Source organism: Talpa europaea (genome assembly GCF_964194135.1).
Source record: "Talpa europaea genome assembly, chromosome: 7".
Classification (NCBI taxonomy): domain Eukaryota; kingdom Metazoa; phylum Chordata; class Mammalia; order Eulipotyphla; family Talpidae; genus Talpa; species Talpa europaea.
The window spans coordinates 122497903-122567449 of NC_140074.1; the positions used below are offsets into that span (position 1 = coordinate 122497903).

General features: G+C 52.4%; 4 protein-coding genes across 4 annotated transcripts in view; 2 read left to right on the forward strand and 2 right to left on the reverse strand.

Moving 5' to 3' along the window:
- The window catches only part of DCAKD (dephospho-CoA kinase domain containing), a gene marked incomplete at both ends in the record, with an annotated part of 6673 nt that extends 6587 nt beyond the window's left edge, over positions 1-86 (reverse strand). Inside the window, one exon of the mRNA XM_084236221.1 lies at positions 1-86. This exon is cut by the window's left edge and continues 26 nt beyond it. Within this exon, the coding sequence (XP_084092347.1) occupies positions 1-86 (86 nt within the window).
- Positions 87-14518: 14432 nt separating this feature from the next.
- Positions 14519-44626, forward strand: NMT1 (N-myristoyltransferase 1; the record flags this gene model as incomplete). Its single annotated transcript, XM_084238020.1, has 12 exons — positions 14519-14684; positions 26000-26108; positions 28534-28678; positions 33173-33291; positions 34106-34197; positions 34860-34976; positions 35657-35827; positions 36626-36734; positions 38848-39018; positions 39544-39711; positions 40613-40750; positions 44576-44626. The coding sequence occupies exons 1-12, from the start codon at positions 14554-14556 to the stop codon at positions 44624-44626; spliced, it is 1521 nt and encodes a 506-aa protein (XP_084094146.1). The 5' UTR covers positions 14519-14553.
- A 1815-nt stretch (positions 44627-46441) lies between these two features.
- On the reverse strand, positions 46442-54748 carry PLCD3 (phospholipase C delta 3; the record flags this gene model as incomplete). Its single annotated transcript, XM_084236718.1, has 14 exons — positions 54601-54748; positions 54266-54494; positions 53504-53633; positions 52408-52636; positions 51893-52094; positions 51591-51735; positions 50633-50785; positions 49119-49253; positions 48820-48970; positions 47899-48015; positions 47156-47322; positions 46859-46994; positions 46618-46767; positions 46442-46530 (listed from the first exon to the last, which is right to left on the reverse strand). The coding sequence occupies exons 1-14, from the start codon at positions 54731-54733 to the stop codon at positions 46442-46444; spliced, it is 2166 nt and encodes a 721-aa protein (XP_084092844.1). The 5' UTR covers positions 54734-54748.
- Positions 54749-66949: 12201 nt separating this feature from the next.
- The window catches only part of ACBD4 (acyl-CoA binding domain containing 4), a gene marked incomplete at both ends in the record, with an annotated part of 5948 nt that continues 3350 nt past the window's right edge, over positions 66950-69547 (forward strand). The window contains 8 exons of the mRNA XM_084237261.1: positions 66950-67037; positions 67279-67399; positions 67472-67556; positions 67796-67916; positions 68136-68222; positions 68515-68585; positions 68670-68751; positions 69444-69547. The exon at positions 69444-69547 is cut by the window's right edge and continues 36 nt beyond it. Of these exons, the coding sequence (XP_084093387.1) occupies positions 66950-67037; positions 67279-67399; positions 67472-67556; positions 67796-67916; positions 68136-68222; positions 68515-68585; positions 68670-68751; positions 69444-69547 (759 nt within the window). The remainder of the gene's footprint in view (positions 67038-67278; positions 67400-67471; positions 67557-67795; positions 67917-68135; positions 68223-68514; positions 68586-68669; positions 68752-69443) is intronic.

Genomic DNA, 69547 nt, shown 5'->3' on the forward strand with positions numbered 1-69547 from the left:
ATGACCGCACACCCCAGCTGCTGGAACACCTGGATCACCGAGCTCTTGCCCGAGGCAATGCCTCCAGTCAGGCCTACCAGGAACATCTTCCCAGGGAACAGGGAGTCAGAGAGGCTGCAGAATGGGGAGCCCGGGAGTCACGGAGCAGGGAAGGTCCAGCCAAGTGGGATGGTCCAGGAAGGCCAGAAGAAACTGTCTGTTGGACAAAGCAGGCCTGGTCAGTGTTGGGAGGGGACAGAGGGAAGGAAGGAAGGCACAACCCGGCTGGGCAGTCAAGCCTGAGCTTGGCGAGCCCTGAGTCCTTTGAGGGATAGAAAACTCTTTCAGGAAAGGACTTTGGAATTCTTTAAAAATACTCATGAAGAAGGCAAGCTCACGGTATAAATTTAGCAATTAAAATGCTGAGTAGGCAGAGCAAGGTCAGGAGCTGCTAAGCAGAGAGTGCTTTCTGGAGGCAAACTTCCCACAGGCAGGGGGTCACCTGCCTCTCTGGTGAACCCCAGGTACTTTCCAGAGACCCACAGATACCCCCAGCTCTGCTCCCGCCTCCATTTTCTAGTTTGGGACACAGGCTCACAGAGACATGGGCTGCCAGCCTGCGGGCCCCAGCACCAGGACCGCCTGGGTGGCTGGTGGACTGAGGAATAATCCCTCCTCCTTGACCAAGGAGTGGTCCAGGTGGGGAACTCAGCACCTGCTAAGCCTGAGGTTTAGAGAAGTATGCATCCTGCCAAGAAGGAATGTAAGGGAAGAAAGGCAGGCTGGGGGGAATGCCCGAGCCTGGTGTGGGGGCTGAGAGGCCTGTGGGACTAAGCAGCAGCAGCACAGCATGGAGGCCAAGAGCTCAAAGCTCCTCAAACCCACCTTTTCCACTCACACGATTTGCAACTCCGGGCAAGTCACTTGCCTTTCTGAACCTCCATAAAATGGGGTTACCAGAAGCTGCCTGCTAAGGCTGCCGTGCAGTGACAATCCCTCGTGCCTGGTATAGTGCCTGGTGTGGAGCAAATGCCCAGTGAACAAAATGGGCCTGAGGTGCAGGGGGTGATGGGGGGGGTTAGTCATATTGCAAGTCACAGAATGGAAAACAAGACTTTCATGAAGTTTATATCCATGCAACCTTGGGCTATCTCGCAGTAGATTTTTTTTTTTTTTTGAGGCATGTTTTATTTTATTTATTTATTTGTTTGTTTGTTTTGTTTATACATGCACTGGGTACAGTCAGAAGCGCGGGAGGGTGAGAGAATTCACCAGAGCCAGAGCGGGGAGCAGAGCAGGCAGCAGGACCGAAGTACACTGCTGGGGGGAGCAGCGGGCGGCAGGAGAGGTCTGCGCGCCATGTGGGACCCTCCTCCCGTGGCCGGGGAGCAGCCGGGAATCGAACCGGCGCTGCAGAGGCTGCGCACAGCTTCGCAACCCAGCGCTCAACCGCTGCGCCACCGGGGAGGCCCCATCTTGCAGTAGATTTTTGTTAAAAAGTCACTGTTGCATTTTCTGGAGTAAACAGGGTTACCACATCCTGAGTATTGTTCCCAGGCTGGAAGAGATCAAATTGAAGGCCAGCTCTCACCTATCTTCCCACAGCCTCAAATCACTTTTCCAGGACCTTGAAATCTGTCATAGGACTTTTTTTTTTTTTTTTGGTTAAACAGCAGATCTGCTGTCCTAATTACACTTTGTGCTTGTAATGAAATGAGTCTGTCTCCCTTGAGGACACATCAAATGACGGGGGGAGGCAGTCACTCAGAGGTGGGTTGTGTGGGTGGGTGGCTTGGGGCGACAGTGGCCCAACTTAGCAGTTTAACTCTACCCTGGCTCATCCTCACCAGGGAAACCAGGGGTGGAGTGAGTGTTTCTCCTCCATTTCTAGGATCGGAGTTACCCCCCCAGGTGACCTCCCTCCAGCTTACAAGGAAGGAAGTTAAAGACAGGGTTCATCTGTCAAAAAAAAAAAAAAGTTTAAAGCTTTGAAACAGAAAATCTAGCCATGGCATTTTGAATCCCAACCCTGTCCTGTTCTCTCTAAAGCAACAAGTTGGTTTCTCGTGTGCCAATGAGCAACCTGGAGAAATGTAAGTGTGGCTCGGGAAGAGGGCATGGCCGAGAGCAGCTCTCCACGGGGGCCCAATCCCACATCGGTGACAAGCCAGGCTCACCTGGTCACCCAACATTGCCAGACTGGGCTGAAGGGTCCTGGAAGCACCACCCCCCCCAACATCCGCAGGACCGGGACACCTTCTGAGAGCTCCTGAGCCCGCTCTCTGCGGTGCCCGGCAGGTGCGCTATGCAGCACCGCTTGGGACCAACTGTCGCTCTTCATTTGTTGTGGCAGACTAAGGACTAGAGAGAGGAAAGGACTGACCCAGGGCCGAGGGTATTAGCAGAGCCTGGATGGAGTTCTGGACCCCTGCCTTAATGTCCTCAGGAAATGAGAAATGAATTTACCATTGGGCCAAGTGAGATGAAATAAAGGCAGCGAATCTGACGACCAGCAAACAGACTCAATCAAAGAAAAATGATTTATTGATGCTCACACTGGTGTTTGTGCGCCGCAGAATTAGGGGTGGGCTCTGAGGGACAGCAACCAGGGCACAGCTCTGTCGCCGGCTCCCGCAGTAACCTTGTGAATACCATCCCTTCTCGGTGCCATAGGTGACCCTTTGTGGAAACAGACCAACAGCTGCTTGGCCTCTGTCAGGAAGGCCGAGGGGACGGAGGAGCATGTGTCCAGGAGCCCCTGCCTGAACAAGTAGCAGCCGTGGCCACCCAGGAAGCCCCTCATAACTCACTCCTTCACCAAGGCAGCCGAGCTCCTCTCCAGGAACCAGCGGGCAACCGACGGAAAACGCAGGTCTTGCCCTCAACTGGACAGACAGACAAAAATGGATCCTGCAGGAACACAGCAGAAGGAAAGCAGGAGTCTGAGCTACTCTGCCTGGCCAGGTCTGTGAGGACCTGGTGTTCACAGCTCTGCTGGTAGATCTCCTGAAGGGCAAAAGCCCAGCCTCCCTTGAGGCTCAAGAGGAGGTGCGAAGCTGCCTGCAAGTCCTGTCCAGGCAGGTCCCCTCAGGCCCCCCTGGGGAAGCAGCCACCTGGGCTCAGAAGCCACCCCAGCCTCACCTCATTCCACTGCTGTTTACCCCGACCCTCGCAGCACCTCTTAACCCAGCAGTGAGCTGAAAGCCCTGATGCTTAAGAAACTGGCACAGAACCCAGGCTCCGCCCAGCCCAGAGTCCCACCTAGGCCAGGACCCTGCGCCCCAGCCAGTTGACACCAGAACCACTGCTAAGCAGGAAGCTGTGGACTGGAAGCTGAGGCCTGGGTCTTGGCCTCTAAACCCTGCCCAGACACAGGGTGTGACTACAACAGCTGCCCAGGGTGGCCCCAGTTCTACTGAAGTGGGGGCATGTGACATGCTAAGCTCACAATCTGTATAGTGGCACTAAGTGGGGGAGCATATCAAGGGCAATGGGGGTGGTTGCTTTAAATGAGGAGCCCGGGAGGTTTCCCTGAAGCGCACCTGACAGCAGTGAGGGGGCAGGTCTCACAGTTCCTCTCAGAGCTTCCTCACCAAGCCAGGCCCCGACACCCACTGCTCCCTCCTTCCCTGTACCCCCATGCTTTCACTTTTCTTTACTTGAGTGACTATTTTCCATGCATTAGAGAAAATAAGCTCCATGAAGCCATGAGCCAGGTCGTTTTTATTTAGCCTTTTGTCTCCAGCATCAGGCAGTGTCCCACATCGGTCTGAGACGTTACCCATTCTTCAACTCAAGTTGAGGTGAAGAGTAAATGAGCTCATAAATGTAGTGTTTAGAATAAAGCCTGGCTGGTACAAAGCAATAACCAATGTTTCCCATTGCTTTTTAGTTACAGTTGCTGCCCTAGAACTATCTATAGAATGAATGACTGAATGACTCTATGAACAGAAAGGAGGGGGTATACTGGGGGTCACGTTCTCCAGTCAGTGCAAAGGGAGGCTGGAAACGACCTCCCAGTCTGCTCCTTTTAGCCATCAGAACAAGCTGCTTGTTGCTAGTAAATCCCTCCTAGAAAGAAATGGAAATTAAAAAAAAAAAAATACCCAATGGGTTAAAAAGAATAAGGAACTAATATGGCTGCCCTTGAATGGACACTCTTCTTCTGTGGGCGAGCTCAGGACATAAGTGGAAGCAAGTTCTATTGCTTCGCCATCGCCCAATCAACAGCCCCAAAGGGGCTTGTGCTGGAGCCAGCCCCTGGTTCCCTCATTAGCTTGCAGCTTTGTTCCTTTCTCCTCTTGCAATCTCACAGAATTTCACACTGGGCATGCCTGACCAGCTAGAAGCTTCTCCTTTGAATTGCTTTCCAAAGGGGATGTATCCATTTTGCTCCAATGATCAATATAATCATTCATGAAAACGAGTCATTCCCTGCCTTGGGACCCAATTATTTTCTCGTGGAACCAGTGGTTGCAAAAATATATTGTTTTCCAGTTAACTAGTAAGTGCTATTTTTATCTGTGGTTTTCTCACTCCTAATCTTTCATTATTGGTGAGGGTTGCTGTTTAAACCAAAGTCCAAGCCCTTTTCTCTGCCTGGCTATTAAGTCACCACCTCCTCCAGGCTGCCAATTACCTGGAGGGAGCTACAGAGAAGGTGCCCAGGGTCAGTCTCCCTCTCCCTCCTCCCGCTGCCAACACTAGGGAAGGGAGGGAACGAGTCTCTCGTTCCAGTACTCTCCAGGCAAACAACCATCACCCCTAAGGGGGCTTATGGATGGGCAGGAGTTTGTTTGAACAGGACTACTATTCAGCATTTATGCTGAAATAGGATCATGGGGAGAGCCGACTCTCAGGGGCTTCGGGGTGACAGGAGCCTGAGCTGGGATCTCGCTTTCCCCCTTAACCGGCCATGTGATCTTGGGCAACTGACTACAGCATGGCTTGTTGCTTTGCATATAAAATGAAATTAATGATGACTGTTCACAGGGTTTTGTCAAGATTAAATGAGGTGACATATATCACTGTCACCATATCTTCCCCAACTCTGGGATACACTCCAGTCCCCAGAACGGCACCTCTGTCCTTTCTGTGCTCAGGCTAACCTTGGAGTCCTGCTGGTCCCTCACAGTCTACATCCAGCCCACCAGCGCCCCCTACCAGCTCTCCTCCACCTTCACCAACCATGTAGATATACACATATATAAATATATATATAAATAAACTTATATATATTGTACCAACTAATTAATTATATATCATATACACACACGTCATCGGGTCCTGATGGCTGCAGTAGGCTCTGAGGGTGACCTCCTTGTTCGCTCCCCAACTGTCTACTTGTAACACAGCAGCCAGATGAGTCATAAAAATGCAAGTCCAATCATGTCACCCCTCTGGTCAAAACCCTCGACACTTGCCAGCCCACTCAGAGTACAAGTCCTTACAGGGCCTGTACCCCCGTTCTTCTACTAAATAAATGTTTGGGGGGCAGTTAGAACTTATCTGTCCCGGAAACCCCACCATGAGAATCACAAAATCTTTTCCACATCACTTCTGACCCCCACATTCCTGGGCTGACAAGGTCTAGGGCTCCCAGATGAGGCAGGTATAGGGTGGCAAGCGTGCCTTGATCCCATGTGATCAGCACAACCACCCAGGAATTCAGGTCTTTGATTTATTCCCATTGCAATGGTGAGGAAATGGAAGTCAAACAAAGTCAGGTGTGTATATGATAGTTCTAGAGGGTCTTCACACTGGGGAATGAGAACCCCTAAGGGATGTGGACGATTTTCCAAGGGACACAAAGTCACAGTTTAAGTGGAATGAATGTCCAAGTCAATTTCCACAGCGTCTACCTTTGGGAACTGATCAGCCTGGGAACCAGTTGCAGCGTCGCCTCCCCCAAGGCTCCATTCACTCACCCATCTTCCATGTTTCAAGGAAAGGCTAACCACCTGTCCTTGCCAGATCTCACTAAGGTGCACATCCCACAATGCAATGCTCCCCTGGCACCACAAGGGGGCAATTAAAATGATATTCAGGCTGACACTGACATTCAGGCCTAGAGTGACTAACAAATCCTCCTGCTGAGTCTGATGGTCTCCACCCTCTTTGCCTTCAATAAAGTGAGAGGATCTAAAAGAACTGTTGGCTTACAGGTCATTAATAATTGAGTCCAATGATTGATCACTGTGATTTTTTTTAGTCTATAATTCACAAAGTGTTCAAAGAATTCAGTAATGTTGCCACAACAAATACCTTCAACTCCTGTGTATTTATTTAGATGAACCAACTCTTTCAGTGCTTACATACAGCCCTTAAAACAAAAACCTAAAAGCTCTGCTCATTCTAACAAACATATATCAAAACTAGTGATATATTTGGTCTTTTAATCATGTATTTTATTTTTAAAGATTTATTTTTATTTATTTATACAAGCACTGGGTACAGTCAGAAGCGCGGGAGGGTGAGAGAATCCACCAGAGCCAGAGCGGGGAGCAGAGCAGGCAGAAGGACCGAAGTACACTGCTGAGGGGAGCAGCGGGCGGCAGGAGAGGTCCGCGCGCCATGTGGGACCCTCCTCCGGTGGCCGGGGAGCAGCCGGGGATCGAACTGGCGCTGCAGAGGCTGCGGGCAGCTTCGCAACCCAGCGCTCAACCGCTGCGCCACCGGGGAGGCCCTAATCATGTATTTTATGACTGTTATGACTCAGTCCAAAAAAAATGCTTAATATTATGACAATATTTTCAAAAATGTTTTAACTTTATTGTGTGGCAGAGAAGTAGGACGACAAATGAAAGGCCTTCAAGCATAAACTGTATAATTATACTAGAAAAAAATCTGGGGGGAGAATGAAATGGAAATTCAAGGAGGGAAAAGGACAATGTGAAACTTCAACTGTAAAACAAAAACTGGCTCAGGTTGTTTTTCAAAGGATGAGGGAAAGCAAATCATTATGATATTTAGAGTCCACTGCACAGATTTAAAGCCCTGATGTTAACAGTGCTATTTTTAAAAATGTCAATATTTCCAATTAACCAGAAATCATAATCCTTTGCAACTACTGAAACTTTCAGAGAAAAATTTTAACTACCTAAAAATGTGCCAGTGGGTAGTTTTCGAAACAAAGCTAAACTCAGGGCTGGCCTGTGTTCAGTACCAGCCCTAATCTTTTGTTCTTAAGGCACAGACACCAAGAGAGTTCTGACCCTCTGAAACATTATCCAGAAGGACAGATTCAGCCCTTCCTCAAGATTGGAGATCTATCAGGTGGGAATTCAGGGCCCAGCAAAAAAAAAAAAAAAAAAAAAAAAAAAATACAACATCCCAACTGGCCTGTTCACTTTCTGTTATTCACCAGCCACGAGAACTTACTGTGAACTTCTGGGACCCCCCCCCCACACACACACACACCCTCCCCCACACCTTCCTGGTCTAGCAGGCAAAGGAGCAAAGTCATCCGCATGGGTTTAAAGTCAGATGTTTCACCCAGTTCTGTAAAGTAGCCCCAAGCAGGAATCTGGTGCCTGTGGGAGAGTCAGCCTTTCACCCTCACTGAAAATCAAGGAGCTACTAAAGCTTTAAACGATGGATACCTAGCCTTTGTCTCTCCGCAGTGCATTCTGCAGAAGTCAGGAAATGATTAAACGCCAGCATTTGCCCTCCTCTCAGCATAGACGGAGTCCACATGTCTTTAGGTCAAGGTAACGTTAGGTCAAGAAAGATCTAAACCTGCAGATGAAAACCAGAAACCCCCTGTCAAGAATAATTATTTTTAAAGTCAATGACTCCCTGTTCCCTTCTTTTTTCTGCAGGTAGGCTACTCTGTAACAAGGGATATAAACGTAACTCAACTTGGAGCAGTTCAGTCGTTAGAGCAGTTCTCAGAGAAAAATCTGTCACACTGTTTCCAAGTTGGAATCCTCACTTCTGTTATCTAATAACCTCGATCACTGAGATTTTTATCTCAGGCAACAGCTACATCTCTCTGTAGCATTTCACCTATTTCCCCAGGTTTCTGTCTGCACCGTGCACCCACCTCCCTCATATTCAAAAGCTTCCATTTCCTCGACTTGAAATTACATCCCACTGGTAATTTCCTCTAACTAAAGGGGAGAGAGAAATCTTTGAAAACTTCATAAGCAAACTCCACGCCGAAGGTGTCAGGGCTTCCATTTGGAAAGCTGAAAGGCCGCCCTCTGCAGGTTAACGCGTGGGAACGCCACCTTGCGGCGCGCTCCTCCAGGGGGCGGGGCGGGGCGGGGGTGACGGTCCTCGCTAAAACTTACAACCCTAGGGGAGAGGGAAGCCAGGTCTAAAAAGCAGAGATCGATCACTCAGCTACCCAGCAAGGCACCTTCCATCCACCCTATGCGATAGAGCTCATTCTTCACAGATGTGCGAACCGCGAGTCGGGAAGGCGCCCGAGGTCACACAACCGCAGTGGCGGACTGGATTCAACAGCCCAGTTCTGCAGCGTGTTGGCCTTGGACAGTCTCCAGGTTTGAATCCAATTTCCGCCGCTTTCTAGTTGGAAACCTTTCTCCAACTCACAGCTGTCAACCAGGACAGTAACACCTGGCGTAGCAGGGGGCGGTCAAGACAAAGGCCAAGAGCTCAAAGCATCTGACCCAGAATCAAAAGTTTGTGTTCAATAAATTGTGACCGAGGAAGGGAAAAAAGGCGCGCGCTCTGCCGCCCACCCTGAGCACGACCGGCGCACCCCAGCGCGGCCGGACAGCGGACCCAGCCCGCCGGACCGGGCGCCCCAGCCGCCTCGGGGCCCGGGCGGCACCGGAGCGCCGCCGCCCGACCCGCTCCCTCCCCGGGCCGGCGGCTCTGCCGCCCGCGCGCCGCGCTACGTACCGGGCCTCTGACCCGACCCGGGCCGCCTCTGCTCGCCCAATCTCAGAGGCGCTTACTGGGCGGCTGCGGGCGGCCAGGCGGGGCCTCCGGATCGCGCGCACGCGGACCCGACGCCCAGTCAACGGAAGGGGCGGGCCCGGGGCGAGGGGGGCGGGCCCGGGGCGAGGGGGGCGGGCCCGGGGCGAGGGGGGCGGGCCCGGGGCGAGGGGGGTTGGGTTCATGAGAACCCGAGCCTTCCTATGCTGGCGGGGGTGGGGGGAGTGGGGGTGCGGAAACCACAGGGAGCCCTAGCTTCAAACTCAGACCTGACCATCACTAGCTGTGCAGCCTCTGGCAATAGAAATGCTGGCTAGCTCCGGCAGATAACTGAGCGATTGCATGCCCAGCTCCCAAGAGCACTCTAGAGGCATTATCTCTTTGAATCTTCAGTCCTTGAGGTGGATACAGTCACCATGCCCATTTTACACAAGAGGAAACTGATGTTTAGAGGTTAATCAATTTGCCCTCTTTTAGAAAGTCAATTAGCGGCAGCGCCCTATTTCTGTTCTTCAAGCCTAGCAAGTAACTTAGCCTCTCATCCTGTCTTCCCATTCAAGCGCCACTTGTTGAAAGAATTGGAAATAGATAAAAGCGTGTAATGATGCCACACATACAGGTGGTCCTTCATTAACTCCTACCCTGTCTCCTTTCCCTCTCTCTCTCTCGACTGTATCTCTGCTTCCTTTATGGTAGAAATCTTGTTTATCTTCCCGACTAACATACCCAGTTACTTACAACAGTGTCCAGCAGACTAGGGATCCATTACATCAAAGAATGAAGTAATCTGACATCTTTCGCTGATCACTCCAGTCCCTGAAACCTTTCTCCTGGACATCAACGGTACTGTGGATAAACAGGATTTCCCTTCTTGACCAAAAGGACCATTTGGTCCAAGCACCCTTCCAGTGCTTGAATCTCCTCTACATCACCACTGTCTACACCTGGCCATGGCTAGTCCAGGAAACTCAGTGGCTTTTGAGACAGTTTCCAGTCATGGCAAATTCTTCCTTAGAAAATATCTCTCTGGTTCTAATTCATTGTAGAAGTAATTCTTATTTCACAGAGTCAGATCTCATGTTCCAGACCCTTCATGACCTGAACAAATTACAGATAACTTAGGTTTGTGGCTCTTAGCCTTTCCCTACTCCTGATACACCAGAGAGATGCCCAGAATCTCATCAGTTCCCTGGCCAAGGCAGAGTCAGGAATAGGAACATGCCTGTCCCTCCCCCGTATTATCAGGTTGTTTCTAGAATAAATGGGGCCTTGCCTTCTAAGTAGGCTTTCTTGTGGCCCAACCTGCTAAGAGCAGCTGCATCACCGCTCCAGGACAAGCCCAGAGAAAAGGCTGAAGGGCTGCTACAGGGGCTTCAATGAAGGCACCTCCTCAGAATTAAAGCTTAAGCTTTGCGGTGTTAAGAGGGTTTTAAGCTCAAACACACATTCTCCATTATTCAGGAAGGCAGTCACAAACTTTGAGTATGCTCTAGCAGCTTACATAATCTCACTTCACCCTGACAATGATCTGCATCTCAATCACCTCTGTGTCTTCCGCACCTAGCATGCCACCTGGGTTATAGTGCTGCTTCAAGTTGTCTTTGAGAAACCACCCTCTGAGTCCAACAGACGACTCCTTTGACTCCTGGGTCTTTTACTCTAGGTTCTTAAAATTAAACTTATTTTGCGTATGTTTATTTAAAATAAATATTAATATGCAATTAAATTCATACCATACTTCACAAATACCATTAATATTTATCCTTTATTATAGAGCTCAAGGAAAAAAAAAAGCCACCTCCCATAGGTTGACATCAAACTCCTAAGAAGCCCAAACTCCTAAGCCTGACACTTAAGGACTTCTGTGACTTGCCCCTTGATCACCGCTCCAGGCTCCAGACACATGTCTCACCATATGCTCCTCCCGGGAGAGGCAAAGGAATAAGGTAATTTTGTTATTACACCAGACGCTATTAAAACACCAGGTTCAAGTCTGAACTCATATTCAATAGTTGTGAAACTTTGAACAAATCATTGAACCTTTTGTTTTCTCATAGTAAAACAGGACTAACACCTGCCTTCTTTTTTTTTTTTTTTAAGATTTATTTATTTATGCATACAAGAGCTGGGGCACAGGCCAGAGATGCGGGGGTGAGAGGATTCTCCAGAGACAGAGTGAGGAACAGAACAGGCAGACTGACCGAAATACACTGCTGAGGGCAGAAGTGGACAAGACAGGAGGGTTACTGTGGGTTACTCCCATGTGGGTTACTCCCTAGCCAGCCGGGGATCGAACTGAATTCGTGTTGCAGAGGCTGAGGATTGCTTCATAGTGTGGTGCTTAACCCTTTACGCCACCAGGGATGCCCCACACCTGCCTTCTTCATTGCAGAGTGAAACAAGGCAGTTGATGGTGGGGATGGTGGGGATCAAACGAGATAGTGTGTTAGTGCATCTGTGAGCACTTTAGTAGCACCTGCTAAAGTTGGAAAGCTAGAGAAGATTGACATGGCCCCTGTCAAGACGACGTGAGCAGTAGCACCACTGGTGCTACCGCTAGGCAGAGGATGCCAGGCACACCTTCTTAACCCCCACAGCCCCAAGCAGAAGGCTGAGCCCCCTGTGCTCCAAACCCATGTGTCAAAGGGCTGTCTTAAGAAGGAAGGGTACCTGTCCTGTGAAAGTGAGCTCTAGGGGAGATAGGAAGCTGCTTAAGGGCATCCCCTTTCCTGTACATCACAATTCAATACACTAGCCCTGTTCTTCAGAGAAAAATTCTCCCCTAGACCAGTCAGGCTGCTGGTTGTATCTTTCTCCAAAATCTGGATGCATTGTCTCATCTTACAGATGAGACTCAGAGGCTCACAGAGGTTCAGTGACTTGCGTAAGATCACTCACTGGCAGAGGCAGAGGCAGGATTTAGAACCTAGAAGTATGACTCTGGAGTCTGTTTGCTTAACTACTTAACCACAATATCCTACTGTCTCCAGGAACACCTGTGGAAGGATAATGCGGGTACCTACACTAGAAGCGAATTCTGGAATCTGCAGAGCTTCACAGGCTCATCCCTGAGCCACCATCTGGGACTTGCTGTACTGTACTTTCTGCCAAAACGGGTGGTTAGGAAAAGCCAGAAGGGCTAAATGGGAGAATCCTGTAATTCCAGTGTGATGAGGCACTCAGAAAGCTGGGAATGTTCACCTTGTAAAAAAGAATTTCAGGAAACCACATATTAATTGTAGAACATGTAACAACTTCCACAAAATTTTAATTTAACAATAGAAATCATGGATCCATGGGAAATCACGGATCCTAGAAAATCTAAGGACAGTAACTTGGAAAAGCCTGAGAGAGAGAATAAGTGCTTCTCAGGTCCCTTTTGACCTGAAATGCTCAGATACACTGGATTCCAGAACTTTGGACTCGTACATACATTCTGAACTTGGTTGGGACAGTGACATTGCCTGCCTACCTTCCAGAAAGACACTCCGCTAAGCAAAACTGTTCAGTTTGCAGTAAAATACAAAGCAGAGAATCTTACTTAAGCTTTGATCTGCAAGAAGGCAGAGTCCCTTCATTTCCTATAATCACTCTTCCTCAGTCATGTTTTATTAGCTTTATCCAGCCTCTGCATATCGGTGAGAAAAGAAAATACAGTATTGGGAATTAGCATACCACATGTGGTTTCCCTCAAGCTCTGCAACTATGTGTCAAAGTGATGTTTTTTTCCCAAGCACAATTTTCTTCAAGTCTCCTTCCCAACCTACTTCACAAGGTCACATGTACTACAATAGGTGTAGAAAAGTTAAATTCCTCTAACATATGTAAGACTTCGTTATTAACATATCTGACTTCCTCCCCTTGTCCTAAAGCTGTATTTATATACATGGCAGTGTGTTCACAGCAGTCTTGACCCTGGAGAGAGGAGTGTGGGTGACAGCCCTCAGCTTGAGTTTGGCTTTGACTCCCTTCCAAAGTCAAATATAAATGGTTGGGAATTATCTGCTGTTTGGGATATTTACTTCTGTTCTTGGCAATGATATAAAATGGGAGAGTTGACTATAGTTAGCTTTGTTTTGCTGTTTTCGTAAGTCAGATGGGAAGTGTTTTTTCCTCATCTCAAGTTGAGAGTTTCCCTTTTTGGACATGGAGGATTCCCATTATAAGAATTTGTCCTTCCAGGCCTCCCCAGTGGCGCAGCAGTTGAGCACTGGGCTGTGAAGCTGCCTGCGGCCTCGGCAGCCGCCTCGGCAGCACCGGTTTGATCCCCATGTGCCCACGAGGGTCCCACATGGCACGCAGACCTCTCCTGCCGCCCGCTGCTCCCCTCAGCAGTGTATTTCGTCGGTCTGCCTGTTCTGTTCCCCACTCTGGCTCTGGTGGATTCTCCCACCCTCCCGCGCTTCTGACTGTACCCAGTGCTTGCATAAATAAATAAATAAATAAATAAAAATCTTAAAAAAAAAAAAAAAAGAATTTGTCCTTCCCTCACCAACCACCAGTACCAAATGGAATGGGAAATCTTTAAGAATGGGAACCAGGTCTTGAGGCACTCTCTCAAGACTAAGGCGAGATTACCCAAAAACAGAGATGTGACCCAAGGTGTTGAAGCATTCAGGCAAGGCTAAAAATTGATTTAAGATACCCCCATTACTTTCTAATCACTGATTCCCTTGCGTAGATGTATCAGACAATGGGGCTTTGATAGCTATACAACGATTTTGCCACTTATCAGCTACGGGACTTGCAATTTACTAACCTACCTGGGCCACATGTCTCATCTGTGGAAAAAAAAAAAAAACACCTACAGGCTGAGAGGATTAAATGAGATGTGTGAAACGCCTTACCACAGCGCCTGGCATATAAATACTTATTGAAAAGTAGTTGTGGAGGGTTTCTGTGGAGAACGAGAGGGCAATGTGCGCAAAAGAGCTTAGTGGAGACTAGTATTGGGGGGCGGGGGGAGGGGGGGCAATTAGTGGCAAGGCCTGATCTAGCAGTGAGGTCTCCTGGTGCAAGATAAGAGCTCTGCACACCACGATCTACCGCTTCTTTTGAGGCCTCGAACTATCAACGAGCAGGAGTCGCCCAGAGTTCCAAGTAAGGAAGGCGGTCAGGAATTAATCTAACTTCTGGCAGGAAGAATCCCTCCGAGAAGGCCCGACGCATTCAGCCCCCCAGTGGGTCGCACCGGCGGGCCTCAAGGCCCTCTTACTCACCCGGGAGTGGTAACGGTCCTTAACGGCAGCCAGTAACGGCTCACCTGCGGGCCCGGGCACTCGTAAGGGCAGGCTGAAATTAAACCTTGGATTTTGGACTCCCCACGTCCGAAAGCCTAAACCAGCCCGAACTACAATTCCCAACATGCCATGCGGCCGCCCGGGCCTTAGAGGGTCGGCCGGACCAACCTTGCGGTCCTTCTTTAACCAAAGCGCTGCCGAACCGCCCAGGTCTTCCGGGTAGTGCTGGCTCCCGCCCAGGACAGCCTCCTCTCATGATTTCTGGGTATTGTAGTCCATTTGTTCCAATTTCCCGGGAAGGAGCCTCTCCTAGTTACGGCTCCTTTAGCCATAAAAACTACGAAACCCAGAATATAGCGCAAGCTTCCCTCGTCCAATGGGAAGCCCCCATGTAGCGAGGCGCGGAGGCCGGCTCTCGCAACTCAAGATGGCGGACGAGAGTGAGACAGCAGTGAAGCCGCTGGCACCTCCGCTGCCACAGATGATGGAAGGGAACGGAAACGGCCATGAGCACTGCAGCGACTGCGAGAACGAGGCGGACAACAGCTACAACCGGGGGTAACGATGTCCTCGGAGTCCATTTCCCGTTCAGTCTCCCACAACCTGGGTCTTTGGGGTGCGGGGAAGTCACCGGGAGCTTAGTGTGACCCCACCCCCGTACTCTTATTGGCTGAGACATTGGGATCCTGCCTGTCGATTGGTTGCTGTCTTTGTCTTTTAGCCGGGGTGGGTGCTCAGTGTATTAATGGCCGGAGACATTCAATACTTTTATTATATAAAAGTTCTTCTGTGTAATATTTCACTCGTGTGCTTCAGGCGCGTCCGAGGAGACGATGGTTTTAGATGGCACCACACGAGTCAATTGATAGCAGTACAGCTCAAAGGGGATGTTACTTGTAGAAGAGTGTGGACATCGTGATTAGCAATAAACGAATAATCGCTGCAGTTCGTCTTCAACAAGTTAATCAAGCTACAGAAACCATAATTATGTTGTAAAATATCACTACCAAAGAATCCCAAAATGTAAACTCACCTTATAAACCCCACGTAATTACTGTATGATGGATGTTTTGATGTATATCGTGTACATCATTTCCGTTGCTCCACATAATCCATAAGTTCTCCGAACATGTAATTAGATCTTCCAGCATCTTTGCTTTGTTAACTTTGCTAAGTCGCCTCAAGCTTCAAGAGTTGAGTAGTGGTTATTGGATAGTGTTTGGAGGTGGGATTAATACTGCAACTCCTGTATTCACTACTGGGACTCATTTAGAGTCTTGATACTAGTAGCTATTTGTTTCTCTGGAAGAAGAAATGCATCAGGTGATTGAGTGTTGAGTTCTTTTCCCAAGTAACTTTTTACTCTTCTAAGCCACACTCTATCATTCCTCTTTCTTCACCTTGTTACAATAACTGGAACTGAAGTTTACTCTCCCTGCCTATCTATATTTACATATATGTTTTCAATGGAAAGTCTTGAGAGATATTTTAGATGAGTCTGTGGTTGCCTGATTTTCATAGCCATCCTCTCATTTGCAGTATTGGCAGGAGTCCTGGAAGTAAGGGTTGAAGGTTGAAGTTGTTGGATAAGCCTTTTTTTTTTAAATTCTGGTATCTTGTAGAAATGAGAGAACAAAGCATGACTTCAGTAGTTTCTTACTCTGCTTGTGATGATTCCTTCTGTTAAAAGTTCTAATCTTTAAGTTCTTCCATCAGCATTGAAAATAACAGAGGAATATAGAAGAAAAGAAAGTAAGCCCGATTTTATTTTGCACACAGTTCTAGTGTAGTGAACACCTTATCTTGGTTTGAGATTCCTAAGAATACAGGAGCTGAGAAAGAGGAAATAGGAACAGCAATAAGGGAAAGCGCAGCCTTTCTAAGTAGAGCTCCCCATCATAGATAAGAACTGTGCAATTCGAAAGTCATTTCAGAAGTGAAAACACAGCTTTTTCTTTGCTTTGTGTGGTTGCTTTTCTTTCAGTCTGCTCAACTGTTCCCTGACTACTGTCTGTAGCTCTTAATTGGTTTTCTTCCCCATAATCTCCGAATCACTTTGCAAAACAGTTTGGCAGCAAGCTCTCTGTTTTAGCTATAGGAAAACCCAAAAACTTTGGAGGTGTCTTCTTGTTCTTTTTGTAAATGGCTATGATCTGGATGAACAAATGAAGTTTATTAACATCCTGAATCTAGAAGTTTGTATAAATGAGTTTGAAGGTGAAAAGTAAAGGACCCAGCCTAGAGGACAGAATCTAGTTCTGTCACTTAGAATCTTTGCTGCAATCAACATTTTCCAATTAATTGTCAAAGGAAACAGCTTTGGGGAGAGCATGTGTGTCACAGTGGGTAAAAAGTAGACTTTGGAGTCATTCATAGCTGGATTCAAAGCCTAGTTCTGATACATATTAGTCCTGTGATTTGGGGAAAGTTATTTAATCTCTACTTGTAGGAATTAAATGAGGTAACATCTAGAATGCACCCTTCACCCTTCCTCTTTTTTCAAGTCTTCCCTGTCCTTGCCCTCCCCACTCTTATCACATACTATATATTTTGTAATTTTTATCATGATAAGAACTTTTGTGTCTAGTCTCTGCCTCACCTGCCTGGGGCTTGGTGGTTGCTGAATGAGTGAATGGCAAATGTCAAAGTTCATAGCACAATGTTAGTGGAATTTAATTTCTCTTCGCTTTAGGGGAAGGATGTCCGATTTTTTTCACATACACACTTCCCTCTCTCCCAAGTAAGTCTCATTGTAATTACAATTGTTACGAAATGCCCACAGAAGTAGAAGAAGGGGGGGCCTCCCTGGTGGCACAGCGGTTAAAGTCTCAGCACTATCAAGCTATCAGCAGCCATTGCAGCACGAGTTTGATTCCCCGGCCCACATGACGCAGCAGACCTCTCCTGTCTCACCCACTGCTCCCCTCAGCAGTGTATATCAGTAGATCTGCCTGTTCTACTTCCCACCCTGTCTCTGGTGAATCCTCTCACACGCCCCCACCCCTTCCTCCTTTTTTCAAGTCTTTCCTGTAAAACTATAGACAGATACACACATAATACACACATACATTAGACACACGTGTGCACAAGTGTGTTTATAGGTATATATGAAGTTTATGCTCACTAATACTATGGAAGAAACCTCTGGTCTACACTCCAGTTCTTTTATGCATAAATAAATAAAATAAATCTTTTTAAAAGAAAAAGACGTAGAAGAATCCTTTAGTTGTGGATGCTTACCACTATTTTTTTGGCTTCTTGAGATTTTTCTTGTCTTAATATTATTTAAAATGTTTTCAGAAGTGGTAGAAGAACTGAAGTAGATCATCCACTAATGCTATTGATGCTGTAATACACAACAGCAGTTAATATGGTTCAGGCTAAACTGAATATAGTCTCTCTTTTTTTTTTTTTTTAAATAGAGGCATGTTTTATTTATTTGTTTGTTTGTTTATACATGCACTGGGTACAGTCAGAAGCGTGGGAGGGTGAGAGAATTCACCAGAGGCAGAGCGGGGAGCAGAGCAGGCAGAAGGACCGAAGTACACTGCTGAGGGGAGCAGCGGGCGGCAGGAGAGATCTGCGCGCCATGTGGGACCCTCCTCTGGTGGCCGGGGAGCAAACCTGGGGAGCAAACCTGCGTCGCAGAGGCCGCGGGCAGCTTCGTAACCCAGCGCTCAACCGCTGCGCCACCGGGGAGGCCTCTAAATATAGTCTCTTAAGCCTTTCATTCAGGATGGGCTCATCGTGCGTTATAGCAGTGAAATGAGCCACATTCATGCGCTGAAGTAATAGAAAATGCAGTTGTACTAATTTCTTTTTTTTTTTTTCAAAGATTTATTTATTTATTCATACAAGCACTGGGTACAGTCAGAAGCGTGGAAGGGTGAGAGAATTCACCAGAGCCAGAGTGGGGAACAGAACAGGCAGACTGACGAAATACACTGCTGAGGGGAGCAGTGAGCACGGCAGGAGAGGTCTGCGTGCCATGTGGGACCCTCGCTGGTGGCTGGGGATCGAACGGGCGCTGCAGAGGCTGCGGGCAGCGCTGCAGAGGCTGCGGGCAGTGCTGCAGAGGCTGCGGGCAGCTTCCCAGCCCAGCGCTCAACCGCTGCGCCACCAGGGGAGGCCCAGTTGTGCTAATTTCTTATATCCTTTGTGTGTAATTTCAGTTCTTGACTTCTCTAGTCATGTGTTTCTTCCATAGTATTAGTGAGCATAAACTTCATATATACATATAAACACACATGTGCACACGTGTGTTTAATGTGTGTGTATATTATGTGTGCATCTGTCTATAGTTTTACTGTCAGCTCTTTTTAAAAAAAAGTCCACTCAATGGAGGAAAAGAGGCAGCAGTTTCCCCCCAGTTACTTTTCTGACATGATACCCTGAGCAACTGTCAGATTAAGACCATCTTTATGCTGCTTCCCCCTGCACTTAATGATTCATCTATGGTTTAATATGCTTCTTTGCTTTTAGTAAAAAACTTTCCAGCAAGCACTAAAGAATGAACCTTATCAGCTGGCAGTAGATTTTAATTTGGGGTTAATGTACTAGTAAAGTTTGTCGGGTGTTTGAGAACAAAAAAGAACTTTTTTTTTTTTTTTTTTTTTTTTTTTTTTTTTGGTGGGACCCTCGCCAGCGGCCGGGGAACGAACCCGCTCTGCAGAGGCTGCGGGCAGCCTCGCAGCCCAGCGCTCAACCGCTGCGCCACCAGGGGAAGCCCCAGAAAAGAATTTTTAAGACTATTTTGTTTCCAGGATTCTTTTTTTTTTTTTTTATAGAGGCATGTTTTATTTATTTATTTGTTTGTTTGTTTTTGTTTTTTATACATGCACTGGGTACAGTCAGAAGCGCGGGAGGGTGAGAGAATTCACCAGAGCCAGAGCGGGGAGCAGAGCAGGCAGAGGGACCGAAGTACACTGCTGAGGGGAGCAGCGGGCGGCAGGAGAGGTCTGCGCGCCATGTGGGACCCTCCTCTGGTGGCCGGGGAGCAGCTGGGGATTGAACCAGCGCCGCAGAGGCGGCTGGCAGCTTCGCAACCCAGCGCTCAACCGCTGCGCCGCCACCGGGGAGGCCCTGTTTCCAGGATTCTTTTGGAATTTATTTTGCGGTGTCATCAATGCCATTGAGATGCTGGTAAACCTCTTATCAAGGACCTTTAAGAACGGTCCCTCCTGCTGTGCTTCCCCCCCCCCCCCAACTCCCTTACTTTATGGGGACAGGTTAAGATGGATTCTTATGTTTGCTTCACTGCCTAAGCATGAGATATTCGCCCTTATGAAGAAACTTAAGAGAAAAGAAAGGGCTTTTTGAACAAAAATTCCATAAAGCCTATCCTTACTAGCTTTTGTTTTATTCTTCAGATTCACCAAGAGTAGTTCCACATTTAATGGCTTATAACTGCATCTAGCTCTTGGAGAGAAGAAATCTTTTTGGCCCTTTTTTCCTAATTTCTCCCTTCAGCTTTTGGCTTTTCAAAACTAGATCAAACAAGAAATGAGAAGAGTAACCTCATCACTGATATCAAATAAGTGTTCTAATTTTATTTCCCAATTAAGTGGCAATTAAAAAGAAACTAATCAAGAGCTGCTTCAAAGAGAAGAGACTAGAAAGCAGAAGAAATGAAAAGTAAATGAGCCTATTTCAGGGAGACTTCTGCTATAGCAAACCAGTTTTGCTGATTTTTCACATTGTTTAACTAATGTGCTCACTCTAAAATTTCCCAGCTTTACTTAGTCTGCAGTTAACCCTTTCCTTGCATGTCCATAGATATTTGAACCATAGAATTAGTAAGTTTGGAGGATGCTTCTTTGGCCCTTTTTCTGACCTTGTATCTGAACTTTCTACCCTATATACTTCCCTTCGAATTTCTCAAAGAAAGTACTCATATGATTGTTGCTTGTAAGACACACAAAACATAGGATTCTCTCCTGAGAGCGCCAGAAAGGAGAGGCAGCTGAGAACGTGCTGTTACCTGTTGCTTTTGATGCTGTGTGCTGGGCGCTGTGCACAACCCTCTACAAGCTGCTGAGTTAGCTTTGCAGAGAGATTTGGGGTTTGTATTTCTACCTCTCCCTTGACACCCCAGAGGATCCACCTGAACTTGCTGCATTTCCTTCCCCTGCAGCATTGACTTCTGCATTCCAAATGCAGCAGTGTGAGTCCTGTTTTCAGATCCATTCAGTAACCCATGAACTTGCCCAAACAACGGAACCAGTTGCTGATAGAGATGACTGGCCCCTTTAAACTCTCCTTGACAGACCAGTATCTTTTGCAGAGATCATTCTAGTGGGTGAAATTGCAGCCAGCATTGAGTCATTGCGCAGAAAATTACTGAAAATGGTCTCTGTACAGTATTTGACTTGACCTTGGAGTTGCCAGGTTACAGTCTAGCTTACCAAACCAACCCAGAGGATGTGGAATTTACATTTCTGTCTCATTCCCAATTTAAACCATTTATCAGACCTCTTGCGGCCCCTGAAAAAAAACCAAAAAACCAGTTATCCTTGACAGGAGGCTTGTTTACCCTCAGAATTCTGGCTGACTCTCCTAGGGAGGGCAGTGGGTGGCAGCCAATGCAATTTTTGGTAACCTCTTCCCACAACCTGCTGTTCCTTTCACAGGCCTCCTAGGTTACCTTGATGGCAGCGCTGACATGTTTTTATTTTTCCTATCACTTGGGATTCACAAGCAATTTTATGTATAAATAACTGGTTGGTGAGAGTTTTCGGGGCTTGGGGTGCTGCGTTAGGTGACCCTTCTGTCACAGCAGTGCAGAGATAGACAGCTGTTTTGTGCCATGTGGTTTCCACCTGGCTGTTTTGTAAATGCCACTTCATTCACTCTCTGGGCTTTCTGAGCACTAATAGGATTACCGGTGAGCACGTCATACCTCGTGAGTAACTGATTTGCTGAAGGATTTCCTAATATCTAGAAGTGGAATCAAAAAGGATATTAAAAGCTAGGGTTTATTTAGTTTCTTTGGAAAAATTTGAATTTTTTAAATATTTATTTATGCATACAAGAACTGGGGTACAGACCAGAAGTGTGGGAGTGAGAGGATTTACCAGAGACAGAGCAGGGAACAGAACAGGCAGATTGAGTGAAATACACTGCTGAGGGGAGCAGCAGGCGAGACAGGATAGGGTCTGCTGCGCCATGTGGGTCGCTCCCTGGCCAGGGATTGAACTCAAGCTGCAGTGACTGCAGATAGCTTCATAGGTTGCGTCTTAACCCCTTGCACCACCAGGAGGGCCCCAAAATTTGAATTTTTTAGCTGAAATAATTAACTTCCAGTTTTGAGGGGTAGAAAACAAGTGACTGAATTACTTTCTCAATTTTTCTTTTGTTCTCCTTATCCAAACTAAACCTGTAGTCTGTGTTTAAGACATTGAAACCATTTGAAATAGTTACAGTGAAGCTTTTGTTTTAACTCCTGTGTGAATAGGGCAGGCCCTAAGGAGAGAGAAGACAAGCAATAAGAAAGGATAATTTCTTGATAATTGAAAATCTCAACCTCTGGTCCAAAAGAGCACAGCATCTCCATTGCTTTCACAGAATATTAACACAGCCACCCCGGGGAAATGTTTTAAAGATGTTTTGCTGACTCTCTGATGGGCTCTAGCTTTTCAAGGTTTTATTTTAGTACTTTCTGCCTGGAAAGTGTCAGTGAGGCCCACATTTGGTGAACTCTGACTGTGTGCTTAGCGTGTGCAGCGGTGCTGTGGTGTTCAGCTGGATGAGGTGTGGTTCCTCTGCTCAGGACATTTTTTTATCTCATTGGGAAGCCAGGAAGCAACACATTACTGTATACAAAGTATTAAGTTGCTGGGAAGATCATAATGTTAAAACACACAGATCTGGCTGAGAGGCTGAGAGCCAGAGAAGTAGGAGGAGGCTTTCCGGAGAAAACAAGGCCCGCTCTCCTCTGCTTCTCTGGTGCCCAAAAACCTTGTGATAAAGCAGTGTTCTGTTGGCTTTGGCGGTTTCTCAGATAAATTCTCTTCAGGATCTCTGTAGAGTTTGGGGAGAAATGGTCCAAGCCTCTAGAGACTAGACTGGCTGCTTGTCCCTGGGTACTGGTGGCTGGTTGATGACCAGCCTGCCTCAGGGTCTCTGGGCCTTGGTGTCCTCTTCTTTAAACAGCACGTTCAGCCAGATGGCCCGAAGGTGCCTTCAGTGTTGGTGGCCTAGCTCATACTTCCCACAAGAATAGCTTTCTGTTCCTCAGCCGCACACCTTTGAGATTTTTCACCCAGTGGGACTGAGAGGAGGCCTGTGTAATAGACCCTCACTACATGTGGTTTTGTCTGGAGGGTCTCTGCTCATGCTGCTCATCTGTCAACTTGCCCTTCTCTCCTGCCCACTCATACACCCTGGCGCTGCATTCATGTTCTAGAAATAAGTAGTGAGGTTCATTTTCCAACTCCTCCCCCAGCCCTGACTTTGTACCAGAACATCCATAGGATTTTTTATATGTTTGAACTAAGAAATTTTAGCCTTCATTAAAAAATGGCATTTTTTTATTGCTTTTCTTCTCTCTTCTTGGAGCTGTCATTCTGCTGATTCACTCTACATTCACTAAGCTGGTCATTAATGAACTGAGTTGATCAGCTTTACTTTAGAATGTAAATTTCAAAATTTTATGTGAGCTCCCATCTCCCTTTCATTGCAGGTACACTTTCCCTACCCCCCCCCCAAAAAAAAAAGCACATTTCATGAATTATTTACTTGTTATATTGTAATCTAATGAATCAAAGTTGGCCTTTGATGTGCTGTATTCCAAGGTTCTAGCCAGTCTCTTTGGGATATATTAAGGTGACTGGTAGACTTGAGAGATGGCTCTTTCAATGTGCAGAAGCCCAGCATGTGTTGGGATACTCCTCAGTGATTGTGGACTTTGGGTCCTTTTGAAAACAGTGCTGAATTCTCAGAGGAAAACTGGCATGGCTTCGCCAGGGTCCTCTGGTTTGGTTCTTCCCAAATACAAATTAAGGCCATTTTTCTGTGACATGGTTTTGGCTTCCTGGAATACTACTTGAAGACCTACTCTCGGGGCCTCTGAACTTGATTTATTGATAATTAAGATTGTCATCGTCACCTTGAAAGCTAACCCTATGGGCTCCTTGGAAGTCTGTCCTCTGAGTCTGTCGTCTTCCTTTTTGGGGTGTAGACAGTAAGACCAGGGTGAGCTCATAATGTGTTCTCATGGATGTGGTTTGATACCTGGCAGCTCAGTGAAAATTTTTTTTTACTTCCCTTTGTTTTTCAGCTGTCTGTGCTTGATGTACAAGTTGAAACAGGATTGTTGCTCAGTAGCTTTATGTGCAAATTTAAAACAATACAAAGAAAAATTAGCTCTCTGGTTTTAGTTTAGATTTTGGAGCTTGCCAGGCCCTTGTATTTTTAATGTATAAAATAGAACAAGCATTCAGGCCAAGGTCCTTGCACAAAAATGGGATCTCTGAGGCAATAGCTCCATGGAAATCTCCACTAAATAGTAAGAGCCAAGGCAGAATGGTAGTATTACAGTGACTGTACACCGAAGTTGGGGGCAAGTAATTTCTTCTGTTTTCCCTATGTAAAGTTGGGTTTAGTAAGTATTCAGTTGGTTAATATGCAGCAATTTTTCACGTTCATCCCTTTTTTGCTTCTTTTTTCCATGAGATTATAAAAAACGATTCTTAGGGACATTGATATACAGGAACCAGATGATCCATCCATAAGCTGAATTTACAAGTTGTATCAACAATGGGGTGCTGCACTGTCTTCCGCCCACTGTTTTTTAAGCCACATAATGCTGTATCTATTGATAATTCTGAGACTGAAGGGAGACTATCTCTGGAATATGAAAATCACATATATTTCTCATAGATGCAAATGGACCTGTGTGTGATAACAAAATTGAGTCACTAAGAGGAAAAATTATCTTCTGGCCATAAGTAACTTTATGGTTCCTGTTTTTTACCATGACCTTGGGAATTGAGCTGAGTATCTGGTTTTAAGACGTTTACTTCCCTCGGACATTTATTGGTCTCCCTTCCATGTATGTCGTCTGTGTCCCATTAATGTAGTTCCTAGGAAGTACACTTGCTGCAGAGCTGATGACCTTCCACTTGGACTGAGGTAACCTCCAGCTTTTACTGAATCTTGCTGACTTCACAGTTTTTCTGCATCAGGGGCCGGATGAGGGGTCTGGCCAAATACAGACACAGTTATTGCAGGCACGGAGTTAAAGGTGGATGAGCTAGAGGGAGCCGGCCTGGGGAAAGTCTGGGCTTGGTACCTTCCAAGTTAAGCTGCTCTCACTATGGACTTTCAAGCTCAGAAGGGACACACTTGGAAAGCCTTTTTGCAGAGGTGAATCCCACAACTGTTTTAGAGGTTATTAGCTGGGTGTGGAAAGATTGTAAAGTCACGGGGATAAAGTAAACACGGAGGTCACTTTAATCCAAGTGTAAGGTCATAAAGTCTGAATGTGAGCACAGGAACAGGAAGAGATAAGTCTGAAGACATTCTAGACAGGAAATGGCACCACATGGTTAGAGTACCTTTACCTTACAGAGTGTGACTTGCTATGAGAGGGTAATATTCACAATAACCCTAAGACATTTTAAGACTTTGAGGGCTTGCTTTCTGAATTAGAAATCTTAAATGGCATTTACCATAATGGCATGGAGAAAGGTATTTCACACTATTTTAATTCTTTGAAAGTTGGTTATCTAGAATATACAATACCCTATGCTCAGCTGATCTGCAGAATAGAATTCACTGTATTCTCAGGCTGGACTCCTAACTGTAGCTTTCCAGGAAAGGGAAAATGGCAAAGGGACTTCAGGTATTGCGCCCGGATTGACGACGTCAAAATCAGTTTAGATGTGGCAGAAGCCACCCACAATGGCCATTAAGAAAGCAAGCTGCAAGGTGAACCTTAAAATTCAAAACTGTTACCCTAAAATTAACAAGAATCCAGAGAAAACACTTGGGAGCAAATGAATGAAAAATGTCAAACACGTGTATGATTTGTGCTTCAGTTAAGCTATTGAGAGAGGATACAGAAAATACCCATTAAACTCTTGAGTGGTGCAGTGGATGTGTCCTACAGAGGGAAGGTGATGTGAGCACGTACATTCCTGTTAACACCTTCACACCTTCCTGCATTTCACGTGATCTCTTCATTGCAGGAGTTGTTTCCCATGTGCCTGAGGGCTTTGCCTGGGTTCAGTCTGTAGTGATCACCAGCCTGAGCCTGCAGACTGCTGTTCTCCATCCTGCAGGACTGATTTAACCATTTCTTAGGATTGTTTGACTGGCTGGACACAGACTGCAACACTGCCTTTTTCCTTATCTTGCTTCCCTTTCCACTACTGTCATCAGGAGGGTGGGAGTTGGGGTGCGGAAGGTTTTCTTAAAAGATCGTTTTTGGCTGTCATCCTTTAAAATTCAGGACTCTAAGCAGACACTGGTGATATGAACGTCCTGTTAAACACCATTTGGCTTTGGTGCCAGCAAACTGGCAATCTAAAGAAATAGGCATATAAAATAAAAGCAGAACAAAAAAGTTCTTTTCAAACAAACAGGGCATTCCTCGCACAGCATCCCTTCCTGGGGGCTGGTGACAGTGAGGAGGAGAGTAGTGTTGGTGTCCTCCAAGTGCCCCTTCTGGGACCTGGATCCTCAAGTCTACTTCTGAAGCCAAAGGCTTGACTAAGGAAGAGTTTGTCTCCACAGAGACCTCTTTGTCAGTGTGGCTCAAAACAGATGGTTTTTCATCTTTTTCCCTTTTCTCTCTTCCCCTTCACTTCCCAAAACTCAGCGCCTGGATGATTTTTTAAAAACCCTTCATCACTCTTTACTTTGTCTTCTAGTGGTTTGAGTCCAGCCAATGACACTGGAGCCAAAAAGAAGAAAAAGAAACAAAAGAAGAAGAAAGAGAAAAGCAACGAGATGGATTCAGCCCAGGACCAGCCTGTGAAGGTAACAAGGAGCCTCTGTTTTCTTGTGACTGAGAGTGACTTTTTCAGATGAGAAAGTTTTGGGGTAAATGTATAGGAACAATTTAGATTGACAATCTCCACTGGTATTACTTCAAGATGGAGGAGTTGGAGCCCACTGCTGCCCTCTGCTGCCCTAGACCTAGGTGATGAAACTGCTATCCTACCTTAAAAGACACAGCAGGTTAGCCATTGACTCCCACGCATGGCCCCTCAGAGTTGACAGGTGCCTAACTGCATGTGGTGCTGTGCCAGGGGCCGCTGTGATGGCCCTGCTGCCTAGAGCAGTGGTTCTCAGCCTTCACGTCTCCAGCCCACTGCTGTGGGTATGAAGGCCTGTCCTTTTCTACGCAGACCTTTATATATTCCTAGCGTTCTCTCAATGCCATCGCCTTTCTGACGAAAACCGGGAGTCCCACAGAGTCCTTTTCTAAGCTCCACCAGTTGAGAACCACTGGCCTAGAGCTCGCAACCTCAGACTGACACACTCATGAGACCCAGAGGTCTGGGGAGGATGGTTTTGTCTCTTTAATCAAATAAAGAAAATCTTTCATTTCAGGTAAGTGCTGTCCTCTTCAAAGTAGGCCATAGGGGAGGCTCAAAATATGGCCGCTCCTCCTCTAGATTTGTGCCCCTGAAACAATTTACAGGCCTCACAAGAGATCTGCTCTCGTTGCAGTATACCCACACTTTGCTTTACGCAGCACACAGTGCGCTCCAACTTGAGTCTCTTGCCTTACTGAGACGTGGCTTCAAGTAATTTATTTGCTATTATCAATATCAAATCCACTGTTAAAAAAAACCACTATCACTGACCACCATGCTGGCTAGGATCTTGCCAGACACTTCATTTAAATTAACCCCAAACCTTCTTTAAGGTAGGTGTATTGGGGGTGGGGATTCTTCCCATTTTAAGGAGGAGAGGGGTGACTTACCCAAGTCTTTCAGTCAGGAACTCTAGCCCTAGCCTGTGCCTTGGCTTTGGGGGGTTTTGTTTGTTTGTTTGTTTGTCTGTCTGTCTGTCTGGAGGGTGTTTGGATGACTCCAAAGGAATTTGAGCTCAAGCCCCTAACAAAATGGTTCACTTTGTGTTTACATAGCCCTGTTTTCCTCTTTGTGAGAATAATGCAGCTCATTAGAGAATTTAGAGTAAGGAAAAAAAAAGAGGAAAACTGAAATGATATATAGTCTTACTCCCTGGGAGTGACGGTTAAACCTGTTGATTTATAGTCTTCCTTTCCTTCACAATTTAAATTGGAGGAGAAAAGAAATAGTAAAGTTAATATAAGAAATCCTGGATATTTCTATAATCTTAAACCTGACATAAGACTCAGAAGCCATAAAGAAACATTGACAATTTTAAAACTTCTCTGTGAATGTTAAGATAAGTAAACTAGTGAAAAGATATTTGTAATACGTGAATCAGTCAATTTAAAATAATGAAGTGTGCATGCAATTCACAAAGAAAATATAAAAAAAAATGTCCAGTGTATGAAAAGATGGTTAACCTGACAAGGAAAGACATGAAAATTGAAGCAATATCTTTTTTCTCCTTGATTGGCAAAGATTAAGATTTGAAAAGTGTGATGATGACAGTCTGGAGAAACACATGACATTGTTCATCGTGTTATTAATTAAATTCTCTTTTTGGAGAGCAGGTTGATATTACATATTATAATTTTAAATATGCACATCCTTTGACCCACCAAGCCTCTTTCCAAGAGTTTATCCTGCAGAAATATATTTGTCAGTGAACAAGGTAGACATACAAGAAAGTTCATTACTGCATTTATAAAACTGAGGAACGAAACCACCAAGACACTCACGGTGGGGCTTGACTACACTGTAGTCCATGCACACAACTGGCTCAGCTATTTCGCTGGACAGGTCTGTGTGTCCCCACGGAAAGGTCTCTAAGACATAACATTTAAGGAAGAGCAGTTTGTGGAATACTCTGTGATCCAACTTTAGTTTTTGAAAAGCGTGTGTGTGTTTGGAACTTGCATGCAAAAATCTGAAGTTACATTTGCCTCCTCTTCTCACCCTTCTCACCCTCTTCTACCTCCCAAATTAAGACTGTTGATGACAAGGATTATATTTGAGGGGTGGGATTGTTGGGATTTTACTTTCTATATGTATCATCCCTTTCTGCATTGTTTGAAATTGTACCTTGAGCATGTATTACTTTGCCATCAAACATCACAAGACTAAGCCCTGTAGGAAGCTCCCACTCATCCTGCAGCTTATCGTCACCCCAATCCCCAGTTGTCATACAACACATGACCTATGGGGTTAGGACAGAGGACATTCCTTCTTTGAGTTGTACCCCTTCATTCCCAAACTTCTAATTAACCTAAAGTGCTTATTAACATAATGGGCCTTTTTCTCCCTGACTTTGTCTTGTCCAGATGAACTCTTTGCCAGCAGAGAGGATCCAGGAAATACAGAAGGCCATCGAGCTGTTCTCCGTGGGTCAAGGACCTGCCAAAACCATGGAGGAGGCGAGCAAGCGAAGCTATCAGTTCTGGGACACGCAGCCCGTTCCCAAGCTGGGTATGTCAGCTCTTTCTTCCCTAGTTGAGGGCGAGAGGCTTGTTCCATGCTGAATTGGTGAGGGAAGACAGTAGAGTCCTAGAGTGACTTGGTGGTTATTTTTAAAGGGTAGTCTTTAAAATGCAGTGTTTAAAAAAAAAAAAGGCTGTTATTCAGGGACCTCATCATTTCACGGTAGCACACATGGAGAACAAATGGTTCTTTTACCCCTCATCCTCCAGTGTAGATCTACAACGAAAACAGTCACTGTCACACGATGAGTTGGGGTTGTGCTCAGGGGTCTTTCTTTCTGCACAGATTGTATAGAGAACATTAAACAGCTCTGGGCAGCTGTTAATCGGGAATGGGTCGAGTCCCCAGCCTCTTCACCCTCGTCTCTCAGCCAGTGCATGCTTATTAGATGGAAAGTAATTTGACACTTTGCTCACCAGTGGTGGTTTGACATCTGGAACAGCATGTGCAGGTTTGGTTAGCACCTCTTTTTTTTTTTTTTTTAAGATTTATTTATTTACGCATACAAGAGCTGGGGTACAGGTCAGAGATGCGGGGGGGTGAGAGGATTCACCAGAAACAGAGTGGGGAACAGAACAGGCAGACTGATTGAAATACACTGCTGAGGGGAACAACAGGTGAGTCAGGAGAGGTCTGCTGTGCCATGTGGGTAGAAACCTGGCCGGGGATCGAACTCATGCTGCAGTGGCTGCGGACAGCTTCATAGGTTGCATCTTAACTCCTTGTACCACCAGGGAGGCCCAGATACCATGCATCTTGGCCCAGTTTTCAGATGGGGGTTTGGTTTGATTTGATTTTGCATTGGGAATTTGCACAGAATGGGCCTGATGAAGAAACAAATTGGGGTTAATGAGCTCTGTCAGACCTGTCATGCTGTTTGCTTCCTTTCTCCACTTGTAAATGTACAAAGTATCCAGTTTTCTTCTCGGGAAGTTCAGGAGAAAGCACAGTGCTGCTTGTAGGGCCCAGGAGGGAGGAGACCCAGTTCTGTCCCTCTGGACAGCGAGTGGCTGGGGCTCTGTACATCTGACTGGTCTGCCTTTCGGGTCCACGGTCAGTGGGCCCACATGAAGCCTCCCTTTGTTTTCCAGAGTCAGCCTGTGGGACATGCCCAATCACAGGTTTCACTTGGTCTTCGTGGCTGGGGTGTCCCCTTAGTTCTTCCTTGGAATATCCTTGGGGTTGTGTGATTTACAGCTTCTTACCTTATTTTTTTCCACTTTAATAGGACTAACAATTGTAAAACTTGTGCATATCAAGTGAACTGTGTTTATAGCATCCCCCCCTTGTTGATAATTAGATTGTATTCTAAAGGGACCTAGAATTCTTTAGAAGTTTTAAAAGCTCACCATCAAAAGGCCTTCTAAGCAGTGTTTTAGACTGTGTAACAATTCTGTGTTCCAAATAAACTTTTGGTCCCTTTTCATGTCATTCCCTTTTTATAAGTCACCATTTTCCTAGACTAGTTGAGGGGAACAGAATCCTTTTTTGGCCTTACTTCAGTGGGCCAGACTCTAACCGCTTTTAGATGAGTGAAAAGGGGAGCATTGCACTTGGTTGCTCTGGGCTCTCAGAAAACTACCCCCGCCCCTCTCCAGTTCTGCTCCCTTGGTTCAAAGTCTCCCAAATATCAGATGTTCTTTTTGCCCTAGACCCTCACAGTTGCACCGCACTGCTTAGTTTTGGATCTCAGATGGCAGAGAGAATTTGGGAGAAGAATGAATGTATAGAAAGAAACCCATTGAAAGTCCAGGATTTACTTTTGCAGCCCAGTGTCCTTGGTTGTTTACTGGCTGAGGTGGCCTGGAAGTAATTAGCTGCTTCCTGCACCTGCTCAGCAGGAGGTGCTGGGAAGCCACTAGGCGGCGGGGGACAGGCCCTCCCCACAGACCAGGACAGCCTGACCCCATGTGGGGTGTTGTGGGAGACTGTGCAGGGGCCTTGGGCGGCTTCTCACCTCCAGTGACACCCCAGCCTGCAAGTCTACAAAGTACCGTCTGCTTTCTCAGTGTTTTCTCTAACTGCTTCCTCAGCCTGGAGATAACCTATGAGAACTCGTTTGTTAAAAAGTAGATAAAGACTATGAATCTCTAGAAAAGTTCACTCAATAATGTCACTTGATAGATACTTAACTATTGAATGCTCTTTTCAGAATGTGAGTCTAAAGATATCTCTCCTCCTCCCCTGCCCCTTTAGAGCCCGCAGAGGATCTGACCTAGCCTTGAGGGTCAAACCCAGCCTCTGGTCACTCATAGAGCGCTCCAGCATCCCCAGACCTTGACCCAGACGCCTCCTCAGATAGGGGTTTGGTTTGATTTGATTTTACATTGGGAATTTGCACAGAATGGGCCTGATGAAGGGCACACCCCCTCCCTGGCCTGTGCCCCCACCCACCTTACATACTTCCCCTGCCCCTGAAGGGCCCTCACACCCCTACTCACTCCAGTGGCTCTGGGGCATGCTGGGGGGCAGGTGCCTGCTACTTACCTGCTTGCCTCCATCCATTTCATTCCCACTCCTGCCACAGAACTGGTGCCTTCCATGGGGTGAAGGAGTAAATCTAAATGTTCGTTGCGTGCAGAATCTTGTAATCAGCCTCCATGGAAAGATTGGGCCTTGATTATTATAATATCATGAGAAAGATCACCAGTGCCTGGTCAGTAGAAAGCAGTTAGGAAAAAAATAATTTTTAAACAGGATCTGAAGTTAAATGTATTTTGGAAAACTAAATTCAGTACAAGATGGGGAAAATTAACCATCACCTAGACAAGAACCAAGTAGAAATTCTTGGTGCTTTCCAAGGGTCTTGGCCCTTGGCTTTGTAGGCTCAAAAAAATTTTTTTTAAATACATGGTGGTAAACTGGAAGTGGATTAATTTATATTAAGCTAATTAATAAAGGCTAATTTATGAAAAAAATCAAAAGGCCAATTTCTAAACTAGGGACAAAAACTATAACCTCTCCCCTAGCGGACCTGTTGGGGAGCCAGATGCTTCCTGCCACGTGTCCCTAATGTTTGTTCCCTGTGCTCTCCAGTTTGTGATTTTCAACATCTTGGGGTATCGTCTTATTCCTTGGCTATCTCCCCAGATGCTAATATTTCTTGTGGCAAGAGGGCATGCCTTTCCCCGTGTTCCTGTGCACAGTGCCTTGTGCGGGTTGGCATCCAGGGAACGTGAAGGAGGTGGTCCATCCAGACAGCACTGTCCTTGGCTATGGGTCAACGACCCTGCCACCGACCCTGTCCGTGGCTGGGAGGGTTGAGAGCTGCCAGTCACACATTGGACAATGTATTGGGCCGAGAGTCTGAAAGTCAGGAGAAATACAAATTAAGTGCTTGGTGTGTACAGAGCAGTAGACTGAGTGAGTCTCTTTTGAAGACTTGATTTTCAAGCATAACGCACATTGCATTCTTCCAAGCGTGAGCATGACTAAGCTTTGAATTGTAGAAACTAATTCCAAGGGCCAAAACTAAGTGATTGATTTACCCAAGTTTATCAGATAAACAATTTGGTGGCGGGTGGGAACTGGAGCCCTGTCTTCTGACCTCCCCTCGCACTCCCACACCCTCCACAGACGTGGTGTCTGTCCAGGGTGGGCGTGGTACCCGAGGATGGCTCGGTGGCAGCATCATGGGGATGCAGTGATTCAGCTTAATGACGCTCGAAGGACTTTTTTTTTTTTTTTTTTAGATTTATTTATTTATTTATACAAGCACTGGGTACAGTCACAAGTGCAGGAAGGTGAGAGAATTCACCAGAGCGGGAAATAGAACAGGCAGAGTGACGAAATACACTGCTGAGGGGAGCAGTGGGTGCAGCAGGAGAGGTCTGCGTGCCATGTGGGACCCTCGCCGGTGGCCAGGGATCAAACCAGCACTGCAGAGGCTGCCAGCAGCTTCGCAGCCCAGCGCTCAACTGCTGCGGAGGCCCTCGTAGGACTTCTTAAACAAGGGCCTGCATTGGTTGCAGCCCTTAATTGGCCCGTGCTGTTGAAAGCCAGGGCTGGCAGGGCCAGGATTTAGCCTGGCGCCTAGATGCCATCATCTGGTTCATGAATGGCCTGGGACATTGTTGCCAGTGATACAAAAGCAGCTTTGTTGTGACTCCTGCTAAATCCAGCCAGGTCAATGCCCTTGGCCTGGGCCATGACAGTATTCTCTACACCAGCCAGGAGGCAGGAAGCCAAATTAGTCAAGATAAATGTATGTCCTTCAGTAACCAAAGGGAAATTTAAAAAGAGCTCTAAAAAAAACCAACCACCTTAGATTCCCAGCGATTGTTCTAAAGTTTGGCCGTGAATTGGTCCTCAGGGGTCATGGGTAGCTGGAGCAATAGATGATCTCAGTTGCCAAGCACAGAGTGTTCTTCAGATGGGCGCTCCAAGGGACAGGGTGACTTAGCTTGGGTCCGTTTCTGAGCAGAGCCTCTTCCCTCCCCCAGCAGGCAGAGGGCAAGGCTCATGGCTGTGCTCTTCTTCCAGGAGAAGTGGTGAACACCCATGGTCCCGTGGAGCCTGACAAAGACAACATCCGCCAGGAGCCCTACACCCTGCCCCAGGACTTCACCTGGGATGCCTTGGACCTGGGGGACCGTGGTGTGGTGAGTAGATATGGGCAGCTTGCTTCGTGAACCCCGCAGTCTTCAGGACACCTGCTACTCAGGCCTTCCTTGAGGACTCTCTTGAGAGCTGAGCCAGGCAGGTCTGAGAAGAACCCCCCTAGGCCCAGCTCAGGCTCCACCTCAGTAGTACTGGCAGGCTAGCTGGCAGCTTGACAGTCAACCTCTGTAGCCTTCCCAGGTGGTACCCCTTTTTTCATGCTTTTTTTTTTTTTTAATTCCACTTTTTTAAAAAAGATTTATTTATGAATACAAGAACTGGGGTGTAGGCCAGAGGTACAGTAGGTGGGGGAAGGATTCACCAGGGACATAACAGGTGGATCTACTGAAATACACTGCTGAGGGGAGCAGCGAGTGAGACAGGAGAGGTCTGCTGCGCCATGTGGGTCAGCTCTCTGGCCGGGGATCGAACTCAGGCCACTGGTGACGGCTTGATAGTGCTGAGACTTTAACCCCTGCACCACCAGGGAGGCCCCATGCTTCATTCTTGTTCATCCATTCGTTCATTCCCATGTCCAAGCTGCAGTGGCAGGTTAGCGGATGGCAATCTTGGCCTGCCACTTTATGTACTTAGGTCTGTCTCTCTGCCCTGTGGTGGCTCGTTCTCCAATTACAACTAGGGTGCTTGTTTCAAAATACTCCCAGCCGTGCTTGCAACGAAACGGTTTGTGAGATTAAATGTAGTTTTTGGTAGTTTGCCTTGTTCTTCTGAAAAGCTTGGAGTGGCCCCTTGGATTTTGGAGTTGGTCCCCCATCTGGTAGAATACCTCTAAGCCAACCCCTTATTTCTCCACAGCTGAAAGAACTATACACCCTCCTGAATGAGAATTATGTGGAAGATGATGACAACATGTTCCGATTTGATTATTCCCCAGAGTTTCTGTTATGGTGAGTTGTGAAGGCTTTCTCATGGTTAACGGGACAAGGCACTGAGCAGGACTATCACCAGGCATCCCTGCTACTAGCCAACCTTTGAACGAGTAAATTATTGTATAACTTTTGAGTTCCTGCAGCTGAAGGGGACTTGCTTCCTTGGAGCTTAGAATTGAAACTTTGCTTAAGACAGAATGACTGTGAGGGAGATCTGTGTGGAACTGGTACCTGGAAGACAAGACCACCTGTTGTATGGTGCCCTTATATAATAAGAGAGGGAGGGACAGGACCTCCTGTGAGAGTGCCAGCAGGGAGCTGGAGACCAGAGCTCCAGGGGCTCCTTGGTCAACTCCCAACCATGGGACCCACTGGACTTGCAGCCAGAGAGGCCAGTCCTCTGCTTCAGCCATCAGAATGCATGAGCGCAAAGAAATTGGATCAGATGGGAAGTCCTCAGTATGGTAGCCTTGGATTGAGGGAGTAAGTAGGCCAAGGGGGCTAAGGGCCAGAAAGGTCTGTGGTCCCATGCCCAGGAGGACTTGGCCCTAAAGGAAGTCTAGCTGTTAACCCCAGGGAGGTATCTCACGAGTTTAGAACCTGATGGGACTGTGCAGCCCAAAGAGACCCAAAGGCCCACTGGCAAGCAGCACCAGCCGCAGCCCCTGTCTCTCTTGCAGGGCTCTCCGGCCGCCTGGCTGGCTCCCCCAGTGGCACTGTGGGGTTCGAGTGGTCTCAAGTCGGAAACTGGTCGGGTTCATCAGTGCCATCCCAGCAAACATCCACATCTATGACACGTAAGCCCCAGGGCCACCCCCACAACTTCCCATTGTACTTGGTCTGGGAGGGAGGGGAGAAAAAGCAGTAATACACTTACCTTCTACAAAAGAAAGAGGGCAGGTCCTGGGAATAGAAGTTCATAATAGGAACTGTCTGTTTTGCTCTGAATTGTGGCTGGGTCCCTTGTCTGTGAGCAGGCTGAAAGGGCCGCCCACCTCTCGGGCATGCTCTGGCTGCACTGGAGCTCTGTGCTTGCACTTGCACCTGCCACATGGTGGTACACTCGAGCAGCTTGGGAAACAGGAGCCACTGGGCTTCCCATCCTCGTAGTCACTGGGCCTTGAGCTCTGCTTTCACTTGCCCTGGGGATCAACCACCTGCCTGTCTTCTGGGCTTTTAGGCTGGGAATGCCTATGGGAGTCTTTGAAAAAATACTTTACTTACTCTGTGTTCCTGCCTGCTAAAAGGCAGACTCCTCTGCCCTGCTATTAAGGATTCATCAGGGACATGCTGGTGGCGTCTGCAAAGAAAAGGGTTTGCTCAAGTCCCCCATACCTTTGGAAGAAGCATGGGTGTGGCTGGGGCAGAAGGCAGGCCTGTGTGGAAGGCCAGGCCTTGCAGGGGTGGGTCCATGAGTGTAAGAGAGTTTCCTGCCCTGTTAAAGGCCTTGTCACTGGGCTTTTTCTTCCCTTTCCAGAGAGAAAAAGATGGTGGAGATCAACTTCCTCTGTGTCCACAAGAAACTGCGCTCCAAGAGGGTGGCTCCAGTCCTGATCCGAGAGATAACCCGGCGGGTTCACCTGGAGGGCATTTTCCAAGCTGTTTACACTGCCGGGGTGGTGTTACCAAAGCCTGTTGGCACCTGCAGGTAAACATCTCTTCTCCTGAGGTCTTAGAGTGGCGTGGCCACCATAGTTCAGCTCTCAGGCCACCCTGAGAGCTGCGCCTTGGCCCCTTGGCTTGGTGTGTCCCAGGGCATCTGGCTTCTCCAGGGCCTGATAAGATGGTGGTAGGTGCCCACTGGAGCCAGGAAGGCAGCATGGAGGGGGCGCTATAGGAAGAGTAGGCGGCAAGTGCATGCCCTGTCTGAAGGGGTTAGCTCCCCTGACTCCTGCCATTTGGAAAGGTGGGGTCAGTCAGCTGGGGTTTTTAGTTGTAAAGGGTGAGCCCAAGTCCTGATTTTTATGGTCAAGTTCCTAAAGTTTTAAATGGTTGGCTCAGTTTGCTTTGAGTATTGTGGGGGCCAGAGGGAGCATATCTGACTCCTGTGTCACCCAGGGACCCCTGCTGCCTGATAAAGTAGTTTGAAACAAGTGAGCAGTCTGTCTCGAGCACGAGCTCGAGCTCGGAAGCTCCAGGAGAGGCAGAAGAGGGAGGAGGGTAAACACTCAGAGAACTATGGATCTTTTCCATTAACTTGATTCCAGGAGGGAGGGTTGCTTTTCCCGGAATTTCTGTAACAAAGGAATGGCTTTTGAAATTGAGAAGGAAAGATAGAGAGAACAAAAATAGGAAGGGCTGTGGCAGCTAGCATTCAGTGGGGGAGGTTAGAGACCAGGGAGGCCTGATGTGTGTCTCGCGCCACCTGCTGGCTGTCTGGAGACCTCCATACCATTGTCTGGACTTGGCAGAATGCTCTGAGGACAGGACATTTGTGTCCCCACAGGTACTGGCATCGGTCCCTAAACCCACGGAAGCTGATTGAAGTGAAGTTTTCCCACCTGAGCAGAAATATGACCATGCAGCGTACCATGAAGCTCTACCGACTGCCAGAGGCCAGTGCTCCAGGGTGATGGGCAGGGGAGAGAGAGGCCAGGAGAGCCTGGCCCTGAGCAGGAAAGAGCAAGGCTTCCGGTGCAGGACAGGACGGGGAGCTGGGTCAGAAGAGTAACCCAACACAATTTCCAGATTCCGAGACTTTCCATTTCTGTTCTGTTATCTATAGCAAGGGTTGTCTGTATTTTAGTTCGGCTTTCTCAGTTCTTCTGAGCCTGCTCCTGGGCTAGCTTCCCTGCCATCTGTTCCTGAGCTGAGAGCACCTATTCTCCAAGTTTGGCATGAGCAAAGCTAGGAGGATGCACGCACTCACTGAAGTCCTAAACTCCCCAGAACAAGGAGCCAGAGAGTGTCTGTTGCCCCTCTGGCCAAGGCTGAGCTTGCAAGGGAAGCCCAGATTTCTAATCCCAACCCCCCATCCAGATTCTGCCACTGAAGGGCTAAGCAGCCTGGAGTGAACTGGTTTTCTGGTTTTGGTCTTGATTTGCCTAGTTTCCCCAAGAAACAACTGCTCTTTGTGTCCCAGTTGTGTCTGGCTTTGGATCCTGGTGGGTCTTAAAATAGCTTTTCTTCCCTCAGGGCTCGTCCAGCCAGTGCTTGCACAGCTCCTGCGGCCACCGGGCTACCTGCCGAGATTCATCAGCCACCAAACTGGATTAATCACCCTGGGAGTGGGCTAACCCACCTTGGGGTTGGGACCATTGGTGTCCCATTTTGATAGCCACTTCCCCAAAAAGACTAGGCATGGGGGCCATGACGGGTGTCTTCTTTCTCTTATTTGCCAGATGTGCCCTGTGTCTCGGCAGGCAGAGAGTGTTCTTAAATTGGTCAGTGCCAGAAAGGGTATTGCTGGTTCTCCCCCCACGCCATGGTTGAGAATCCCAGCATGGCTTCTTTTTCAGAACAGGGATTGAGGTGTCATTGTGGGCGCTGGCTTGTAAAAGTAAGGTCCCTAAGTGTTCCCTGGAGACAGCAGGCATAACAAGGAATTTTGGCAGCAAAGGGCCTGGAAGGGCACTTTTAAAAGCAGTTCCTCTACTGGGAAGCAGCTGCATCAGCCATGACTGAGGTATATAAACTCTAATTCCACCGTTTTCAGATTTGACTGGCCCCACCTTTGTGTATTTAAGCCTTTGGAGGTTTTATCAGCCCCCGAATTTGCTTCAGGGCATCACTTAGCTTTATTCCAGTGAAGCAGTTTCTAAGAAAATGGGGTGGGATTCTGGTTTGAGGTTAAATCCCAGGAGCTTGGTGCTTTTCTTCTGATTTAACTTGCAGCAATGTGCTACTAGGGCACTGCTGAGGACAGGCAGGGTGCATTTCCTCTGTAGACACTGCTGGGCCTGGGAGTTCCATGTGCCTGCACCTGGGAGCCTGTCTGGAGGGTAGATACCAGCACAGGAAGAGATGTGTTCCAGCTCAGTGGGAGGAGGTGTGGGGACTTTGAGGAGGGGATCCAGGAGAGGCTTCGTGGAGTAATGCTGGGCTGGGCCTACTTCAGCACTTCTATGTGGCCTTCAGGGTGCTCTCGGTCGCTGACATTTTGGGCTTTAGGGACCTGTATTGAGGGACTGACTTAAGCATTGTAGGGTATTGAGTAGCATCCCAGGCTTCTACCAGGGTGCCACTAGCTTCCTCTCCTGAGTTGCGACAACCAAAAATATCTCTGAGTATTGTCAAATGGCCCACACTGAAGAACACTGGGTGGGAGGGACAGAAGACACAGCCAGAGCAGCCAGCTGGTCCAGAGGGTAGTGTGTCCTGAGCTACGTATTAGGGAATTTGGAAAAGAGAGGGCCTGATGGGTAGTATTTTGTGGGGCGTGTGGGTAAGAGGTTGAAGCCATGGCCTTAACCAGGGGCAAGAATAACAGCTTTAATGAGGAGGGGAAAGGCCAACAGATGCCAAGGAGGTAGGACATGTGCCCAACTGGATATGGACAGTGGGTGAGAGGCAGTAGCCCAGGATTCTCTCCTGAGGGTCTGGGTGGATAGACCCTGCGTTGGGGAGGAAGGGAGACAACATGACATTTGTGGTGTTTTAAGGGCTTGTGAGGGACCAGGATGCTCATAGTCAGCATGTCTGATGCTGAGTCTTCGGTCTTCCTTGTAGACTCCCAAGACAGCTGGACTGCGACCAATGGAAAAAAAGGACATTCCAGTAGTGCACCAGCTCCTCACTAGGTACCTGAAGCAGTTCCACCTCACCCCGGTCATGAGCCAGGAGGAGGTGGAGCACTGGTTCTACCCCCAGGAGAACATCATCGACACATTTGTGGTGGAGGTGAGTGGGGAGCAGTGTTCTGGGGTTCTGACCCATTCGCAGAGAGGTGTCCCCTTCAGTTCCTGGGGTGCCCAGGCTTGGTGACTGAGGAGCCATTTGATGGGAATGGTACCATCCTAGTCTTCCTTGACCATTCGTGCTTGGTCCTCCCTAAGACAGATGGGTGTGGCTTGCTCGCCCCACACCTGGTGACCCAGTGGCGAGAGAACTGACCCCTCTTAGTCAGGTAAGCCTCGATTCCCTGCCTGTCTCAGCTCAAGCTAGTGCCAGACACACCTGGGGACACAGCCTGGGGAATGTGAGACATCAGAAGAGGTCACTGGTGACATGCAGGCAGGTGCCACAGGTTCCACCCACGGTCCAGCATGGATCTGCCTCCTGCTCTGTCTTCAGGTGCCTTTGACCAGTGCATTTTTCCCTCCTTGCATATCCCGTTTCAGTTTCCACCCATCCCTTGGGAGGGCAGTGCTGCTTGAGGGGGTGTGTGAGAGCGTGGCTGAAGTTGCCATTACTGTCTTCCTTCAGAATGCCAGCGGAGAGGTGACAGACTTCCTGAGCTTTTATACACTTCCCTCCACCATCATGAACCATCCAACCCACAAGAGTCTAAAAGCTGCTTATTCTTTCTACAACGTTCACACCCAGACCCCTCTCTTAGACCTCATGAGCGACGCCCTTGTGCTTGCCAAAACGGTGAGGAGCCGCCAGGAGGTCTGGAGCTCTGGGGAAGGGGCAGTGGTGAGCTGCCCACGCCGGGGGTGGGCCTTCCTTACCTGCCTGCTCTGCTTAGGGAGGGCTTGGTAGTTGTATGCCAGTAGCTCAAAACTAGGAGGGAGTGGGAACATCCACATGAGATGAAGGCCTTGAACTCCTCCTGATTTATTTCAGTGAGTTTCATTCTCACAGGAGGCACTGCCAAGGAGCCTGAATAGCCAGGCCTGCTCGAGGAGTAAAGGGGTTCTCCTCATGACTTCCCTAGCATGGGAATGGGGAGATTGGTCTCTGTCGTGGTGAGTCATTGGAGTGGCTGACAGCAGAGCACAGGGGTTGGGGTCTAGGGTTGTCAAAACATCAGCCCTTAATCGGGGGTTCTGCCTGCACCAGGCCCAGCCACTGTGAGCCTGCCGAGCTATGGGCAGTCTGGCTCGCTGCCCTGTGAGGACTTCTGGCCTATTTGGGGAGAATTAGGAGGTGGCTTTGGGATGTCCAGGGACTGAAGGAGCAGGGCAAATGGTCAGTCACTGATAGGAGCCAGTTTCTCAGAGCATGGGGTTCGGGGCTTGGTCACCAGAGAGGGCCATGGAATTTCCTGGAGTTTGAGGGAGGTGTAACAGAATAATGGGAGCAGCAGCTTGGACTCTGAGTACATGGTGTGTGCCTAGTGGGACACTGAGGAGAGGCCAGGTGGGGTAGCGCTGAGTGTTGTGAGAGCCCCACTGGAGAGCGGGGTACTGGCTGGAGTTTGGATTCAACAAGGACACAGCCACAGCTTCTGTCAGCCACCTAGGGGTGGTGGATGTGATGGAACAGGTCGGACAGGTGAGGCAGCTTTCACCTGTGTTCACCTGTTCCCATTCCCCCCTGTGCCGTGCAGAAAGGGTTCGACGTGTTCAATGCACTGGATCTCATGGAGAACAAAACCTTCCTGGAGAAGCTTAAATTTGGCATAGGGGACGGCAACCTGCAGTATTATCTCTACAATTGGAAGTGCCCCAGCATGGGGGCAGAGAAGGTACGTCTGTGCTATGTGCAGCCTCCTGCCAAGGCCCCAGCTGGAGGGTGGCCGGCCCTGGTCAGGGAATTGGTGTCTCCAGCAGAAACTGGGCCATGGGTCTGGGATCCAGCATCAGTCTGGGTCCCTGAAAGGTCTCCTCCCTCTGAAGCCAGGCTTGCAGCTGGTGTGAGGGTGGTGGAGGGCCAGGCCCTTAGCCCTTCCTCCCCCAGCTCCACAGGGCAGCCTACGGCTGTGGGTTTCATCAGCATTTACAGAATAACAGATGGATGACCTGTGTTCCTCTTGCTCTCTGAGAAGGATCATGGCTGTGTAAGGCCTGGCGTGGTGGTTGAGTGAGGCTGCCCCACTGCACAGCGGTGCTCTGGGGCTCCGTCACTGGGAGCATGAGGACTGGGTGGGAAGCGGGTCTTGGGACAGCTGTCAACTCAACCCCGCCTCTTCCCGCTGGCTCTCCTAGGTTGGGCTGGTGTTACAGTAACCAGTCGCCAGTGAAATTCTGGATAAAGCCACTGAGAATTCAAACCAGGAAACGGAACCCCACCACTTGTTGGTCCAGTTTTCACAAACGTGAGAATCCTTGGCAAAGGGAGCAGAATTGAACCGGCTTTACCAAACCGCCAATGAACTTGACGATTGCATTGCAATGGCGTAGGCTGCGTGACGTCACCTCTGGCCGTGTCTCTGGTCTCCCTGTTTTCCAATTAATTACATCCTTTTGCAGCCGTGATCAAGGGAATGTAACTGCTGAAAACTAGCTCGTGATTGGTATACTATGGAGTTAACGGGTGAATAATAAAAGTATATATATTATATATATATATAAATATTTTAAATATCTTTCATGTTCCAAATGTGCAAGGATGTCTGGTCTCTGATGAAAAACTGAATCCAGATCATTCCTCAGAATTAGAATCCAAGGACAGTGCAGACAAACACATATTGGTACAGTGGATTGTTTGCTTCTGAAGCAGGCTTGACTATTCTTGGGAGAGCAGGAAGAAGAAGTCTCCTGCAGTGGGGAGTCTTCTCCAGTTCCTCTTCTGAATCAACTAGAGTGATTGGCTTCGAGAAGGCAGGGTGAGGTGGGGGGCTGACCCAAGGCAGAGGCTTTCCCCGAAGGGGCCAGGCCTTTTCCGCATCCTGGAACGGGGCGGCAGAGATGATGCTTGGAAGCAGATTTCGTTCATTGAGCCCCTCCTTCCGCCCTCCTGGCCTGCTTCCTCTAGGAAGTCATCCTGCCACCTGGCTTGAAAGGGCTCTTTAGCCAGCTGTTGTCAACCTTATAAGGACAAGTTCCCTGTGCAATTGTGTTTCTCTGCTGCCTGGGATGACTGGCAGTGTGAAGGGGACCCGGGACCTCCTTGTAGCATCTGGGACCTGTGGAGACCCCATCAGTGCAAGCCCTGCTTGGCTCATATTGGAGCAAAGAGCCAGTGTCCTTCCACCCCCAGGGTGGCTGGGCAAGTGTGGCGTGGGGTTGATAACTAGACCCCTTCAGCCAGCAGCCCCTGGCCTGTGCCTTCCAACCTGTTAGCCGTCCTTTTGCGCTCCTGTCAAAGACAGAGCCCACGAGGACTGGTGGCTAGATCCGATCTCGACTTGGCAACAGAGATGATTTCAGGTCGCCATTGTCTGAGTCTGATTTTCGCTGATGATGTTTTGTGGACTTCTGTGATGGTGGTGTGATACGGAAGCCGCCGGCTTTCCCCCCAAAGGAATGGTGCCTCTGGGCACGCGGCTGTCCTTGCAGGCTTTCCTCACTTGTGCTCAGCCTAGTGGCCTGGGCAGGACTGCACTGTGGAATTGTTGGCACCCCTCACCCCACAGGCTTGTGTGTAGCTTTTGCTCTGGGAGAAAATAAATGGGTGACTGGCATGTGTGCGGTGGGGGTTCCTGGCTGCTTTCACCTCTCGGCTACTTGCAGGGGGAAGAGAGCCTTAGGCTCAGCCTAGTCCCGCTGACTGAAGCCACGGTCTGCAGGCCAATAGGGCTGCATTTCAGGTGGTAGGTCTGGGTGAGCCTTGCCAGAGGCTAATTTTTCTGAATCCCCAAAGTTGGATGGAGGAAGTGCTTGGGATGGGGGCCACGCCACTGGCGGCATGTGCCACCCTCTGCAGACTGCTTCTGGCGCCAGCAGCGCCACTGTGCTGGATTTTCATCAGAAGCTTCTGGGCGCCTCCCTTCTCCTTGCTGTTCCTGTGCTCAAACTGCAGGCCCTAGCGTCATGGCTGACCTTTGACTCCTTGACTCCAAGATACCCAGACCAAAGAAGCTGCTGTTCTCAGCAAGATGCGCACTGCATTCCGCAGCCAGAGGAGTCGGGAAAGGGGCTTTTACCCTTACAGCCTCACAGCCATCAGACTCACAGCCCCCAAGTCTCTGGGCAGCTTTTGCGGATATCGGAGAACAAAGCGTCCAGTTCCTTCCGAACTTGCATGGGGCCTGGAGTGTGGAAAGGCCTATGACCAGGAGGTCATAGGCTTGGTTGGCTCTGGACCAGGTCCCTGAGCTGCCTCTGAGATTTTGGGTGCACACAGGCCCTGTAGTATGCTTTGCTTGGATTGCCCAGGTCATGGAATGGAAACTGTGAGGCCCCAGTGACTGCTCTAGAAGAAAAAGATTTCCTGGAGAGATCCCAGTGTCTCCTTCCATAACCACATGGCCCGCCGCTTAGACTCTGCTGGCGTCTCCTGCCCAGGTTTGCAGGATTCAGCTGGGTGGCTGCCGTCAATCTCCTTTCTGTCCTCTGGTTCTTCCAAGGCTTCAGGTCAGAGAGAACCATGGCTTGGGGTTGAGGGCCTCCCCACAAGGAGCCTTGCAGAATGCAGGAGCCAGGGTTGGCTTGAACCAAACGAGGGAAGAACCAGGGGCCTCCGAGCTCATCCCCTGGGGCCTGCCTCAGATGGCAGCGGTGTCGCCAGCATTCCTCTCTGGCCCTGGGCTCTGGACTCCGTATTTCCAAGATACTCTGCCTTTGTATTGACTCTGTTTGTCCCCTGACTCCACGGCATGCCCCTGTCGCCTCTGGTCTCTGTGTAGGGAGAGAGCTGGCTAGAAAGGAGGTCTCAGCTCTAGATTGAGATCTACACAGGGGCTGTTTTCCCTCTCATGCCTGCTTCCAAAGAGGCTGATGTCTGGCTTGAAGGCCGGCCCACACCAAGCCACTTAACACCTCGGTATATGAAAAACTTAAGGTCTTGTCTACAGCTCCCCTCTAGCTCCCGCCCTCCTCACTTGCTGGCCAGTGAGGCCCAGAGATGGGTGTCCCTGTGGTCTTGAATTCTTTGCCCAAAGATGACCAGCATTTAACCAACCTAAGGGATGGCCTCAGAGACCTGTAGCATTACGGAGCTGCAGTCTGGGAAGGGGGAGGGCTGACCGGAGGGGTGGGGCCTGGCCCACCTGCTGCTAAGGGAGGGCAGGCCTGCAGACCCATCCCTGGGGAGGCTGTGTAAGGGCAGTTACACTCAGTGGATGCAGGTGCCGCACCTGGGACTAGGGAAGGAGGAAGCTTCACCTTTTTGTCTTGGCTTTTCTCTGAACTGTGGGAGGGGCATCCATTTCCAGGGTGGGGGAGGAAATACCAAATGTGATGTTGTTCCCCTGGAGACTGCTCACTTGTTTCTAATAAAGCAGCTGAACAAAACCCTCCCGCCCTCTTCGTATTCCTCGGGGCAGCCGGTGGACAGTGGGTTAGAGCGCCCTCTCCCCGAGGCCCGCGGGGCCCTGCAGGAAGGCCCTCAAGGCCGCGGTGTGGGGCGCCTTCTGCAGCCTTCTCTTTGGCGCGGCTTCCCTTTAAGGCAAACTTGGCTCTTCTCCCAGCCTCTGCCACCTGCCAGCACGGAGCTGGTACTGACCCAGCTCACCGTGTAGGAGGAGCAGCCGGGCTCTGGAACAGCACTGGGACACCTTGGCTGAGCTGCCCCCGCTGTCCGGATCAGCGGACACCTCTGTGTCCAGAGGCCACACCTCCCCTCTTAGGCCGGAGTCGGGGTTCTGTGGAGCATCTCAGGCCCACTGCTCTTCCTGAACCCCTTCTGGTGTCTCACTACCTCCAGGATGCTGGCCCCTGAGCACTCGGGCCTTCATCCCTGCCCTTAGTTTGGGGCTGGGAGAACCCAACCCTGTGGGTGGTCTCCACCCAGGGGCCACCTTCCCAACTTGGGGTTCTTATCCTAGCAGTAAACCCTTCATTACACCAAACCAAAGAAAAGAGAATGGAGGGGAGAGAGCTAAGCCCTGGGGCCAGTGCTCACCTGAATACCCCACGCCCTGGCCCAGGCCAACAGTGCTGGTGCAGGGGGACTGGACCCCGCCTTGCCCTGCCTCCCACCCCAGGGCGGCCAGCCCAGGCCTTCATGGCTGCTGCACAGGGAGGCTCCTGGACCCTTCAGCAACTGCTTGTGCTCTCGGGCACACGATTCTATGGCGTGACCTGAGCAGGGTGAGGTGGTCACTTCCTGCATCAGGTCACGGATGCAGGAAAGTGGAGGCAGCCCAACTCAGGGTTCTGTGGCCTTTTCCCAGGCCACCTCCCCCCAGGAACTGCGTCACGGGGCCTTTGTTTAGCAGTGGAACCCAGAGTGCCAGGGCTCCACATTTAACCCCAGAAAGCCGCCTTTCTGCCTGGTCTCTGGATGCTCTGCAGGGTGCCCTCTCCCAGCCTCTCGAGAGGTAGCCAGGAGCAGCCACCGCTTTCTGGGCCTGTCTAAAAGGTGGAAGGAGAACCTCGAGTCCCAGGGATTTATGAAACCCAGTTGAGCCTGGAAAGCGGTCTGAGTGAGGCCCCTCAGTCCTGTGCTCACCCCCTTGAAGGCCCCACAGTTCTGCCCGCTGCCCGTTCCAGGCCGCCCTCACTCTTCTGTTGGGGGGTGGTATGTGAATAGGTGTCCTCAGCCATGCGATGCAGCAGCAGCAGCTTTGAGCCAGAGGAGGGGGTCAGGGCTATTTCATGCCGCGATGCCTTCAACACCCCTGGCAGTCTTTGACAGATGCCAGCCCTGCTGGGGGAAGAGGCCCAAAGGGCGCTCCTGCCTCTGTCTCTCCTAGGGGTGTGGCCTCAGAGTACTAAGGGGGTGTCAGTGATAAAATAAATTTGCTTCTTTATTTTTTTTTAAATAGTCTTGCTCCGCTGTCCTCTCCAGGGCTTTTAGGACACAAGTTAAACACCTACTCCCAGGTTTCCTTAGGTCCTCAGCCTCGGCTCTCCCTTCTTGCTTTGAGTAAGGGAGTTCAAGTTCAAGAGCTGGAGTCCAGGAGAGGGAGGTGCTCTCATGGGGGCTAATGCCTGGGGTGGACGCAAGGGTGGGGGCTGGGCTCTTGGGGGAAGGAGGCTGGGGTGGCGCCACTTTGGGGTAGAGACAGGTTGAGGGCTCTGGTGTGCTGCCCACATCCACCCCTTCACCCCTACCCTCTGGTCTCCTGGTCCAGCAGGCTGGGCTTTCCAGAAACCATGAGGGGTGGGCTGAGGACCCAGGCGCCGGGCGTTTCAAGGCTCCGCAGTTGCAGGGAAAAGGTCAACCACCTGTTCTTCACGGGGGGCCAAGGCAGCCTTTGGCATCCAGTTGAGAGGAGAGCCTGACTGGCAAGCAGGCAAGGTGGGCAGGCTGGCAGAGCGTCTCTCCCTCCGCCCCTCCACTGCAAGGGAGAGCGCCTGACCCCGCAGGCCCCGGGGCATATCAGCCGGGGTCAGGAGTTCTGGATGCTGATGTGGATGAAGAGCGTGGCCGGTGACAATGAGGCCCCGTCCTTGGAAAGCAGGTGGATGTGGCGGTACCCTGAGGGGAGGGCCGTTGGGCGTTAGGCCTCTGCCCACCGCCCAGGTCTGTTGTCCGTCCCGCGCCACCACCCCTCCACCCACTAACCTTGCTTCAGGCTGTAGAGAGGCAGCGTGAACTGGCCCACGAAGTCATTGGGGGACATGGTGTCGTAATCCTCCACCACAAACCGCACCAGCACCAGCTCCGGAGCCCGCAGCTGGAACTGCAGGGTCTTTTTCCAGCTGGGGTTGAAGCCTAGGGCACAGCAGGGCGGTCAGAGACAGCCCGGACCTCCCCGCTGCCACCCTGTCCTCTGCGCGCCCCATGTGCCCCCACAGGGCCCCACCGTTGTTGAGCACGTAAGGGGTCTCCCTCCGATCACAGTCTTCGGGCACCCCATGGATCTCAACGCGCACCAGGGGGTCCACGATGGAGCTTGGCTTCTCAGCATTCAGCTTGGGCAGCTGCTGTGCCGTCAGCACCTGGGGAGACAAAGAGGAGTTTCAGGGCAGCCCCCTGCTGGGGCCCACACCCGCCTGCCTGCTGCTCGCCTCCAAGCGCGGCCCGAGACCTCCCTGCAGTCTCGGACCCCCCACTCCAGAGCTAGCGCTGACCCCAGAGAGGGGCTGGCCAGGCCGCTGACCTGGATGGTGAGAGTTGTTCTGGGGGGGCCGGGGTACTCGGGGTCAAACGTTGTGTTGGGCTGCCGCAGGCAGGCAGGTTTCAGGATGTAGCCGCACTGCCCATTGACGAGGAAGCGCCCGGTATTGAGGTCCATCTCGTAGCCTGGCGTCTGGAAGTTCAGGGCCACTGTGGACAGGGTCAGGGCAGGGGACCTTAGTGGCCCTCCCCTCGTGGCTCCATTTCAGGGGTGTCACTGCCCTTCCCCCAGACAGACCAGTGGGGGAGGACTCAGTTCTCTACAGAGTGTGGGCTCCCACCCCCACCGTGGCAGCCAGGGCTCCCACTGTCATGGTACCATCTCCCTGGTATTTTGCAAGGTGCCAGGGTAGGCATGCGGGGAGGCCCAGCCTCAGGTCAGACCTAGGGGTTTCCATCCCTATCCCTAAAGGGGCCTTATCCCTCCCTGGGTGGTGCTCAGCGCCCTCCAGAGCCTACCCTTGTCACAGACTTAGTGGGACCGCTGGGGGGCGGGGGATGTTGGGGGCACATGGGAAAAGACGTTTTTAATTTCGCCCTTCATAAAAAAAATGATGCGTTGCCCCACCTCCCTTGCTGACAATTTTTTTTTATTCTTGCCAACAAGATGTCTCCACCTTCTGGAAAGCTGTGGGGCCCCATCACTGCTGGGGCCTCTCAAGATTCCCAGAGGCCACCTCCACCCAGCAGCACCCTGTCTTCTCCCTGCTCCCGCTGCCCACTCACCCAGCTGGCAGCCCGAGTTCCACATCCCCTGGGGGTTGTAGTTGGCCGAGTTCACCCGAAGCCCGCGCGGGTAGACACGGGTCAGTTGGCAGGTGTTGTGCCTGACGAAGCTGTTCCCTGGGGGAGGGAAGGGCTGTAATGGGCCCCTGGGGTGTCCCTCATCCAGTGCCAGCGCCACGGGGAACAGAGGATGAACTCCCACCCCCAGCTCCCCCTGCCCCACTGGGTCTCGCTGACCCCTGGCATCTCACAGAGGAGACTGCTGACACCCAGAACTCCAGAGAGGGGCAGGGAACCCCTCCCATGGCCTGCCACTGCACCCCTACCCCAAACACCCACATTCCTGGCTCAGTGCATCAGACACCTGGCTGCAGACTGACATCCCTTCTCTACACTCAGCCCACGCTCACTCTTCCAGCCACGTTGGGGTTCCTGGAACCCTCCCTGCATATCATGCTCCAGGCCTCGAAAGACCTGCTCCTCCCGTCTGGAAATCCCTCCCCCTGCACCTGTTGCTTCCTCCTCATCCTTCAGGCCAGGTGTCCTCAGGTGTCACCTGCTCAGGAATCCTTCCCTGACTAATCTCACCCTCTTCTGCTGGACCTCCCCAGCCCCATCGCGGCCTGGCTGATCTCCCCACACCATAATTCTCTCCATGTCTGCACCCCCACTGGCTATGAACCGCTGTGGAGGGCCCAGCCTCCCACCTCCCCAACCTCTTCCTTCCATCCATATCAGCGGGTGCTGAACAGGTGCTGGGCACTCAGTCCCGGAGCCCTGTCTCTCCGCAACTCTGACTTCTTGACTGCCCGCACCCCTCTCAATCTCTATCCCACACCAACCTCAGGGCACCCTCCCCACTAGGGGCCTGCAGGCCCCCACTGCCCTCCTGCCTCCAGATGCCCATGTCCCTGCTCCTACCTGCCTCTCGGATGAACTTCTTGGCCTTGCGCTCGCCAAGGGAGCTGACCAGGCAGGGCTGTGCCAGGGCGGGGGTGGGGCGCAGGGCCCGCAGGTGGGTGGCACGGCAGTACACAACCAGGTCGGACAGCTCCGGGGAGACCTGCTTGGCCTGGGAGACAAGCCTCAGGGGGTCTGCCGGCTCCAGCACGCTGACAAGCCTCAGGGGGTCTGCGGGCTCCAGCATGCTGCCTCTCCAACCTTCCTGTCACCACCCGCCCCGGCCCAGCCCGGGCTGTGGCCCTGCCCAGCCCACTCACCAGCTGCTTCTGATCTGTCAGCTCTGCCTCCGATCCTTCCTCCTCTTCCTCCTCCCAGCCTGACAGAATGTGCGTGCCTTCCCTCCTGGCGGCAGGCAGCTTCTTCCCCTTCACCAGGACCCTGCCCTTCAGCTGCTACAGAGGCCAACAGGGAAGGATTAAGCCCCCTCGGCCCTTCGTCAGCTGGTTCTCATTCAATCAACACTGTGTGTATGTGGCGGGGATGGGGGCGGGGGGCGCGAGGGGATAGGAACACAAAAATGAATGACTTTTCTGAAGTAAATAAACGATGCCTGCGGCCACCGCACATCAGAACATTGCACGGCAGCCGTGAACAGGAACCAGGCAGCTCAGGAACCCATTTCAAGAGATCTCACACCAAAGAAGTGGGTGCAGGACATGAAATCATGTGACTTTCATGTGCAACATTTGCCAGAGAGGTAACGGTGCACATAGGGCTGTGCACAGGAGAAATCTGATGGACACACGAGAAACGGTTCAAGATGGCGACTTCTTGTCCAACAGGACGGGGGGTGAGCCTGAGGGAGGAACACCCGTTCTCACTGTATACCCGTCTGTGCAGCTCGATTTTTTTTTTTTTACTATGTGTATGTTACCTTCATGCTAATAAAAAGAAATCAAATCACACACATATACACAAACGTGAACTGATATTCTCAGCAGATGTGGGATTGGGAGCCCATTTTTTTCTCAAAAAAAAAAAAAAAAAAGAGAGAGAGAGAAAGAGAGATAGGGCCTCCCTGGTGGCGCAAGGGGTTAAGACGCAACCTATGAAGCAATCCGCAGCCTCTGCAGCATAAGTTCGAATTCCCGGCTGGCCAGGGAGCTACCCACATGGCGCAGCAGACCTCTCCTGACTCACCCGCTGCTCCCCTTAGCAGTGTATTTGGTCAGTCTGCCTGTTCTGCTCCCCACTCTGTCTCTGGTGAATCCCCTCATGTCCCCCGCATCTCTGGCCTGTACCCCAGCTCTTGTATGCATAAATAAATCTTAAAAAAAAAAAAAGGATAAATGTCCCGAGGGGTGGGTAGAGGCTCCGGGGCGTGGGAACAGAGGAGGAAGAACTCCCTCTGGCCCCAGGAAGCTGACAAGGCCACGGGAAGAGGCGGTGTAAGCGGAGCTATAATTCTAAGCAGGTGGCGCTGGACAAGCACAGATGGCGGGAGGGAGCCCCAGGCCGAGGAGACAGGTCAACCAAGGCTGCCAGATGGGGATGGCTGAGCTTGCAGGGACACCGAGGGCAGGGAGGCAGCGCAGGGAGGTCAGGGCCAGCAGGGAAAGCCTGGAACGCAGGGTGAAGGGAAGGGTGGTCTCATCAAGAATGTGGGGCAGAAGTGACAAGACCACAGGGCCAGGTGTCAGGGGAGCAGGGAAAGGGTAAGGCAGAGAGCGGCGAGGGGTTTTGAACCCGGGAGGTGGCATGAGCCAGGTGGGTGGATGGCAGGCGGCAGTCAGACCCTCTGGCCACCCAGGCGTGGCCCTGGGAGCATCACCTCTGGAGACGGCAGCTTTTCCGGGTTCTTGGGGTCCAGTGGCTGCGTCACCAGCATGTCCCCCAGGATGGTGCGGAGGTGGCGGGCCATGGTCGCCTGCTGCTCCAAGCCGCAGTGGTTCTCAAGGGACAGGATGACGGGATAAGGGGACACCTGGTCGGGAGGGCAGGAGCTCAGAGCCGCTCACTCTTCCTCCCCACCGCAACCCTACTACACCTGGTCCCCAACCTCCTTTGGGACAGGCAGACAAAGACAGGACTCAGGAGAACCCACTCTGGGGACACCTGAGCTGGTGGGGTGCAGACCCCGCTAGAGGGCAGAGGGCAGATCTAGGGGCTTGGGAAGCAGGTGGACTAAGTGGGAGGCTGAGGCGGCTCAGAAAAGGTTTTCTTTTATGAATGTTATTTAGACCTCTCCTGTCTCGCCCGCTGCTCCCCTCACTAGTGCGTTAGGTCCGTCTGCCTGTTCTGCTCCCCACTCTGTCTCTGGTGAATCCTCTCACCCCCCCACACACCTCTGGCCTGCACCTCAGCTCTTGTATGCATAAATAAATAAATCTTTAAAAAAAATTCTCTTTCTATGTGAAGGCTATTGACTGTCACTAACATTGCAAATTCATCTGTTGCTGTTACGGTTTGGAGAGTTTGGCAGAAGTTGTGATTTTCAGATGCCATGTTGAGCTTCTCTTCTATGACTTTCTCTTTGAAAGTCCTGATTAAAATGTCCTCTACCCCCAAGGTTTTCTTCTGGGAATTTTGCATTTTAATACATTTACTAAACATGAGGTGGGAGGTGGGAACCTCACACTCAGCTCTGCAAACCCCATGGGCCAGTTTTCCCAGCAGCACTTGGAAAATGAGTGATTTGCTTTGGAAGGTCTGAGGGTGGTAGGCATGGGAATGGGGGCAAGGGTGTCCTAGAAAGATTCTGGGGCTGGGTTGGGGTGCCGGGGGCTCACTGTGAAGGCATAGTCTCGCACGGCCTGGATCACGTCCCGGAAGAGGATCTTGGAGGTGAATGTGTGGCCGTGGTAGATGACAGGCTCCCCTCCCGGCCCCTCCCAGCAATCCAGCTCCACACAGCGGCATCCCTGGGCAAAGGCCCTGCAGACAGATGGAATGGACAGGCACAGGGTTGTGTGGCACCCCAGACAGGGCAATGCTCTGAGCTCAGTAGGCCCCAGAAAGCCTGCATGTAGAAGCTGAGCCTCATATCCCCCCAGGCAGACATGCACAGCCCCACCAGCCCCCACCAATGTACCTAACATAGGCCTCGGTGCTGCTGGCCCCCTCAATCTGAGAGGTGGTCAGATAGGTATTGTGGGAGGAGGAGATGAAGTAGTGGGCCAGGGGCTGGTGCATGTCCTGGAACACTCTCGTGTGGGCCGGGTCCAGGGCCGCCCCCTCAGGTGACAGCAGGTACATCATGAAGCCATCCAGCGTCATCAGCTCATGCTGCTTGGCTGCAGGGATGCGCAGGAGAGAGTGTTAGGTCACATGGGGGACTCCCATGTTGAGCCCCACATGCCCCCAGTGTTCACTCCTCTTAGTAGTCAAGAGCACCTCTCTACTAAATAGACTCGACATCAGTCTTGTCATTTAATCTCCAACCACACACGATACGTGGCCTTTTACAGAAGTGGTGGCTGAGTTTCAAAGAGGTGAGTTAACCTGCCCGAGATGGCAGCAGCACTGGAAGCAGAGCCCATGCAGCTGGGAAGCCAGACCCATCAGAGGCCAGACCCGGGCCCCAACCCTGTCTCCCAGGGCCCCCACCTATCTCGTTGAGCTCGTAGGTCTGGATGAGCTGCTCGGCGTGGGCCAGAGTGGCCCCGTCCTCGCCCTGGTCCGCCAGGAAGTCCAGCAGCTCAGGGGCGCTCAGCAGCTGGTCCTCGCCCGAGTACCGATGGAAGAGCTCCTCCAGCTCGGGGCGCTTCAGCAGCCGCCGCAGAAAATCCTCAATCTCGGACCCCTCCAGCCGCTCGTTGTTGGAGTGGTCACACTCCTGGAGAGCAGGGAGCAGGAATTCAGGGGACCCCATGGGGAAGCTACCTGCACCAACACACCCATTGTCTCCCATGTCCTCTCCCCGGGAAGGTGGATGCCCCTTCACAGGCTGGGAGACAGCCGGCCAGGCTCCGGACTCCCTCACGGCCACACAGCCAGGAAGGTACAGGCCTGGTCTCAGCTTCGGTGCCTGTCCCTGTCCACCCGAGAACAGATGTGTAGGAGGAAATCCAGGGCCCGAGGCTGGACAGAGCGCCTGTGCCAAAATCCCCCTCCCTGTGTGTGCACGTTACCACCCCTGCACTCGCACCTGGGGCCACGCGCCACTGTGAGTTCACGTGGCCGGATGCCAGGTGGAGCACAGGCCGGCCGCACAGCCAAGAGGGGCCTGCATGTGCTCCCATTGGGCCATGGACTCCTCCCACCTGTCTGTCGGTGTTCCCATGCACCGGGTGTACACAGTCACATGTGGAGGGGCCACCATCCATGCCCCCATGGTGTGGGGCGCGCACAGGTGCCAGTGAGCTGACGCCTGCCTACACGCCCAGTGCCAGCCACACAGGGTCACATGTGCAAACAGTGTCTATAGACTAGACCACAGGGGAGGGGAGACCACAGGTCCTAGTTACCCTTGGGCTCCGCGTGCGGGTGGGAAAGGAAGTTCCGGGCCAGTGGCCTCAGCAGAGGGGGAAAGCAGCAGCTATTCCCTTTTTTCTATGCAAAAAAAGGTGTCATGATTTTTCCGACAATCCAATAGCATGGGGTCTTTCTGAGGGAGAGGCCGCTCCCTCCAGGAAAGCTGGGCGGGGGGCTCAGATGGCCAGGGAGGCAGAGAGCAGAGGTCGGCGTGGCGGCGAGCACCCACCTTGAAGAGGCTGTAGGCATACATGTCGTTCATGTCCACGTTGACCATTCGGAGCAGGCTCTTGATCTCCTTGAAGCTCATCTTGCTGTCCTGGTCCGAGTCCGCCCGCTGCAGGTAGGAGTAGATCCAGGTGTGGACGCTCAGGAAACACCAGTTTCAAAAAATGGAATGAACAGGCCCAAAATGGGGTCCTTCTTGCCAGGCCCCTACCTGGATTGATACCTAATCTCACTGCAGTTTCCATCTCTCCTAAACCAGCCAGTCTGGGGTTTCCCCATCAGCACCAGCGAGGTCACCTGCATAAGACCCGGGTCCTCCCCACCCCTTTCCGTGGAGGTGAGATGGTTGCACCTGAAATAGTCTTTCCTTTGCTAATAACCTTGCACTCCCCCGCATAAATACCTCCATTTTGTTCACCCCTATCCAGGCCGGGTGCTGCGGGGTTCATGAGTTATTAATAAAGTGGATTGATGTCTAAATTTGCAGATTTTGGTTTTTTTATCACCATCAATTGGCTGACAGGTAACTAACAGGTGCCTGACTCTGGCCTCCTGTTGCCTCCCCCATGCAGGACGAGTCCTCAGTCTGCAGGCTTCCCAGCGCAGTCGCCTGTGTTTCCAGCCCCCCCCACACCCCCCAGGCCCAAGACGGGGGCGGGGCTTCTCAGCCACAGACGGTTGGGCAGGGCCATGCCTCCCCTCAGCCTGGGGCGTCGCGGCCAGGCCCAGCCCTCCCTCCCCGCCAGGATATTGGTCAGGATATTGGTCGAGGCGCTCGAGCTGGCTCATGGTGCTGAGGCTGGCGCGCAGCTTGGCCAGGCCGCGCACCCAGCACTGCGCCTCCTCCGCCGTGGGCGCCACCAGGTCCAGGTTCTTGCGACGGCCCTTGAAGGCGATGGTGAGGCAGCGCTCCGGCTCGTAGGCGCCCCCGTAGCGCCGCAGGCCCTCGGACTGGTGGCCCTGGCGGACGTCCTCGATGTGCTGCAGGTAGACTGCGGGAGGTTGGGCGGGGCGGGTCAGGGCGGCCTGGGCCCCGCGCGGCGCCCCCACGCGGCCCCTCCGCGCCGCCCGCCCCCCCCGCCCCCCCCCTCGGCTCACAGACGTGCTGCGATGGCGCGCGCGGGAAGCCCCGCTGGAACCACACGCTCAGGCCGTCCTCCTGCAGCCGGTACAGCCGCTCTTTGTGCCACCGCCGCGAGCGGATCTTGCAGAGCCGGGAGCCCCGCAGCATGGTGCGCACATCCTCGTCCTCTATCAGGCCTGCGGGGGCAGGAGGAGTGGGGTGTCAGGGCCTGGCCCTAACCGAAGCTCCTTCCACTCTCCTCCCAGATAATAGCCGGGGCCTAGGCATCTCCAAGCCTCACATCCTCTCCTTACTGTAACATGCCCCAAACCTGGGTCGACTTTCAGCTTTTCTACCTTGGCCAGGGCTTGGTGTGCCCCATCCAGGTTTCCCTGGGACAGGTGCCAGTAACAGGCCCTCCACTGGCTCTGCTAGACAGTTGCCTCTGGAGGCCCTCAGAGCACAGCACCCTCTCAGGCCACACCTGGGACCCAGCCCTCCCCGAAGGTCAGTCACCCTTTCTACTGTCCATCACAGGCTCCAACTTTGAAGCTTAGAATCTGCCTTCAACAGCCTCTTCCCAGGGCCTCCCTGGTGGCACAGGGGTTACAGCCTCAGTGCTATCAAGCTATCACCGGCCACTGTGATAGCTGTGAGTTCGATCCCCAGCCAGGGAGCTACCCACATGGTGCAGCAGACCTCTCCTGTCTCACCCGCTGCTCCCCTCAGCAGTGTACTTCAGTGGATCCTCCTGTTCTGCTCCCCACTCTGTCTCTGGTGAATCCTCTCGCCACCATGCATCTCTGACCGGTACCCCCAGTTCTTGTATGCATAAATAAATAAATCTTAAAAAAGCCGCTATCTCACTGTTTACCCCCACACCTCTCTTGCTGCAATCCAAGCGCCTCACTTCTTCTTTCCCAAAGACAAGAGGCAGAGCAGTGGCCACTCTGGATCCAGGGTCACTGGCAAACCCTGCGGGCCCACTTGAGGCTGACCTCAGGAGTCCTCCTTGTGCCTGGTGGGCCCAGCGGAAAGCATGGTCTCCTGTGACATCTGACACACCACTCTGCCCAGCACTTGTCATAACCTCATGTAACCCAGCGGCCCATGGGAACTCGGAGTGACAATGTCCACCTTCTTTATTAAGAGAATGTTCACAAAGCACCTGCACAGTGCCAGGTCCTGCCCATGTATAACACACAAGAAAAGAGCACAGAGAAGCTTAAGCAGCTCGCCAGAAATCCAGGGCAAGGACATGATGGAGGCAGCTCCAAACTCCCGTGTCAGGCTCCAGTACCTTTGGTCACTCCAGTGTCCTTGGTCACTACACTAATCGCCTTGCCCCTGCTTCTCTCTTCCTCCCTCTGCCCTCCCTGCTGCCACCTTGGCCAGGGAACAGGGGTGTTAGAAAGAATTTAAATTTAGGGGTCTGGGGCATCAAATCTCAACTCTGTCACTTTCCGGTTACATGGCCTTGGTGGCACTAATCTGTGACAGTGCTAAGCTTCATGGTGTCTGTGCCAAAAATGGAGACCACGCAGTACCAGCTGCAAAGCCCAAAATTCAGCCGGATGCTGCCCATCTGGAGCACACCCTGCTGGGACATGCCTCAGCAGGGGTCAACACCAGGCTTCCAGCAACAATGGAAGGGTGAGAACTATGTAAACGCGCCCTTCCAAAGAAAGGCGATAACCAGGAGTGGATGAGGGCCCAGAGTTTCCGGAGAGACAGGATCTGGATTTGTGTGTGACGCCTCTAGATTTTTACAATGTTGGCAACTAAATCAAATTGAAAGACACCCCCCCCCCAAAAAAAAAACACAAAACACCACCACTGAGGGTCAAACAAAGTAAGATGTAGGTCTCTCAAAATAAAATGTGGGTCTCTCTTCCTCCAAATATTTTAACAAGACCCCAGTACAGGGATTCACTTTAGGTTTTGTGTCCCCAAGGTTAGCCTACTTGCAAACTCTGTTCCAAGGAATCTAGTTTAAATCCCTGGACTTTCTTCTCTCACTCTCTTTTAGAAACTTTATAGGATCATTTAAGCTTATACCAGAGTCCTTCAAGGACCCGCTTAGATACTCCCTCCTCCAGGAAGCCTTCCTTGATTGGTCCTCAAATGGGCAGTCTCCCTCCTTGACGACCAATAGAATATTCCACTTTAATTAATACTAACAAACATCCCATCTATAAGTATTCATTTCAGTGAACTTAAATAATCCCAAGAATAGGGATATGGTCGTACATGCTCGAAGCCAGTTTTTACTGAAAGGGGAAGCAGATGGGTGGACAGCTGGGGGACTAAGTGCATGCTACAACCTGTCCTATCCCATCTGCCCCTAATTCAAGGTAGAAACCTGTGCTGACTAAACATCAGAACTTCCTGGAGGAGGGTTGCAAAACTCACAGTCCTGAGATTCTCATGCAGCAGGGGTTACAGTAGGGCTTGGGTATCTGTATGTTTGGGGCTTGGGTATCTGTATTTAAAACCCATGTTTAAAATCTGTATTTAAAATCTATGTTTAAAACCTACCTTGTGAGGGCCTCCCTAGTGGTGCAAGGGTTAAGACGCAAACTGTTAAGCAATCTGCAGCATGAGTTAGACTCCTGGCCAGCCAGGGAGCAACCCACATGGCACAGCAGACCTCTTCTGTCTCACCCACTGCTCCCCTCAGCAGTGTATTTCAGTCAATCCACCTGTTTTGCTCCCCACTCTGTCTCTGGTGAATCCTCTCACCCCCCACACTTCTGGCATGTACCCCAGCTCTTGTATGCATAAATAAATAAATCTTTAAATAAAATAAAACAAAACCTACCCTGTGAAGGGGAGGGACTGTGATAGAGAATCAGTGTCTCAGGGCCAGGAGAAGAATCCTGCCTTGCCATCCTTCTTGGGAATGGCCTTTGGCCCTAATGGCTCCAAGGGACCAGAGAGTTTAGACTATAGCACTTTGGAAGGGTGTCCACTCAGTGCCCCCTGGCCAGGAAGGAGAGCTAGAATGTGGCTTGGGCCAGGCCATGAGATTCACCAGACCCTCAGACCCCCAAGCTCTGAAGTCTCTATCCTGAGAAACAAACAGGAGTGGGTCAGGACAGTGTTCCCGCAGGTCATTTCCATGACAGACTCTGCAGTTGGAGCCACCTCCTCTGACCCAGCTCTCTGATGCCAAGCCCATAGTTGGGAGGGAGGGGTAGAGTAGAGGGGGCTGGTAATGACTAAGGCCAGAAAAGGAGGTGAGTCACTGAGGGCTTGATTTATCCAGTTTTCTGCAAACAGTAATTGAGACAGGCAGCCTGAACTCCTGACCCGACCCCCACTGGGACAGGTTCCCATGTTGAGGCCCCCACACCTGCTCCCAATCCTTAACCCCAGCTCTCGAGGAGCCTGCTGGGGGTAGAGGTGACTTTGTACCCTTGGACCACACTGCCTCCCAACCACACCCCCAAAACCAAACAGAATGAGGGTGCAGCTCCTGGATGGGTCAGATGCTGAGTCCCTGGGTGGGTATCTCTATTTCCCCATTGCTTAAACTCCTGAACCCTGAAGTAGTGAGGGGACAGGTGACAGGTGGGGAGGACTAAGCCAACAGAGATAAGGAGGTGACAGCAGGAGGAGAGCCTGCTGTCAGGGAGGCTGGGAGGAGCCTGATTCTCTACCCAGATACCCAACAACACTTATATGTCCAACCCACAGATGATTCTTTTTTTCTTTTTTTTTTTTTAAATATTTATTTATTTATTTATACAAGAACTGGGGTACAGGCCAGATGCACGGGAGGGTGAGAGGATTCACCAGAGACAGAGCGGGGAACAGAACAGGCTGACTGACGAAATACACTGCTGAGGGGAGCAGCGGGCAAGACAGGAGAGGTCTGCTGTGCCATGTGGGATTCTCCCCGGCCGACTGGGAATTGATCCGGTGCTGCAGAGGCTGCAGACAGCTTCACAGAGCTGCGCTCAACCACCTGTGCCACCAGGGGAGGCCCACAGATGATTCTTTAAGCTCATTCCTACCTGCCTGGAGCAGGTGCACAAGCTGCCCGCCGCCTGTGGTTTCTGGGCCTCTCTCTCTAGCCATCTCTGCTTTAAACCTGAAGCTGGACTGGGCCAGGGCCAAGGCCACCTCGACCAAGCAGGGGTCAGTCATGAAATAAGAGCAGTAAAAATGAAGATGAACAATAGCCAAAAAGGTGGAAACCACCCAAACGTCCGCCAGCTGGATGGGTGGGCGTGTGTGGCCCCGCCACACAGTGGAGAACCATGAGGTGGGAGATGTGATCCACGCTCTGACACAGGAGAACATGGAAAAATTACTCAGTGAAGAAAGCCAGGCCCCAAATGGCCAATATTATAGGATCCCCTTCCTAGGAGGTAGCTAGAAGAGATAAATCAGAAAGACAGAAGAGGCTTAGAGGCTGCCGGGGCGGGAGAAGGGCGGCCTGGCTATCACCGCCTGAAGGTTCCAGGGTTTGTGTTTTGGAAATTGCACCACGTCGTGAGTGCACATCATGACTGTCATTCATACCCCGGAACTGGCCATTTAAGATGGATAAAATGACCAACTTTATAAAGTTATATATTTACCACAATTTAAAAAATGGACTATGCCAGAAGACATCACACACTTCAAATGGGTGAACTGAATGCTTTGTGAATGGTTCCCCATAAAGTGATAAGGAGGCACAGAGCAACTGCCGCACTTGTCCAGGGTTACCAGGTGGCTAAGTGGGGGGGCTGCAATGTAGTGAGAGTTGGGGCAGGCTTCGAAGGGGTAACCCCCAAAGATGTGTGTGGCTTGAAGGAGCTGAAACACAAAGTGCTGGATGTAGGGCCGGGCCTAAGGGGAGGACTCAGTAAATAATAATAAAGCAGGAAACAGCCAGTGCCAGGAGGAGGAGGAGCCAGGCTTGCCCACACATCTGCCCTCCTCAGCCGGGGCCTCTAGCAGCCCCTCCTCCCCGCCAGGGCTGTGGCCTCTTGCCCAGTTCAGTGTTGTCAGCGGGAGCTGAGACACCTTCCCTGAGCTGACTGCTTATCTCACCCCCAGAGCAGGGCAGGGCCAGGAGGTGGTGAGGAACGGGCAGGCCCAACTTCCCAGCCTGGGCTCTCTGGAGAGTGTGGCCTGCCACCGATGAAGTCCTGTCTCGAGTGCCTCCCCAGTATCGGGGAGCCGGGAGGGCCGGCCCACCTCTGACCTTCAAATCCTATGGGTCACTGAAGCCGTGTATGCTGACAACAGTGGGGGTCACCAAGGCAGGGATGGGGCAGGGCTGTGTAGGGCAGGGTCAGGTTGGGGGTGGAGAGAGGGAGTAAGGAGGGGGTGGGGTGCCCTGGGGTTATGGGGGTGTAGTCCGGAGGAGTAGTCTGCACAGCAGGGTGTATAAGGAGTGGTAGGTGTCCGGTGAGGGTGTGCAGAGGGTGGTGTGTGGCTATGGGGGGTGTGTAAGAGAGAGAAAGGGGGCATGCTCAGGAAGGGCACACAGGTTCCAGCAGGAATGCAAGACACGCAGGGCATAGACAGACTCAGCTTCAAGCCAAGAGGGGAGGAGGCAGCAGCTTTTCCTGGAAGCTGGGCCCTGAGGCCTGGGAGAGGCTACACTTCATCAAGGGCTCCCAAATACCTTCCTACCTTCCAAATACCAAAACTCCTGCCAGCAGGCAGCCCCTGCCCCTGGGTCTCAAGCCTGTCTCTGTCCCCCTTCCACGCCAGCTGCCACACCCAGGCCTGGAGCCCAGCAGAGCTCAGGGCCAGAGCCCATTATAACATTCCTCGTAGAATCAACAGTCAGAAAAGACAGGCTGTTTCTCTTGCTCCTGGCCAGCAGAGAGGAAGGGGGCAGCACCTTCCCAGGGGGGCAGGGGAGCTAAGAAGTCTGTTTGGGAGCAGATGTCATAGGGGGGCTCCCCAGAGCTGAAGAAGTTGGAGAGGTGAGGGGTACCACAAGGCTTGGCAGAGTCAGCCTCATAGTGCTGCCAGGCGTTCCCCTGACTGGCCAGGGGGCCTGCCTAACCACCAGATCAGGCACCTGCCAGGACTGGGGGCTGGTCTGAAGATGCCCCCTGCTAACCCCACTGACCCTGCAGGAGACAGTCCAGTAGGCCAAGGAGAGCCTCTTGCCTGGTCCCTGGCAGTGCATGCAGGCTGGGGGCGGGGGAGCAGGATTCTGCGCATTCAGGGTTCTGTCCACTGGGAGAATTAGGGGCAAGCGGGGCCTTGGGCACAGGGTCGCCAGGTAAAATCCAGGACAGCTAGTTGAATTAAAATTTCAGATAAGGGCCTCCCCGGTGGCGCAGCGGTTGAGCGCTGGGTTGCGAAACTGCGCGCAGCCTCTGCGGCGCCGGTTCGATCCCCGGCTGCTCCCCGGCCACCAGAGGAGGGTCCCACATGGCGTGCAGACCTCTCCTGCCGCCCGCTGCTCCCCTCAGCAGTGTACTTCGGTCCTTCTGCCTGCTCTGCTCCCCGCTCTGGCTCTGGTGAATTCTCTCACCCTCCCGCGCTTCTGACTGTACCCAGTGCATGTATAAACAAAATAAACAAACAAACCAGCAAACAAATAAATAAAAGCATGCCTCTATAAAAAAAAAAAAAAATTTCAGATAAACTGGGCCTTCCCGGTGGTGCAGCGGTTGAGCGCTGGGTTGCGAAGCTACCCACGGCCTCTGCAGCGCCGGTTCGATCCCCGGTTGCTCCCCGGCCACCGGAGGAGGGTCCCACATGGCACGCGGACCTCTCCTGCCGCCCGCTGCTCCCCTCAGCAGTGTACTTCGGTCCTTCTGCCTGCTCTGCTCCCCGCTCTGGCTCTGGTGAATTCTCTCACCCTCCTGCACTTCTGACTGTACCCAGTGCTTGTATAAAAAAATAATAATAAATAATAAATAAATAAATAAATCTTCTAAAAAAATTAAAAAAAAAATTTCAGATAAACAACAAATAATACTTTTGTATAAGTATGTCCCGCATTACTCATTGTTTATCTGAAAATCACATTTAACCGGGCATCCTGTGTTTTAGTTGGCAAGCCCAGGAGGACACCCTGGGGGCTGGCAAGGCCACTGGGGGGGAGGCGAGTCCCAGGCCCTCTCCAAGTTTAAATCATTCATTCATTCATTGTGTTAGGAACCTGACCCTGGGCCAGACTGTCTGGGTTCTGAACCTCTCGGCCACTTTCCGGGTCCCACCTTCTCTGAACCTGTTTTCTCATTTAGAAGGTGAAGCTAATGGAACCCACTGCCTCCTATGGTGCTGGCCATTAGCGAGCTAATATGTGTTATAAAGGCATTAATTAGCCTTCATTAGTCCTGCAGGTAAAGAGCCATCATTGAAAACTGGGCTTTGGCGCCTCTGGCCAGGGGTCTTGGGGTGGCACCCGGGACCTCCACCTCCCAAGGTTCTCGACAGTCAGGTAGGAGAGCAGCGGCTCCTTCCCAGCAGCAGCGCAGCAGACTAAGGGGTCTGGGCAGACGCACTGGCCCTGTGTGTGGGCCCCTTGGCTCCTCTTCAGCCATTCCCTGGCTCCCTGGGGCGGGCCCAGCGCAGCAACCCGGGGAAGGGACCCACTCCAGATGGGGTGGCTGTTCCTCCCTCCTCCTTGCTCCTGGTTCTCCCAGGATGCCCCTAAAGCCTCTTTCTCCTTGGTCCCTTTGAGGAACCTATGACCTTGAGCTGCTCCCTACCCTCATCCCTTGGTGAACCCGATCTAAAATAAAACCTGTTCTCTGTTAGCGTAAGAGGTGTGGCGATGGAGGTGACCTGCCACAGCAAGAGCCATCTGAGGAAAGGCAGCTGCTAGTGGAAGCCACTTGGGTGGCAGGCCAAGGCCTAGGCTGGGTCTGAGGGCTGGGCCCAGGTCACCCGTGTTTCATGTCCACTCGGTATGCCCGGGGGTGCATTCTCAGAGACTGGACATTCCTTTGTTAGCAGTCATGCCGCAAGATAGGGCAGTGTGTGTGTGTGTGTGGGGGGGGTGGACAGCCCAGATGACATTTGGACACCTACACAGCTCCCAATAGTGTCATTGTGATAGGTGCCAGAGGTCCCGTGCACCCTTACTCAGCGACAGGTGCTGAGTCCTGGGCTCAGCTATAATTATTTGTCTACAGTGTCTCCTGCCACCAAGTGATGCATTCCCCAAGGGCAAGGTGATGCACTGCTTGTCTCCGGAACCCCGACCCGGCACCCTGACCCATGGATGGGGTGTGGCAAATGTGTATGGAATGAAGAGGCAGACAGGTATGCAGGGGCATCACCTCAGTCCTCCTTTGGCATCCCTAACCCCTGCGGCTTGTGGATCCAGAGCTGTACCTCAACTCCCACAGCCATTCTCCTCCCCTCGAAACCATTCTCTGCTACTTAAGCCAGAGTAACCTTTCCCAGAGGTGTCCCAGAGACACCTTTCCAATCCCACAACTGTAACATCTAAGCCCACCCTTAGATGGTTCCGGAATCCATCTAGGCCACCATCTCTCATCCAACTGCCTTCTCAGCCTCCACCTGATGGGTCTCCCTGCTTCACCCCTGCCTTCATCCCTGCACCCCTACTCTAAATAACTTGCCCAAAGCCTTCGGGGACTCAGGCTGACCTTCAGAGAAATCACAGGACCCCGTAAGGAGGGTCCTTGAGAATGTGGCCCCCACGTGTCCCTCTCTTTTTGTCTTATTCCAGTCTCACTCTGGCTCAGCGGTGCAGCCAGGGCCCGCTCTGCTCCCTGACATCTCAGCGGTGCCTCCCTTCACAGTCTCATTTCTGTTTCATGTCCTGACCTCCTTGCTGATGCTTCTGCTCTCTAGAGGCCAGGACTGTCTGTCTTGTTCTCATTGCAGAATCCCTGGGGCCAGGCCTCCCAGGTGGCCTAGCGTTAAGTCTCAGAGCTGCCATTGCTCCGGCCTGAGTTCGATCCCCAGCCAGGGAGCTGACCTACACGGTGCGGCAGACCTCTCCTGTTTCGCCTGCTGCTCCCCTCAGCAGCATATCTCAGTCTATCTGCCTGTTCTGCACCCCACTCTCTCTGGTGAATCCTCTGGTGAATCCACCTCTGGCCTACACCCCAGTTCTATGCAGAAATAAAATCTTAAAAAAAAAAAAAGAACCTCCAGGGCTGAGCATGCTACGGCACAGCACACTACAGGCACTCAAGTGCCAGCTGAATGCACCCAGCACTGCTGGAGGGCACGCCGAGACCACAGCTCAGAGCAGGGTGCCGGCCCCGTGTGCAGAACAAAGTCAGCTCTCAGCAAACTCAGAATGAGTGAGAGGAAGTAGAAGCAAGAACAAAGGGGACAGTGGCACATAGGAGGCAGGACTGGCAGCCGGGCCCCCTGAATTCTCCCCTAAGGGTCACACAGGTCTCCTGGGCAGCCCTGCCCGCTGTTCCCGCAGCGCCACTCTCAAGCTCCCTACCAGCACTTCAGTTTTACAGCCCTTGGTAGCTTCCATTTCACCAAATACTCACACATACACCCCTTTATCCAAAGTCCTCAATGACCAGCCAGTCCCACTTTGCCCAGCTCCCGAGAGGGTCCCCGAGCTCCGGGCAATCTGTGCAGTCACAAACTCCTTGACCTCTCTGAGTCATTTTCCTCCCCTGCAAGATGGAATTACACCACTAGCTGTCAGGACGGTGCAGAGACCACACTGTCGCCACCAGCCCGCCTGGGTCTGGTAGGCATCTTAAGAAGCCAGTTACATTCCTTCCCCAAAGTGGCTTCCCCCGGGTCAGAGCCTGGAACTCGGGGCAGTGTCCTCACCAGTCAGACCAGTTCCACCCGCACCCCACCGTGTTGCTGCTGGGGGCGCTGGCCAGGAAGCCCAGCCTCTTCCCAAACCTTCCTGCCCTCCCAAGGCCGCCAGAACCCAGGAAGGCCTGGGGCACCCGCAAACCTTAGAAGGCAGATGCGTTGGGGAGGCAGGCGAGGGACACGCAGCTCGGGGTTGTCAGGGACCCCAATATGCCCCCGGCCCAGACTCGCGCCGCCGCATGCCCTGCGGGCAACTCTGGTGAGACCCGCTCAGCCCCGAGTCTCGGGAGCCCCAGGTGCGCCCCGCGGCCGGAGGAGCGCCGCATGCCACCCGCCCCGCCCCCCCGAGACCCACGCAGCCCGGCGGGCCCACGAATGGCTCTCGGAACCCGGGCCCCCCGCGGCTGCGCCCCGGGGACAGTCGGCGCCCACCCGAGCGCCCTGCCCGTCACTGACCCATCTTCTTCAGCGCCCGCAGCCGGGGCCTCTTGGCGCCGCCGTCGGGGGTCGGGGTCGAGACGGGCGCCGCGACCTGGGCCCGCACCCGGCCGTCCGCGGGCGGCCGGCGGCAGCTCCCCCAGCGGACGCACGGCATGGCTCGCTGGGCCGGGGCCGGGCCCGGGGTCCGCACGCGGGGCAGGTCAGCGCTCCGGCCCGGCCCCGGCTCTGCGCGCCGTCGCGAGCGAGGAAACTCCGCGGCGGCCGGAGGGAGTCGCGAGCGGGAGGCGGCGGCGGAGCAAAAGACGGACGCGGGGCCGGGAGGGCGGGAGGCAGGGGCGGGGCGCGGCGGCGCGGGGGAGGCGCAGGCCCGGGCGGGGCAGGGGCGGGGACCCCAGGCCCCGAGCTGCGCCCGCCCGAGGCGTGGCCGCGGCCCCCGGTCTGCGCCTTCGCCTGCTGGCGAGCGCGCGCCCCCATCCTCCGGGCGACCGCGGGTCCCCGGCTCCTGCGTGGCCAGAGCCCCCCATGGTGGGGGGCCCCGGAGAGGGGGGCGGCCCTCCGGAGCAGACACCCCCTCCTCTCAGGGCTCCGACTCCGCGCACTCGGGGCCGCGCCGCCCGGGCCTTTCCCGTCCGGCCGGGCTGGGGCCGGCACCTGCGGGGCGCCTGGCCCTGGGCCAAAGGTCCTGGGGCCCCGAAAGCCGACAGAAATCCGGGCGCTGCGCGGGGAAGGGGCGCGGGGAGCGGCGGGGGAGCGGGGAATGCTCCGGCGTGACGTCATGGGGTTAACTCGCTCGGGGCCGGCGCGTGGCCCCCGCCGAGCCAGGCGTGGCGAGGGTGGGGTGGCGCCAAGTCTGGAGTCCCGGCAGAACCCCGATTCCGGACTTGGAGACTGGACGGGCTGGCACCCCGCGGGGTTCCGTCGCCCCGGGACGGCCTCGGCGCTGCGCAGACGCCCCGGGCATCCCCGGCGGGTTCCGGCGACCGCGCCGCGTGTGCTCCCAGCTGTGTGCAAGCCCGCGAGCGCGTCCGCGCGCGGGCCGGGGGGGCCGGGGCCGGCGCGCGCCCGTCGGGTCCCCGGGAGCCGGGCAGACACCGCCTCTCCGCGGCGGCCGGGGGCGCGGCAGCCCCGCGCAACCCTCGGTTTTCCAGGACCAGATTTGCCGCCCGCTGCTCCACCCGGTTCTCAGACATCCCGGGCCCGGGCTCCGCCCACTGGCGTGGGTGCGCACCCCTCGGGATGTGCTTTCGGAAAGTGGGGTCTCGGTCGCTGCACTCCTGCCCCTGTGATTCCTCTCCTGCAGGCACGCCTCCTCGCTCCCCTGTCCTCTTCGGTCTTCCCAACCTCAGCTCCAAGGCCCTCCTCCTCCTCCAGAGCCCCTGACCCCAGGGCATGACTCTCACCGCAACGCCCGCGAGTGTGGAGAGCTGAGCCCCGACTCGGCGCCCTGCGGGACCCGCCGCCCGGCACCCGCGCCGGCTTCCGCCCGGGCGCGCGAGGACGCCGCGCCCGTCACTGTGTCCACCAGGGGGCGCCCGCCCGCCCCCGCCGGCCCGGACCGGGGAGCCGACCGGTGCCTTCGCCGGCCTGATTGGGAGAAGCAGCGCTCATTTGTTTGCATAATCTTGAAAGGGCCGCGCTGAGTGGCTGGAGTATAGAAGGCGAATCTGAAACGGGCCCTCTCATTGGCTCGAGTTTCCCCCCTCGCTCGGCGTTCGCATCCCGGCCAGACGGGGCCGGGAGGTCGGTCGGAAGCCTCGGGCTGGTGGCGACGGCGGACCCAGGGGTCCGGGCAGTGGGCGCCGCGGGGTGAGTGCCGAGCAGCCGGGCCGGGGTGCGAGGGCCAGGGTGGGAGGCGGCCCGCCGCGCCCTGACTCCTCTCCTCTTGCTCATTCGCCCGTGTAGGAGTTGGAGGCGCCATCCAGAGGCCCTGCGACCCTGGCCACCCGCCCGGCCGCCCCCGCGCCCAGGTGCCTCTGCACCCACCCACGCTGATTTTGCGGTAGGGAAAGGGGTCTCTCGGCGGCAGCTTCTGGCATCCCGGGCCACCGCACTCCGGCCTCTGAAGAGCTTAGTTTGCCTCTCCGGAGAGTGGATCAGTGGCTGCCTTTGGAGCGGGCGGGTGGGCCCGAGGCGCGCCCAGTCGGAGGCTTGTTGTTGCAGAGTCGTTCCAAAGCAGGGTCCCAGGGCTCCGAGCGGCTGGGTATGGGCACCGAGAGTGAGCGCCCAGAACCAGACTGCCAGCAACAATTCCAGGCTGCTGTCAGCGTCATTCAGAACCTTCCTAAGAATGGTGAGGGCTGGGGCGCCCGCACTGTGGGGGGGGCAGGACGGCTGGGGTCAGCCTCCCAGGAGGCTCTGATTCCGACGGCTTTTGCAGACACGTCCCTACCTGCCTTCTCCCGAGGGCCCTGTCCAGCCGTCCTGGGTGGGACCCCAGCCATCAGGGACCTCTCCAAGAGTGGATCTCCCCCACCCCGTCCTCTTGGAGCTGGGGGTGATGCTCTGCCCTCCACTTCCCAATTCCTGCTCAGGCTCATACCGCCCTTCCTACGAGGAGATGCTGCGATTCTACAGCTACTACAAGCAGGCCACCATGGGACCCTGCCTAGTCCCCCGGCCTGGCTTCTGGGATCCCATTGGACGATATAAGTGGTGAGCTCCCCACCAGCGGGGCAATCAAGACTCAGCTGTCAGCTTGCCCCCTCACAGCTCCCTGTCCCCTAGGGATGCCTGGAACAGCCTTGGCAAGATGAGCAGAGAGGAGGCCATGTCCGCCTATATCACTGAGATGAAGCTGGTGGCACAGAAGGTAGGGAGAGGCTGGGTGCTCCCAGCCAGGTGGCCTAACCCTTCCATTGCTGACCCCCATATGTCTCCTGCATCTTGACACTCCTGTGGGAATTACCACCTTCCTGCTATCCCCCCAACTCTGTCTGTCTGTGGTTCCAGACTGGACAGGAGCAGGTCGGAGGGTGCCCAGGTGAAGGGGATAGGAGGGTAGTTGGGGTAGGGGCCAACCTCTCCCCCAAAAGACACCCTCCCCCACAGGTGATCGACACAGTGCCCCTGGGCGAGGTGGCGGAGGACATGTTTGGTTACTTCGAGCCCCTGTACCAGGTGATCCCTGACATGCCGAGGCCCCCGGAATCCTTCCTGAGAAGGGTCACAGGTCAGGTCCCCAGGTCGGGAACTCCACAGGTGCTGAGTGAACTACCTTAGGTCCAGGCTGAGGAAGCTGGAGGGGGGGGCTGGGGGTTCCAGCTGATGTTCTTGTAAGCACCCCCAGTGCGCCTGATAGGGCAGGGGTTCAGGCGGAGTTCATGGCTAACTAACAGGGAGCAGGGACCAACCTCTTCCCAGCTCCACCTCTGGTGCCGTCTTTCTGCAGGTTGTAAAGAGCAGGTACTGAATGGAGATGCTGGGGCTGCCCCAGAGCCTCCCTACCTCCCCAAAGAACCAGCGCCCCCAAACCCAGGTCAGTGCCTGGGCAAGAGGGACAGTGCCAGAGGTGGGGGCACCTCCAGGTGGAGTAGAGGGGAGCAGGCTAGATGCCCTGCTGCGCCTGTCACCTCAGCCCTCCTGTGCTTCCAGAGTCCCTGGGGCAGGGGTGGGGGAGGTTCTGGGATCCCTGGGCAAGGGCCTTACTTCTGGGTGCCAGCCGTGCTTCGGTGGCAGTATCTCTAGTGCCCCCTGAGATGCCTAGTTGTACACCCCTCCCCTCCCTGTCTAGCCTCCCCTTGTCACTAACCCTGCCTGCCCCTCCTCAGAGTCTCCGACAGCCAGAGACCTGGACTCTGAGGTCTTCTGTGACTCCCTGGAGCAGCTGGAGCCTGAGTTGGTGAGAGCAGCCCCCTTGCTCCTTCCCCACAGCACTGCCCTGGCTGCACCCTCCACCCTCAGACCTGGTGGCTCCTCTCTGCAGGTTTGGGCAGAGCAGAAGGGCGCCCCCGGAGGAGAGCCTGAAGCCAGATACAGCTCCAGCCCCGAGCCTCTCACAGAGAAAGGTGAACTCCTGCCCAATCCTTCACCTCCTCTGCCCTTCCTTGTGGTTCTGGTGCCCCAGCCTTCCCCTGACTGCCCTCTTGGGGCAGAGGTGAAAGTCCAGCTCTGGGCACGGGAGTGAACAGTCTCTCTCCAAGAATGGTTGCCAAACAGCCAGATACTAGGCTGGATGGGCAAAGTCCCTGCCGGGCACCTCTGGATGAGGCCGCCACCGGGAGTCTGTGCCCCGGGCTGGGGCTGAGTCAGGGCCGCCGGGGTAGGGCTCCCGGCCCAACTCTGTCGCTGCAGCTTTGCGGCCTTGGGACTCTTCCTCTCATCGGGCACTTTCAAAGGATGATCATAAGCTCTGCCTTGGCTCCCTCTAGATCTGCCAACGTGCCATGTTTCATAAGGTTTCACAACTGGTCATTCCTCTGAGCAAGCAGCCCAGCAAGGGCATGACATCTTCCGCTAATTTTCTGATGACAAAAGGAGGCTCAGAGCAGTTACTGGCTTGCCCTAAGTCACACAGCTAAGTGGCAGGGCTGGGATCCAGATTCCTGGCAGCCTGTTACTCAGCCGCGTGATTGGGCTTTGTAAGAGTCACACTTGGTGCCAGGGATTGCACTCCGTTCTTCCCTGCCCCTGCCTGTGCCACCCTGCACCACCTGACTTGCCTCCTGAGTTGCCTCCCCTGTGTGCCTGTGCTCCACAGAAGGGCTGGAGGGCAGCCTGGTGGGACCCCAGGAATTGGACACGTGGCTGGTGGGGACAGTTCGAGCGCTGCAGGAGAGCATGCGGGATGTCCAGGGGAGACTG